Source organism: Brachypodium distachyon, chromosome 5 (assembly GCF_000005505.3).
Source record: "Brachypodium distachyon strain Bd21 chromosome 5, Brachypodium_distachyon_v3.0, whole genome shotgun sequence".
Lineage (NCBI taxonomy): Eukaryota > Viridiplantae > Streptophyta > Magnoliopsida > Poales > Poaceae > Brachypodium > Brachypodium distachyon.
In genome coordinates this window covers 1,633,909-1,705,997 of record NC_016135.3, presented here as the reverse complement: position 1 = coordinate 1,705,997, position 72,089 = coordinate 1,633,909, and the positions used below count along the sequence as shown (strand labels likewise).

General features: G+C 48.1%; 1 protein-coding gene across 5 annotated transcripts; it reads left to right on the top strand.

The window, feature by feature from the left end:
* Positions 1-39,068: 39,068 nt before the first annotated feature.
* LOC106865480 lies at positions 39,069-48,390 on the top strand. Of its 5 annotated transcripts, none has more exons than XM_014895559.2 (3): positions 39,074-39,650; positions 40,892-40,959; positions 45,807-46,905. In XM_014895559.2, the coding sequence occupies exon 3, from the start codon at positions 45,807-45,809 to the stop codon at positions 46,434-46,436; it is 630 nt and encodes a 209-aa protein (XP_014751045.1). In that variant the 5' UTR covers positions 39,074-39,650; positions 40,892-40,959; the 3' UTR covers positions 46,437-46,905. The 5 variants fall into 5 exon arrangements, with proteins under 5 accessions (XP_024312017.1, XP_014751042.1, XP_014751044.1 ...); XM_014895557.2 differs by having other exon boundaries at positions 39,074-39,736; XM_024456249.1 differs by lacking the exon at positions 40,892-40,959 and having other exon boundaries at positions 39,069-39,736; positions 45,807-48,390.
* The last annotated feature ends 23,699 nt before the right edge of the window (positions 48,391-72,089 follow it).

The following is a 72,089-nucleotide window of genomic DNA, read 5'->3' as shown; positions in this document are numbered from 1 at the left end:
AAATAAAATATCTGTCCGCACAAGGCTTGATGACTTCGGATGTGAATTTGATTTGAATTCTGATTTCTGGTAGGAGTTGGGTATGAACCCGGTTTGAACCCCGATGGGAGTAGCCCCCGAGTGTGTGGTTGACTATAAATAGTCAGGCACAGACTCAGGTTTAAATCCAGCCCAAGGAGTGGGGCGCTTGCGATGAGTTCCTCAGATGATGTTGAGGTGATGCGCACGCGATTGAGGTACGCAGAGCGTCAGGTTTTGGTTACCCGTGACAAGATTGCTGTGCTTGAGTCGAAACTCCAGGCTGCTTCGAGTCGAGAGTACTTTCTTCTTGGAGAATTGGTGAAGCTGAGTCTTTATCTCAGAGGTATGAATAATTCTTCTTGCTGTAGTCCTTGATGAAGGTGCCCTTTGACTAATCATCCCCCTTTTTTTTGGCTAGGGATTGTGACAAAGCCGCATGCTGAAGCTGAAAGAGTCAAGAATCGGCTGAACCGGATTTTGTATTTGGGTCCGGCTGCCCCAATCTTTTGGTCCAATCGTGATTGAGGGTACACACTGGCGCTGCTCCAAGACCAACTTGCTCGGGCTATGACCTGCCTTGAGACGTGTCAAGATTGCTTGACGACTGAGCACAATATCCAGTTTCCAGAACTGACGAGGCCGAAAGATCTGAAGGGTTTGATCCAGAGATTTAGTGGAGGTTGCTTGGTGAAGGGGGTTTTGCTGGAACAAATGGTAGAAGGGGCCGTGAAGCAACCGCCCCCGTACAGGGTTCGATCTCTGTGCTTATTTGTGCTAGTCCCTGGATCGATTCAGTAGCTCACACAGTTTCAAGATGTAATACCAAGATACAAAGGTCAAAAGTACTGTATTACATCGTATCATCCAGAACTTAATTGTACTTACAAACTTGCATGACCCCTTAGGCCAGCATAAACAAATATTGTTTCAAAACCATGAAACATTGTATCATAAAACTGAAGCGGAAAGGTATAGCAAATGGGCATCATCTACTCTCCGAGGAGAGAGCATGTTGAAATGTAAGCACATGACCCAAAGAACATTGACGAACCTCACTGAAGCGATCCTCCCCCTTACTAGGGTTCGATCTCTGTGCTTATTTGTGCTAGTCCCTGGATCGACTCACTAGCACACATAGTTCAAGATGTAATACCAAGATACAAAGGTCAAAAGTACTTTATTACATCGTATTATCCAGAACTTAAATTGTACTTACAAACTCGCATGACCTCTTAGGCCAGCATAAACAAATGATGTTCAAAACCATGATAACATTATATCACAAAGCTGCAGCGGAAAGGGGTAGAGCAAATGGGCCTCATCTACTCCCAGAGGAGAGAGCATGTTGGAATGTAAGCACATGACCCAAAGAATATCGACGAACCTCACTCTTCGTCAGTTTCACCTGCATTATTAATTGCAGCTACTACGTGGTCAATACATTTGAATGTATTGGCAAGTTCACCAGAGATATAACAGATCCTATCAAGTATATGTAGTATTTGGCTAGGTGGGTTTTGGCTATTTGCATAAAAACATCATTGTTCAATCCTATCATTTTTAAACAAATAGTTTTGAATTTTGTTGGACACGGGGTAGAAACACCCATGCTCCCATTAGCCTAAGCACATTGAGTAGAAACATCAATGCTCCTACCCAGTTCAAACCATTCATTTTATTAGGAAATTGGAATGAGTGAGACCTTCCTTACAGCCCCAATATCTAGTTGCTCATAATTGTCCGTAACCGGGGACACGGCTAAGTACTTAGTTTGAAACTCTCGAGAGGTTGTACACATTCCGCACAAGAATTCGACGTGTTAATCCCTTGCTGTCCTCCAGGTGGAGTAGCAACCGCATCGACTTCAAGAATTTTCAGAACATGTTCACCCAAACCACCTGAGGGACCCGCGCTCCCACTTACACAACTACCTCAGTACAATCCCTCGGATCTGGGTAAACATTTCTTACTCCATCCAGGCAGAGCCCATATTACCATGTGGTTGTACTGGAAGCTACTAAACAGGAAACTAGTCCAGTCTCTGGTTATCCCGGGTGGCATCCCACATTATGACGCAGGCGCTCCCCGAATCCACGGAAGAGACGTCCATGGACGATCCATTCCTGAATCCACAGGAACTCGACTCAGAGGGAACCAAAGAAATGGACCTAACGTCACGACATCCGAATACTCAAAGCAGCCCACCCAGGACGGTTCATTTAATTACTTGTTTTTCCATACACTAGGAAAATCATAAGGTAATTCAATAGTATCACATTGTAATAACACCACCCTCGTATATTCTCATAGCATACCATTTTACTACTACGATGGCAATTGGTGGTAAGGTCATGACAAAGGGTATCCTATACTAGTAGAACAGATCATAGCTAGCATAGATACAGTAATAATCCTAACAATGCAACTAATAAAATCTAGTGCATAATAAAGTAATAGGTGAATGATCAAAGTGAACTTGCCTTGATAGTAGTTGGTATTCAAACACTCTTCGCAATCACACAGTTCGCTCTCCGAGAAAACTAAACAATACAGACAATGCACACATAAACACACCATACAACAAAAACAATATGTATGCCATGATGCAATGCAAAAACATGTGACATGAGTTTGGTTTATTTTATTTGGGTGATCTACTGATCCAATGCCTTGAGAATTAAATACATGTAATTAGGGTTTTTAAACAAATTGCAATGGCTAGGGTTTAAACCCTAAATGAGGTTTTATTGGCATCAGCCAAATAGATTAATTTCAAAATATGTATTTCTCTGTCCCATTGGACAGAGGACAATAAAACAAAATTTTGGGCACTGGTTTCAATCAAAAAGGACTTCTAGATAATTAGTTATGATTTAAATGGCCTAAAACGCTAATCTGGAATTTGAATGTGATTCAAATATTCAAATTTTAAATTTTACACTGCCAAAAGATTCTAAATTTCCTAAGGATTCCAAAAAGGTGTGGATCATTAAATTTGGCCAAACAGATTTAAAGTTATGATCATTTGAAGTTACAGGGGTTTTTCTGCAAAAGTGCCATTTATTAAATCCTGGGAATTAAAATTACATTTTTATTTTATAACTTGGGTGCGACGTGGCGTGTTCTTATTCGTCGGTACCGGTTCGTTTAAGTGGATTAGTCCGATCTAATCTACACCGTTGAGAAGAAATGGACGGCCTAGATCTCACCTCCGGGAACCTAGGGCTCCGGCGGTCCGCTCCGGCAGCAGCGCGGCACAGGCGGCGGCGGTGCGGGGTCTCCAGCGAGGCGGGCGACGCGGGGAGTTCACGGGGAGGCGCGGCGCGGCACGGCGCGCTTGGTGACAGGGTCGGTGCGACTTCGATAGGGCGGAGGGCGTGCCTAGGATGTGCGAAGACGGCGGCGCGGTCACCGGACTCCGGCGAGGACGAGCGGGCGGCGTCCGGAGGCTGCAGAGCACCAAACGAAGCACGAAGCGTGTCAAAATGACTGCACGGACGTGGGGAAGAAGAAAGGACGAGATGGGTAGGCTCTAACCTCGTGGCTCGTCGGAGAGGCGCGAGAAACGGCGGACCGGCGAAGAATCGGGGCGGCCTTGCGGCGTGGTAGCGAGAGGGAGCAGAGGGGAAGAAGAGAGGGGGTCGCGGGGCTTAAAAGGACGCGCTCGGGCGTGCAAAAGGAAGGGCGGAGGAGGAGATTGCGGCGGTGAGCGCGCGGCGGCAGAAAAGGCAGGCGGCGCGGTGGGCGCGGGGGCTTTCCTTCTGGGGAAGAAGCCCCTGACAGGTGGGCCCCACCTGTCAGCGGGTGCGGGCGCGGCGCGGGTGAGCGGCTGGGCCGCGGCGCGCGTGAGGGAGTTGGGCCGGTTCGGCCCAATTCGGCCGGGCCGGTCCGTTTGCTGCTCTTTTTTTTTCTTTTACCCTTTTCTTTTTCTGTTTTTCTTATCCTTTGATATCTTTTGATTTTGAACTCCAAATTGGTCCAAATAAATCCCAGAAAATTTTACAAATCATATATCTATTTAAATAAAATATTTTTTCAACTCCAAATAATTATCCAAAAATTATGGGATAGCTTATATATGCACTAAACCCCTTTTATACATAAAACCTATTGGGATGTTACACTCACTCTTCGTCAGATTCATCTGCATTATTAATTGCAGCCACAACGTGGTCAATACATTGAATGTATTGACAAGTTCACCTGGAAATTATAACAGATCCTACCAAGTATATGCAATTGAGGTATAGTGGGGTTCAGGCTTTATGGCGTGGTAGCAAAACATAGTTTATCTTACTACAACTGAATGTTACATTATTGTTAACTAATGGACACCGGGTAGAAACACCGATGCTCCTATTAACCTAGGCACATTGAGTAGACACATCAATGCTCAAACCATTCATTTTATTAAGAAGTTGGAATGAGTGAGACCTTCCTTACAACCCAAATCTAGTTGCTCATGATTGTCCGTAACCGGGGCACGGCTAAGTACTTAGTTTGACACTCTCGAGAGGTTGTACACATTCCCAACAAGAATTTGACGTGTTAATCCCTTGCTGTCCTCAGAGTAGAGTAGCAACGGTATCGATTTCAAGAATTTTCAGAACATATTCCCCCAGACCACCTGAGGGACCCGCGCTCCCACCTACACAACTACCTCAGTACAATCCCTCGGATCTGGGTTCATATTTCTTACTCCATCCAGCCAGAGCCCATTTAGCTGGTGGTTGTACTGGAAGCTACTAAACAGGAAACTAGTCCAGTCTCTGATACCCCAGGTGGCATTCCACATTTGCGACGCAAGCGCTCCCCGAATCCACGGAAGAGACGTCCATGGACGATCCATCTCCGAATCCACGGAGACTCGACTCAGAGGGACCCATAGAAATGGACCTGACGTCGCATAACATCTCGAATACTCAAAGCAGTCCACCCAGGATGGTGCATTAGGGTTGTTTTTGCCAAGTTTCCAAAATCACTCCACATCATCATTTCACAGTGATTGAGATTCCCGTGTTTACTACTAACATAGCAAGGCTAAGCAGTACTAATCACGATGGCTATTGGTGGAGGATTCATGTCAAAGGTAACCCGATAGCTAATAGGTCAATCATAGCTAGCATAAGTACGAGTAATAGTTCTATCAATGCATTTCTACAAACAACTCTAATGCATAAGTATTTAAAAACAAACAGTAATAGGATATGATCAAAGTGAAGTTGCCTTGGTAGCAGTTGGAGTTCAAACACTCGTCACAATCACAAGGTGTTCTGCACTTCCTTCCATACAAAGCTTCAAACGGTGACATTCCTATGCTGGCTTGGAAGCTGTTGTTGTATGAAAACTCTGCATACGACAAATTGTCATCCCAACTAGATCCATAATCTAGAGCGCAAGCTCTCAAGATATCTTCAAGAATCTGATTAACCCTCTCGGTTTGTCCATCCGTCTGCGGATGAAACGCTGTGCTGAACTCCAGTCTCGTTCCTAGAGACTCATGAAGTTGTCCCGAAAATCTTGAGGTGAATTGGGTACCTCTGTCTGAAACTATTTCCTTGGGTACCCCGTGTAAACACACGATTCTTGACATGTAGCACTTCGCTAACTGTGCACTGGTGTAGGTAGTCTTCACCGGTATAAAGTGAGCAGCCTTGGTCAAACGGTCAACCAGTACCCAAATGGAATCATATCTTGATTTGGTCCTTGGTAACCCGGTTATAAAATCCATGCCAACTTTATCCCACTTCCTTTCTGGTATTGGCAGTGGTCTTAGCAATTCTGCTGGTTTCTGGTGTTCGGTTTTAACTCTGCGGCACACATCGCACAAGGCAATGAACTCTGCGATGTCTCGCTTTAATCCGGACCACCAAAATGTTTCCTTTAGGTCCATGTACATTTTCGTGTTCCCAGGGTGGATTGAGTACGATGAATCATGGGCTTCTTGTAAAATCAGCCTTCTGATTTCCGGAACCTGCGGTACACAAATGCGTTTACCGAACCATATGGTTCCTTGGTCATCTTCACAAAAATCCTTTGCTTTCTCGGCAACCATATTCTCTTTTATCTCATTTATTTCCGAGTCGCCCTTCTGTGCTTTTCTGATCCTATCCAGTAAAGTGGGTTGTACTTCCAAAGTGGCCAGATGTCCTTCAGGAACAATCTCAAGTCTCAGGTCTTTGAATTGTTTGCATAATTCTGGCGGTAACTCTCTTGCTCTCAGTCCATTTATATAGCCCTTGCGGCTCAATGCATCGGCTACGACATTAGCCTTGCCGAGATGGTATTGTAGGCTCAGGTCATAGTCCTTTATCAGTTCCAACCATCTCCGCTGTCTCAGGTTCAGCTCTTTCTGGGTGAATATATACTTCAGACTCTTGTGATCTGTTAACAACTCACAATGTTTCCCCATCAGGTAGTGTCTCCAAGTCTTTAGGGCGTGCACTACTGATGCCAACTCCAAATCATGCGTGGGGTAGTTGCCTTCGTGGCTCTTTAGTTGCCGCGAAGCGTACGCTACAACTCTCCCACCTTGCATCAATACTCCTCCCAAACCTTGGCGTGAAGCGTCGCAATAAACTTGAAAGTCTTCTTGCAGGTTTGGTAGCACAAGAATAGGTGCGGACACCAATCTCTTCTTTAACTCCTGGAAGCTCTCTTCACATTTCTCGTTCCAGGCAAACTTCTTCTCTTTCTTTGATAGTTCTGTCATAGGTCTAGCAATCTTGGAGAAATTCTCGATGAATCTCCGATAGTATCCAGCGAGTCCTAGGAAATTGCGGATATCTCCAACGCTCTTAGGTGACTCACATTCTGTAACAGCGGTCACCTTAGCTGGGTCGACAGCTACTCCTGTTCCTGACAAGATGTGTCCTAGAAAACTGACTTTTGTCAACCAAAAGTCGCACTTGCTGAACTTGGCGTACAACTTGTGCGCTCTCAGCTTTTCCAAAATTAGGCGCAGATGTTGCTCATGCTCTTCTTTGCTCTTGGAATAAACCAAGATGTCATCGATAAAAACAACGACGAACTTGTCCAAGTATTCCATGAACACTTTGTTCATCATATTCATGAAGTATGCTGGTGCATTGGTCAATCCAAATGGCATCACGGTATCCTCATACAGTGCATACCTTGTGGTGAATGCCGTCGTGGGTATATCCATCTCTCGGATCTTCAGCTAAAAATACGCTGATCGCAGATCAATCTTTGAGAACACACAGGCTCCTTCCAACTGGTCGAAAAGATCGTTGATGATAGGTAAGGGGTATTTATTCTTTATCGTCACCTCATTTAGTGACCGATAATCGATACACATCCGTTGGCTCTTGTCCTTCTTCTCCACAAACAGGACAGGTGCTCTCCATGGTGACGAACTGGGGCGGATGAAACCTTTCGCTAACTGTTCAGCTAGCTGCTTCTTCAATTCTTTCAATTCGTCCACAGCCATCTTATAAGGTCTCTTGGCTATGGGTCCACTTCCAGGCATCAACTCGATGAGAAACTCTACATCACGGTCTGGTGGCATACCTGGCAACTCTTCCGGGAACACATCCGGATACTCATTCACTACTGGAACCTCGTCCAGGCTAACCCCCTTAAGAGAATTGACCTTAGGTCTCTTAAGTTCAAAAACTGACTTGAAACGGATTCTCTTATTTTTTTGGGTGGTGACGGTGATGGTCCTTCTGACACAGTCTATGAGTCCCTCATACTTGGCCAGCCAATCCATTCCTAGGATGACATCCAAACCCTTGGACCCTATTATTATTAGGTCCGTGGGGAAGGTGTGTTTCCCTATTTCCAAACTTAGCCCACAACAGTCATAGGCGGCTATCAGTTCTCTCCCTGGTGAATTCACTTTCATGGGGTTTGCTAATGTTCTAACAGGTAATCCATTTTGATGGAAAAATCCTCTTGAGATGAATGAATGAGATGCACCGGTAACAAACAGCACTAAAGCTTTAAATGAGTTAACGCTAAAGGTACTCATGACTATACCTTGCTCCTCGGTGATCTCTTCCACGTCGATGTGGTTCATGTTGCCCTTCTGGAATGGGTTTGGTTTAACCACATTCCCTGTCATCCTCTCTTGGGCAGTCGTTGGAGTAGTGCCCCATCTTGTGGCACTTGAAGCACTCCACCTGGCTCGTGTCCCTGCTAGGGTTGCGGTTCTGTCCGGCTCCATTGCCATTGGTGTGGCCCTTTCCATTGCCACTTTGGTTTCCACTTCTATTGTGGTTACCATTTCCGTTGTGGATCCTTGGGCGCTGCTGCTACTGTTAATTCTGCTGCTGGTGCTGGTGCTTGCTGCTGCTATTGTTGTTTCCGGTATGGCGGTTCTGATGGCCATACGCTTCATTGCGTCTGTCGTTGTGGCCCCCGGCCCTGTGCATAGACGAACTGCCACTGCCGTCCTGGGTGATACGCAGCTTCTGATGTGGCCCCGCATGAGATCCTCCTTGGTGGAGTCTCCTCTTGCGGTTCTCCATCTGGTGGAGCTTGTTCTTCAACACAATCGCCTTGTCAACGAGCAATTGGTAGGTAGGAGTGTAAGCAACAGCCAACTGAATAGAGAGTTCATCATTCAGCGCATCCAAGAGCCTCTCTCGGTGCTTGGCATCTGTGTTCACCTCGTCCGGCGCATAGCGGGCAAGGCTGTTGAACTGGTCGATGAACTCGACCACTGTACGGCTTCCCTGTCTGAGCCGTAGAAACTCTTTCTTCTTTAGATTAAGCACCCCTGCTGATTTATGGGCGGTGCGGAAAGCTTCCTGGAACATATCCCAGGTGACCTGTTCGATGGGGGTGGTGATGTGGTAATTCTCCCACCACGAAGCTGCTGGTCCTTCAAGCAGATGGGCTGCAAACCAAACTTTTTCCTCCTCGCTGCAGTTGATTGTCACCAAGTTCTTGTTAACTGAGCAGAGCCAATCGTCCGCCACTATTGGCTCTAGTGAGCTGGAGAAAGTGGGTGGGCGCAAACGCAGAAACCTTGTTAGCATATCCACCTGTGAAGGGTGGTGTTGCTGGTTGTTGTTGGGGTTCTGCTGGTGGTTGGCGTTGTTGTTGGCCAGTTGCTGAGTGATCAGCTGGAAGAATTGGGTTTGGGTGGCCAACAGTTGCTGCATGGTTGCGGCATTTCCCTTTGCTTCGACGTTGTTAGCCTCGGCATTGTTTGCGGGGTTCTAGCGTCTCAGAGGCATCTGTTTAGGGTAGCAGAGATGAGGAATAATAGACAGAATAGAGCTAAGGATGTCTAAGTTCCCACAAAACCAGATGTTAACACAAGGATAACTCAATCATATACTCAATCATTCTTAAAAAGGTTTTGAAAGATATGGCAAAACACACTTGTTCATGATGGGGTACTGCCCATAAAGAGTACAGAAAAATGCAATCGATCTACATTGCCATACACATAGATTGTATGGTCAATGACTAACTCGCAAAACTGATCACTAAAATAACTGACAAATTCTGGTAGGCATCGAGACTACGGAGGTGTGGCTGTCGTCGTGGCTCCATTAACCCTCTTCCTCTTGGAGCGGGTGTTGGTGGCAGGGGTGTCCATCTCGTGGACCTCCTGGGGCTCCTCCTCCTCAGTCGGCACTACCTCCTGAGGTACCTCCTCCTGATCCTGTGGTGGAGGTGGGGCCTGGTCTGGTGCCGGTGCGGCAGCTGGTGCTGGCTCGGCGGCAGCTGCGGCTGCTGCCTCGATGAAGGCCTTGAACTGCTCGCAGTGGTAGCGAGCCAGGTCTCTCTCGTACTTCAACTGGTCAATGGCGTCTCCCATGTTGAGGATAGTATTTGGTAGCAATGCCTTATCCTCCTGCCATTGGGTCTTCTCCTCTAGCAGATGACTGATTAGCTTCTCAACATCGTCAGTCCTGGTCATCTCCTCACCAAGCAGGTCTCCAGATCCTCGGTGTTCTTCTCCATGCTCTCAAATTGGGCAGCCACCTCGGACACCTCCTGGTCGTCGGCTGCTGGCATGGCCTGGCACGTGTGGTCCTGCCTTCCAAAGAGACGGAAAGTAGAGATCTCAGTAAACTCGTGCCGATAGTCCCGGCACACCTGCGCGAAGGCACGCTGCATGGCGAACTGAAGGCCTTGCTCGAAGGTGGGGTAGCGGGCGATGAAGGTGATATCCTGAGTAGCAGGCGCGATCTCACGCCCGCGGATCTTCGCCTCAATCTCCCACCATGGTTGCCATCCTTCTGGCATGGCGGGCTCGACTCGGCCTCTGAACCTGGGTGGTGGCAGGTCAAGAGACGCACACAGTGCCGCCAAAGGGGCACTGAACAACTGGTCGTCGTGCGTAGAAGGGTAGTAGACTCGGGTAAACGGCGGAACGTTGCCAAAAGGTGTTGGGCTTCCCATATATAGAAAGTAGATAAGGGAGTATCAGTGACATGATCAAATGGTCGGATGTATGAGGAAAAAATAAAGTAAAGTAAAGGTAGTAGAGTGGAAGTAAAGTAATAAACATTGATATTAAAGGTCGAAGTGAAAATATAAAATTGGATGCATAATATTATGTGGGTAACATGGCAACATGATTATAGTGGTGGATGGTAAAATAAATATGCATCTGTGGTATAATATAACAAACATGCATATGTGGAATAATAAAAGAAACATGCATCTGTGGTATGAGCCATAGTATTTAGTTTGACACTCTCGAGAGGTTGTACACATTCCCCACAAGAAATCGACGTTTTAATCCCTTACTGTCCTCCGGGTGGAGTAGCAACGGCATCGACTTCAAGAATTTTCGAAACATATTCCTCCAGACCACCTAAGGGACCCGCGCTCCCACCTACACAACTACCTCAGTACAATCCCACGGATCTGGGTTCATATTTCTTACTCCATCCAGCCAGAGCCCATTTAGCTCGTGGTTGTACTGGAAGCTACTAAACAGGAAACTAGTCCAATCTCTAATACCCGAGGTGGCATTTCACATTTGCGACGCAAGCGCTCCCCGAATCCACAAAAGAGACGTCCATGGACGATCCGTCTCTGAATCCATGGAGACTCGACTCAGAGGGACCCATAGAAATGGACCTGACGTCGGATAACATCTCGAATAGTCAAAGCAGTCCACCCAGGATGGTTCATTAGGGTTGTTTTTGCCAAGTTTCCAAAATCACTCCACATCATCATTTCATAGTGATTGAGATTCCCTCCCACGTTTACTAACATAGTAGGGCTAAGCAATACTAATCACGATGGCTATTGGTGGAGGATTCATGTCAAAGGTAACCCTATAGCTAGTAGGTCAATCATAGCTAGCATAAGTACGAGTAATAGTCCTATCAATGCATTTCTACAAACAACTCTAATGCATAAGTATTTAAAAACAAACAGTAATAGGATATGATCAAAGTGAAGTTGCCTTGGTAGCAGTTGGAGTTCAAACACTCGTCACAATCACAAGGTTCGCTTTTCGAGAAAACTATTCAAATACAAACAATATACACACACATAAACATGCAATTCAAATCATGACAAAAATAAAGTATGCTATGATGCGATGCAAACATGTGACATGATTTCGTTTTATTTTATTTGGGTGATCAACTGATCTTAAGCATAAGTAATTAGAACATATGCATTAGGGTTTGAAACAAAAGGGTAAAAACAATTTATTAAAACCCTAAATAAGGTTTTATTGGCATCAGTAAAATAATTTACTTCAAAATATTTATTGCTCTATTCCAATGGACAGAGGATAATAAAACAAATTTTTGGACACTGGTTTCATTTAAAAAGGATCTCTAAATAAGTAGTTATGATTTAAATGACATTAAACACTATTCTATAAATGGACAGTGCCAAACGATTCTACATTTCCTTAGGATTCTAGAAAGGTGTGGATCATCAAATTTGGGCAAACAGATTAAAAGATATGATCATTTGAACTTTCGGGGGCTTTTTTGCAAAAGTGCCATTTCTAATTATTCCGGGAATTAAAATTACATTTTTTGTTTTATAAAATAGTTGCCACGTGTCGCAATCTCATTGGAGCGTACCGGTTCGATTAAAAATAACAACGGGGATCTAATCTCGGTCATCGAATGAGATCGGACGGTCGGGATCGAAGATGGAGCTCACCGGCGACGTTTAGGGTCCGGCGGCGGCGCGGGGTGCTCCGGCGACGCGGGCGGCTCGGGGAAGCGCGCGGGAGGTGTGGCGCATCAAGGCGGGGTCAGGAACGCGGTCGGCGCGGCTCGGGGCGGTCGGGCGCCTTGCCTAGGACTGCGCAAAGGCGACGGGCGGCAGAGCTCCGGTCGGCGTCGGGCGAGGCACGAGACGTCGTCGGCGAGAGAAAAAGCGGCGGCGGCAGTGGCGTCTCCGGCGAGCAAGAGGGCAGCGTGGGCGCAGCGAATCGGGGGTGAAAGAGGGGGAAAGAAGAGAGGAGTGGCGGGGCTTTATAGGGACGCGGGTGCGCAGCTTCGAGAAGGCCGGGGCGAGGAGATCGCGGCGGAGACGGCGCGGCGGCGAAAACAGCAGGCGACGCGGGGATTCCGCGCCTTCCTTCGGGGACAAAGTCTGACAGGCGGACCCCGCCTGTCAGCGGCTCGGTGTGGGCGAAGCGGGGCCGGTTCGGCCCAAAACGGCCGGGCCAGTCCGGTTTGCCCCCTTTTTTTTTCTTTTAGCCTTTTCTTTTTCTGTTTTTCTTATTCCTTTGATATCTTTTAAATTTGAACTCCAAATTGGACCAAATAAATTCCAAGTTTTTTGTAAAATCATGTTTTATCATGATTCATCTTTTGGGAGTAATTTCCCCTCAAAATAAAATATATAAAAATACAATTGCCCTATAATTATTGTTAGGGCTATATAACTATTTAAATGAAATAGTTTTTCAACTCCAAATAATTATCCAAAAATTATGGGATAGCTTATTTATGCAATAAACCCCTTTTATAAATAAACCCTATGGGTTTGACGATCCAAAGCTCAAATGGGTGTAAACCCTAGGGTTTAAATTGAAATAAAATCTTTCCAAAGCCTTTTGAGATTCAAATTTGAATTCAAATATGCAATTGTGGCATGATGCTTATGGATGCAATGCACATGTAAAAGTTTGAAATTTTTGGGATGTTACATGTAGGCTACTTCTCCTTGGCGTGACATGATCTTGAAAGGTCCAATGAAACGGGGTGCTAACTTTCCTTTTATTCTAAATCTCTTTACCCCGCATATCGGCGAAACTCTGAGATATGCTCTACCTTCAACCTCGTAGGTAACTTCCCTACGTTTGGAATCTACGTAGCTCTTCTGCCTTGACTGAGCTACCATCAGTCTGTCTCGGATGAGTCTAACCTTTTCTTCGGCATCCTTTATCATATCAGGGCCGAACAGCCTACAGTCTCGTACACCATCCCATAACAATGGTGTTCTGCACTTCCTTCCATACAAAGCTTCAAACGGTGACATTACTATGCTGGCTTGGAAGCTATTGGTTTATGAGAATTCTGCATACGGCAGGTTGTCATCCCAACTGGATCCATAATCTAGAGCGCAGGCTCTCAGCATATCCTCAAGGATCTGATTTACTCTCTCGGTCTGTCCATCCGTCTGCGAATGAAATGTCGTACTGAATTCCAGTCTCGTCCCCAGAGACTCATGTAGCTGTCCCCAAAATCTTGAGGTAAATTGGGTACCTCTGTCTGAAACTATTTCCTTGGGTACTCCGTGTAAACACACGATTCTGGATATGTAGCGTTTTGCTAACTGTGCACAGGTGTATGTGGTCTTCACTGGTATGAAGTGGGCAAGCTTGGTCAAATGGTCGACCACTACCCATATGGAATCATATCCTGATCTGGTCCTTGGTAAACCAGTGATAAAGTCCATGCCAACTTTATCTCACTTCCAGTCTGGTATTGGGAGTGGTCGTAGCAATCCTTCTGGCTTCTGGTGTTCTGCCTTAACCTTGTTGCACACATCACACAAGGCAATAAACTCTGCGATGTCTCGCTTCAATCTGGACCACCAAAATGTCTCCTTGAAGTCCATGTACATCTTCGTGTTTCCAGGGTGGATTGAGTACGGTGAGTTGTGGGCTTCTTGCAAAATCAGCTTTCTGATTTCTGGATCCTGCGGTACACAAATGCGTTTACCGAACCACACGGTACCCTGGTCATCCTCACGAAAATCCTTCACTTTCTCGGCAACCATATTCTCTTTTATCTCATTTACTTCTGAGTCGTCCTTCTGTGCTTTTCTGATCCTGTCCAGCAAAGTGGCCAAATGTCCTTCCGGTACAATTTCTAGTCTCAGGTCCATGAACTGTTTGCATAACTCTGGCGGTAATTCCCCAGCCGTCAGTCCATTTATATAGCCCTTGCGGCTTAATGCATCGGCTACGACATTAGCCTTGCCGGGATGGTATTGTAGACTCAGGTCATAATCCTTTATCAGTTCCAACCATCTCCGCTGTCTCAGATTCAGCTCCTTCTGGGTGAATATATACCTCAGGCTCTTGTGATCTGTGAACAACTGACGGTGTTTTCCCATCAGGTAGTGTCTCCAGGTCTTCAAGGCATGCACTACTGATGCTAATTCCAAATCATGCGTGGGGTAGTTGCCTTCGTGGCTCTTCAGTTGCCGCGAAGCGTAAGCTACAACTCTTCCTCCCTGCATAAATACTCCTCCCAAACCTTGACGTGAAGCGTCGCAATAAACTTGAAAGTCTTCTTGCAGGTTTGGTAAAACAAGAATAGGTGCGGACACCAATCTCTTCTTTAACTCCCGGAAACTCTCTTCACATTTCTCGTTCCAGACGAACTTCTTCTCCTTCTTTAATAGTTCGGTCGTAGGTTTAGCAATCTTGGAGAAGTTCTCAATGAATCTCCGATAATATCGAGCGAGTCCTAGGAAACTGCGGATATCTCCAACGTTCTTGGGTGACTCCCATTCTGTAACAGCTGTCACCTTAGCCGGGTCTACAGCTACTCTGGCTCCTGACACAATATGTCCAGGGAAACTGACTTCTGACAACCAAAAGTCACACTTGCTGAACTTGGCGTACAACTTGTGCGCTCTCAGCTTCTCCAAAATTATGCGTAGATGCTGCTCATGTTCTTCTTTGCTCTTGGAATAAATCAAGATATCATCAGTGAACACAACGACGAACTTATCCAAGTATTCCATGAACACCTTATTCATCATGTTCATAAAGTATGCAGGTGCATTGGTCAACCCAAATGGCATCACGGTGTACTCATACAGTCCATACCTAATGGTGAATGCCGTCTTGGGTATATCCATCTCTCCGATCTTCAGCTGAAAATACCCTGATCGCAGATTGATCTTTGAGAACACACAGGCTCCTTCCAACTGGTCGAAAAGATCATTGATCATAGGCAAGGGGTATTTATTCTTTGGCTCTTGTCCTTCTTTTCCACAAACAGGACAGGTGCTCCCCATGGTGATGAACTGGGGCGAATAAAACCTTTCGCTAACTGTTCAGGTAGGTTCTTTTTCAATTCTTTCAACTCATCCACAGCCATCTTATAAGGTCTCTTGGCTATGGGTCCACTTCCAGGCATCAATTCAATAAGAAACACGACATCACGATCTGGTGGCATACCTGGCAACTCCTCCGTGAAAACATCCGGATACTCATTCACTACTGGAACCACGTCCAGGCTAACCCCCTTAAGAGAGTTGACCTTAGGTCTCTTAAGTTCAAAAGCAGACTTGAAACGGGCGGCTGAAGCATGGTGCTCCGCATACGTCGGAGTCAAGATCCGACTCGGACGAGTAATCGCGATGATCGATTCGGCGATTGCAGTCGCGTTCATCGACCTGAGGAGGCGTTTCCCATGTTGGACGGGGTTCTCACCTCGGTCGGGGTGAACGGTGTTCTCGACGAGTCACGTCGAGAGGTGGAGTCCTGACCCGGCTCGTCCTTCGGTCGCGTGGCTCCTGGCTGACGCAGGAGGTTCCCGCCTTGTTCAAGCTCGCAAGGATCTGCTTGTGGATGTCAGACCGGGGGTCTCCATCCGGCGGTTGAATCGTCCGAAGATAGGTACCAGCCGCGAGGATGGTAGCTTGTGGGGTTTCGGGGATCATGTCACCACGATCGTCGACCGACAGGAAACTCGCGTCAAGGTTCCAAGTCGTTCGGCCGACCGCTGGCGCCCTGTTGAGTCGGGTCCTACGGTAAGTACGCCTGTGAGGAGACAAGTCGCGAGATGACTCGCTGAGCGAGTCCTCTCGAATCGTTCGTCGTGCTCCCTCCTCGCTAGATCGAGATCTTGTCTTTCTTTGGCCAGATCCCCACGGGCCTTGAGGAGACAACTGTTGAAGAGTTGTAACTCTGCGGCGGTAGGGGGTGTTATGGACACTTCGGAGTTGATGGCTTCCTGGACGCGAGCTATCTCTTCTGGAGTGCAATTGACTTGCGACGCCTGAGGATCGGCGGCGGTAGTCGTCATGAAGACTTGAGCGATGTTGCCCTGAGGCTCCGAGTCGTTGCCGTCGTGGCAACTTCCTTGATCAGAGCAGTCGCCAGCGTCGCTAGGGACGGGGCTTTCTGCTGGAAAGGATTGATCTGATCCAGTAGAGACCAGATCGGGATCCGACTTCCTGACGCCATTGGGACGTGAGATATCGGATGTCGAGAGCGATCTGACCGTAGCGAAGGGTCGTGGCTCTTCGAGTGGGGGCGTGATGAGATCTGGGAATTGCAGGATTCCTGTCCCATCGGCCCGTATGCGGTAATCTCCAAACGTGAGATCAACGCCAGATTGAAGCGAGTCAAAAGCCGCACGTCTTGCCGGCGGGTGAGCGGTGAAGTGGAAGGAGCCGAGAGTCATCGACTCCGCCTGAGTCGACGACTCGCCCGATGTAGGTGAGGCCGCTGGACTCGTAGATCCGACACACGTCTTCCTCACGGTCGGCGCCAATGACGAAGGGTCACCTTTGACAATGCCCATGTTGATGAGCTTTAGATCAGGGAGAAGACACATAGCGTGCGTATCGGCGACTCCATCGGCTAACAAGGACACATGGGACACGATTTACCCAGGTTCAGGGCCCTCGGAAGGTAATACCCCTATATCCTGCTTGTCTGATCTTGATATCGATGAAGAGATTACAATGGAGCCGCTGACGCTATGATGCGCAGAATAGATCTGGCAAAGGGGAGTCTCGCGAATCTAGGGTTCTACGCGGAGATGGGTGTATGCAAGAGGCTTGTTCGTTGTTTCTTGTCCTGGCTCCCCCCTCCTAGTCCTTTATATATGCAGGAGTCTAGGTCTCAGGAAGAGTCCAAGCCCATTACAATGATGAGATATGCTATATTTAAAGCTTCCTTATCTCGAGTCGTCGAGATTGGGATGTTGACTCCAGGAGTTGTAGTCGTTTTCCTCATTACCCCGTGGTGGGCCATGATGGGTATCCTTGAGTTGAGTACGTGATTAGTCATAACCACGTCACTAGGCACTCACGCGTACGCAAGCACGGGCATGGCTGCACCTCAGCCACCTCCCATACCAGGAGCTTTGGGCATTGGTGCACCGCCACCTCCGCCACTTCCGGAAAATTTTGTCGGAGCAATTCATCCAGTCCAACGTGCGCCACCATCAGAGCCTGCGCCCGTTACTGAGGAGTACTACCCCACTCCGGTGGGCCATATCTACATGATACAAGCGGCTACCACAGCCAAAGGAGCACGGGAGGAGGCGCAGCAACTCGAGTCGATGAGCATCCATCCTCGTTCACCCGCCACCTCACCGTCGCTCAACCAAACGGAGTCGGACATACTCATGACGACTCTACCTTGCTCCACGAGCACCTCCACGAGGACCACTCAGTCCTGCACCTGGCAAATCAGGTTGCCGACTTAACTCTCCGGCACTTGACCTGATAAAGGGAGCATGAAGATCTACGACCCAAGTGGAGCGGTGCGTATCCATGCTTATCCTTTGTATCATTTCATTCCTGGACGTAAACCCCTCTCTTAGGATGCTTTAATTTTCAGCCTTGCTATGCTTTGTTTTCTTCCTCGACTATGTATTCCGGTACACCACAAAGATATTATTCTTCTACTGAGCATCAAATAGTCTTGGTTGCGCCTCTCATACGGAGACTGTGCCCAATCTACTCATCTAATAGTCTTGGCCGCGTCCAATCGACTCATCAAATAGTCTTGGCCATGTCCAATCGACTCATCAAATAGTCTTGGCCGCACCTCTCACTCGGGGGCTGCGTCCAATCGACTCATCAAATAGTCTTGGCCGCACCCCTCACTCGGGGGCTGCGTCCAATCGACTCATCAAATAGTCTTGGCCGCACCCCTCACTCGGGGGCTGCGTCCAATCGACTCATCAAATAGTCTTGGCCGCACCTCTCACTCGGGGGCTGCGTCCAATCGACTCAGCAAATAGTCTTGGCCGCACCCCTCACTCGGGGGCTGCGTCCAATCGACTCACCAAATAGTCTTGGCCGCACCCCTCACTCGGGGGCTGCGTCCAATCGACTCATCAAATAGTATTGGCCGCGCCAATCGACTCATTAAGTAGTCTTGGCCGCACCTCTCACTCGGGAGCTGCGTCCGATCGACTCATGGATAAATTCTGATCCCACTACTTACGGGAAAATCAAGACACAAACAAAATGCCGCCTGAATTCGGCTGATTATTTCGTACTGGGCTTATTCGCTACTCTACAACAACTTATAATACGAGTTCAGGATATCTACATCTGCTCGTCAGTTATTATATTCCTCATGGAATTTCATCTCAGTATCTTTACAATCGGGATCCCACACTCCAAAGGTACGCATTTCAGTTGTTTTTATTGCACTTAAAATTCTGACATTACACACACGACGGAAGCAAAAGGCACTTGGGTCTAACCCCGACTTCAAATAGTCGCGCATAGACCCGGGGGCTACTCCCGTCGGGAGCGCTGGTCGCGCACCCGACAGGCTCCAAGCTTACAACTGCACTTAAAGAAAGACTCGATCAAGAGATATTCTACTCTAATGTCACGGCTGCGATCAGTTGGTGAGCCACGAGCTCCACTGAATTGTAAACTGGCCCCAGTGGAAGATCTTCTGGCACTGATGGAGTTGGAACATGCAACATCTCTAAATTCAGTGAAGGGTAGCGAAGCCAAACAAATGCAAGGGACACGACTGCCCCTTCTACCATTTGTTCCAGCAAAACACCCTTCACCAAGCCACCTCCACTAAATCTCTGGATCAAACCCTTCAGATCTTTCGGACTCGTCAGTTCTGGAAACAGGATATTGTGCTCAGTCATCAAGCAATCTTGACACGACTCAAGGCAGGTCACAGCCCGAGCAACTCGGTCTTGCAGCAGCGCCAGTGTGTACCCTCTATCATGATTGGACCAAAAGATTGGGGCAGCCGGACCCAAATACAAAATCCGGTTCAGCCGATTCTTGACTCTTTCAGCTTCAGCATGCGACTCTTTCACAATCCCTAGCCAAAAAAAAGGGGATGATTAGTCAAAGGGCACCTTCATCAAGAACTACAGCAAGAAGAATTATTCATACCTCTGAGATCAAGACTCAGCTCCACCAATTTTCCAAGAAGAAAGTCCACTCGACTTGAAGCAACCTGGAGTTTTCGACTCAAGCACAGCAATCTTGTCACGGGCAACCAAAACCTGACGCTCCGCGTACCTCAATCGCGTGCGCATCACCTCAAGATCATCTGAGGAACTCATCGCAAGCGCCCCACTCCTTGGGCTGGATTTAAACCTGAGTCTGTGCCTGACTATTTATAGTCAACCACACACTCGGGGGCTACTCCCATCGGGAGTCGAGGTTCAAACCAGGTTCATAACCAGCTCCTACCGGAAATCAGAATTCAAATCAAATTCACGTCCGAAGTCATCAAGCCTTGTGCGGACAGATATTTTATTTCAAGAATACAAGATTACAGAAGATAACAAGATACAAGACTCAGTCCAGTCACGACTCCTCACAGTCGCTACCGGACTCGGGGGCTACTCCCATCGGGAGCGCTGGTCGCGCACCCGATAGATCCTACTTCAGCCTCAGGTCATGGATAAAGTTGTTCGTCACGCCGCAAAGAGAGTTCCTCTTCGGCTGCTGCCTGCCACTGGATCATAGCCTGCGCTTTACCATGTACCATGGCGAAATACGGGCGCATATCAAATTCATCACCAGGATTTATTGGGAGAACGTAGGCATGACTCAGGTCAAGTTCTGGATAGTGGATCTTCACAAATGAAAGCACAATCTTGGCTCCCCTCACCAGTTGGAGTCGAAGTTGCTCCCTGATAGCCACCCCGTTCTGGAATTTGTTCATCAACTCTCCAAGAGCTAAAGGAGCATCCCTCAATGCCAAAGAGACTGATAAATCAGTACTAGCGCATCTCTGCACAAACCAAAGTACTTTCGGACTTGCTCAACCCGAACTTTGCGCTAAATCATGACCCCCCGCTCGATCTGACCATAAAGAGGAGCGGTCGTCTGTATGACGAGCATTGTGAATGCCATTTACTCGATCTTGCTCGTCACGTGAGTCGAGTTGGAAGCCTGCGCATAAAGCAGGTCATCATCTAAAGAAGTCAAGATGCTACTACAACTCGAAAGGAATAAGCTCTTACATTGAAGCGATTCCCCCCCGCCCTTACAGGGTTCGATCTGTGTGCTTATTTGTGCTAGTCCCTGGATCGACTCACTAGCACACACAGTTCCAAGATGTAATACCAAGATAGAAAAGTCGAAAAGTACTTTATTACATCGTATCATCCAGAATATAATTGTACTTACAAAACTCGCATGACCCCTCAGGTCAGCATAACAATATATTGTTTCAAAAACTTGCAGCGGAAAGGTAGAGCAAATGGGCCTCAACTACTCCCAGAGGAGAGAGCATGTTGGAATGTAAGCACATGACCCAAAGAACATCGACGAACCTCACTCTTCGTCAGATTCACCTACAAGATCAATTGCAGCCACTGCGTGGTCAATACATTGAATGTATTGGCAAGTTCACCTGAAAGTTATAACAGATCCTACCAAGTATATGCATTTGAGGTATAGTGGGGTTCAGCTTTATGGCATGGTAGCAAAACATAGTTTATCTTACTACAAATGAATGTTACGTTATTGTTAACTAGTGGACACCGGGTAGAAACACCGATGCTCCTATTAATCTAAGGACATCGAGTAGACAAATCAATGCTCCTAAACCCAAGTTCAAACCATTCATTTTATTTAGGAAGTTGGAATGAGTGAGACCTTCCTTACAGCCCCTAGATCTAGTTGCTCATAATTGTCCGTAACCGGGGACACGGCTAAGTACTTAGTTTGACACTCTCAAGAGGTGGTACACTTTACCCACAAGAAATCGACGTGTTAATCCCTTGCTGTCCTCAGGGTAGAGTAGCAACGGCATCGACTACAGGAATTTTCAGAACATAATCCCCCAGACCACCTGATGGACGCGCCCCCACCTACACTGCTACATACCGATGTCACCTCGGATCCGGGTTCATATTTCTTACATCCATCCTGGCAGAGTGAAGCGATCCCCCCTGTACAGGGTTCGATCTCTGTGCTTATTTGTGCTAGTCCCTGGATTGACTCACTAGCAACAGTTTCAAGATGTAATATCAAGATACAAAGGTCAAATGTACATTATTACATCGTATCATCCAGAACTGAATTGTACTTACAAACTTGCATAACCCCTTGGGTTAGCATAACAAATAGAGTTCCAAAATAACGAAATATTGTTTCAAAAACGGCAGCGGAAAAAGGTGGAGCAAATGGGCCTCAACTACTCCCAGAGGAGAGAGCATGTTGGAATGTAAGCACATGACCCAAAGAACATCGACGAACCTCACTCTTCGTCAGATTCACCTGCATTATTGATTGCAGCCACTACGTGGTCAATACATTGAATGTATTGGCATGTTCACCTGAAAGTTATAACAGATCCTACCAAGTATATGCAATTGATGTATAGTGGGGTTCAGGCTTTATGGCATGGCAGCAAAACATAGTTTATCTTACTACAAAGAAGTATTACTTTATGGTTAACTAATGGACACGGGGTAAAAACACCCATGCTCCTATTAACCTAGAGCACATTGAGTAGAAACATCAAGTGCCCCTACCCTGTTCAAACCATTCATTTTATTTAAGAAATTGGAATGAGTGAGACTTTCCTTACAGCCCCAATATCTAGTTTCTCATAATTGTCCGTAACCGGGGACACGGCTAAGTACTTAGTTTGACACTCTCAAGAGGTTGTACACATTCCCCACAAGAATTCGACGTGTTAATCCCTTGCTGTCCTTCGGGTGGAGTAGCAACGGCATCGACTTCAAGAATTTTCAGAACATGTTCACCCAGACCACCTGAGGGACCCGCGCTCCCACCTACACAACTAACTCAGTACAATCCCTCGGATCTGGGTAAACATTTCTTACTCCATCCAGGCAGAGCCCATATTACCATGTGGTTGTACTGGAAGCTACTAAACAGGAAACCAGTCCAATCTCTGATACCCCAGGTGGCATTCGACATTTGCGACGCAAGCGCTCCCCGAATCCACGGAAGAGACGTCGATGGACGATCCATCTCCGAATCCACGGAAATGGACCTGACGTCGCATAACATCTCAAAATCTCAAAGCAGTCCACCCAACCCAAGATGGTTCATTAGGGTTGTTTTGCCAAGTTTCCAAAATCACTCCACATCATCATTTCACAGTGATTGAGATTCCCTCCCACGTTTACTAACATAGCAGGGCTAAGCAATACTAATCACGATGGCTATTGGTGGAGGATCCATGGCAAAGGTAACCCTATAGCTAGTAGGTCAATCATAGCTAGCATAAGTACGAGTAATAGTCCTATCAATGCATTTCTACAAACAACTCTAATGCATAAGTATTTAAAAACAGACAGTAATAGGATATGATCAAAGTGAAGTTGTCTTGGTAGCAGTTGGAGTTCAAACACTTGTCACAATCACAAGGTTCGCTCTCCGAGAAAACTATACGAAACAAACAATATACACAAACATAAACACACAATTCACATCACGACAAAATAGAATATGCTATGATGCGATGCAAGCATGTGACATGGTTGGGTTTTATTTTATTTGGATGATCAACTGATCCTAAGCATTAAAATAATGCTTTAGGGTTTTAAACAAAAGGCAAAAACAATTCTACAGGTTGAGAGCTTTCCAAAAAGGTCAAGTTTGTCAAAGTTGGCCAAAGGGTTTAAAAGTTATGATCATTTTAAGTTACAGGGGCTTTTCTGCAAAAGTGCCATATAATTAAACCGGGGGATTAAAATTAGATTTTCATTTTATAATTTGGGTGCCACGTGTCGCAATCTTATTGGCGCGTACTCGATTAAAAGAATTAATCGGTTCTAATCGTTGCCGTTGATCTTAGATCGGACGGCTCGGATTGAATCGGGCTCACCTCCGGGAACCTAGGGTTCCGGCGAGCGGCGTCCGGCGGCGGCGCGGCACGGGCGGGTGGCGTCTCCGGTGAAGCTAGCGGCACGGGGAGGCGCGGGGATGGCCCGGCGCGTCGAGGCGAGGTCGGGGACGCGGTCGGTGGCGCGTGGGGACGTCGGGTTCGATGTCTAGGACGAATCGAATGCGGTGGAGGGCGGCGACGGGCGACGTAGCTTCGGGCTCGGGTCGGCGGTGAGCTGCGGTGGACAAAAAGTGTGAAGAATCGTGACAGGAGACGCGCGAGGATGAGAGGAGAAAGAGAAGGCAGAAGATGGCGGAGCTTCACCCTCGGGTTGCCGGCGGTGACCAAAATACGCGGCGGCGTCCGGCGGGCTTCGGCGAGAAATCGTGGCAGCGTGGGCGGGAGAAGCGAGAAATTGGGAGAGGGTAACGGCAGAGGGGGGTGCTGGCTTTAAAGGGACGCGGGCAACAAGGCGAGGGAAGCACAGACCAGACGGGGCGGCAGAGATTGCGCGCGGCGGCGTACATGGCAGGCGCGTGCGTCACCGCCCGGTGGGTTCCGTTCTACTTTTTTTTTCTTTAGCCTTTTCCTTTTTCTTTTTCTGTAATTCCTTTCGAACTTTTGATTTTGAACTCCAAATTGGTCCAAATAAATTCCAGAAAATTTGTAAAATCATGTTTTACCATGATTCAACTTTTGGGAGTAATTTCCCCTCAAAATAAAATATATTAAAATACATTGGCCCTATAAATGCCTTTACGACTATATAACTATTTAAATAAAATAGGTTTTCAACTCCAAATAATTATCCAAAAATTATGGGATAGCTTATTTATGCAATAAACCCCTGTTATAAATAAAATCTTATTGGTTTGAAAATCAAAAGCTCAAATGGGTGTAAACCCTAGGGTTTAAATTGAAATAAAAATCTTTTCAAAGGCTTTTGATATTCAATTTGAATTCAGATATGCAATTGTGGCATGATGCTTATGGATGCAATGCACATGTAAAAGTTTGAAATTTTTGGGATGTTACAAAGAGCCCATATTACCATGTGGTTTTACTGGAAGCTACTAAATAGGAAACTAGTCCGGTCTCTGGTTACCCCGGGTGGCATCCCACATTTGCGACGCAGGCGCTCCCATAGAAATTGCGAGACGACTCATAGAAATGGACCCATAGAAATGGACCTGACGTCGCATACATCTCAAATACTCAAAGCAGCCCACCTAGCGCGGTTCATTGAATCACTTGTTTTGCCATACACTAGGAAAACCATACTGTAATTCAATAGTATCACATTGTAATAATACCAACCGTCGTATACTAACATAGCATAGCATTTACTACTACGTTGGCAATTGGTGGTGAGGACATGGCAAGGGTATCCTATACTACTAGGAGAGAACATAACTAGCACAGATACAATAATAATCCTAACAATGCAACTAATAAAATCTAGTGCATAATAAAATAATAGGATGATGGTCAAAGTGAACTTCCCTTGATAGCAGTTGGTATTCAAGCACTCTTCACAATCACACAGTTCGCTCTCCGAGAAAACTAATCAAATACAAACAATGCATACATAAACACACAATACAAACAAAAGAAGATGTATGCCATCATGCAGTGCAGAACATGTGACTTGATTTGGTTTATTTTATTTGGATGATCAACTGATGCTAAGCATTGGTAATTAAAAAATAATGCATTAGGGTTTTAAACAAAAAGCAAAAGCTAGGGTTTAAACCCTAAAACAAGGTTTTATTGGCATCAGCCCATTAATTTAATTCAAAATATTTATTTCTCTGTCCCAATGGACAGAAGATAATAAAACAAATTTTTGGGCACTGGTTTCAATTAAAAAGGATTTCTAAATAATTAGTTATGATTTAAATGGCATTAAAAGCATTTATGTAAATTGACTGTGATTCAAAAATTCAAATTCAAATTTAAACAGTGCCAAAGGATTCAACAGGCTGAGAGCTTTCCAAAAAGGTAAAATTTGTCAAATTTGGCCAAAGGGTTTAAAAGTTATAAGCATTTGAAGTTACAGGGGCTTTTTTGCAAAAGTACGATTTAATTAAACCGGGAATTTAAGATTACATTTTTATTTTTCTATTAAAGTGCCACGTGTCGCATCCCTTTTGGACGGTACTGGTTGGTTTAAAAGAAATAAAAGGGTTCTAATCTTGGCCGTTGATCAAGATCCAACGGACGAGATTGAGTATGATGGTTTACCGGCGGTGCGAGGGTTCCAGCGGAGCTTCGGCGATGGCGGGGACGGGCGGCGGGCGTTTTCCGGCGTGTTTTCGGGTCAGGGAGGAGATGGGCATGCGCGGCTCGTCGAGGATGAGACGCGGGTGGCGACGGCGAGGTTCAGGCGCGAAGGGGTCGGCGCCTAGGACGACGGCGGAGCTCCGGGCGGCGACGGCGACAGGCTGCGGTCCACGAAAACGAAGACTCCGCGCGTCAAAACAAGCGCACGAAGAAGAGGATAGAGGAGCTGCGGTTCATGGGGTCGATGGCGTACCTCGTCGGCGACGGCGAGTGAAAACGGGCGGCGGCCGTGCTAGGGTTCCGGCGAGCAATCGCGGCGGCGTGGGCACATGTGAGCGAGGGCAAATGGAGGGATAGAAGAGAGGAAGGGCGTGGCTTTATAAGGACGCGAGCGGCGAGTTTCGGGAAGCACGGGGAGATCGGATCCCGAAGATTGCGGCGGCAGGGAGTCCGGCGCGGGCGGCTTTCCTTCCGGGGAAGAAGCACCTGACAGGTGGGTCCCACCTGTCAGCGGCGGCGGGCGCACGCGCGTGCGGAGCTGGGCCGGCCCGGTGCCGGGCCGGCTTTCCTTTTTTTTTCCTTTTTCTTTTCCCATTTCTGTTTTTCTTTGATATCTTTTGATTTTGAACCCCAAATTGATCCAAATAAATTTCAGAAAATTTGTAAAATCATGTTCTATCATGATTCAACTTTTGGGACTAATTTTCCCACAAAATAAAATATATAAAAATACATTTTCCCTATAAATGTCTTTAGGGCTATATAACTATTTAAATAAAATACTTTTTCAACTCCAAATAAAATCTTAAAAATTATGGGATAGCTTATTTAGGCAATAAACCCCATTTACAGATAAATCCTATTGGTTTAAAGATCCAAACTTCAAAAGAGTGAAAACCCTAGGGTTTAAATTGAAATAAAACATTTTTAAAGTCTTTTGTGATTCAAATTTGAATTCAAATATGCAATTGTGGCATGATGCTCATGGATGCAATGCATATGAAAAAGTTTGAATTTTTGGGATGTTACATACATTGGAGTTCAGCACTAAAGTCACGAAGCTACGAGCAGACAACTCCTCCCGATTTGCAGCTGCCTTCACTTTGCTCCGGGCAATCTGGATCTCGGCAGCGGAATTCCGCGCCCGTGTCACAGCATCCTTGGCCTGAGCTTCAGCGTTCCTCAGGCGTCTCTGCAAAAATTCCAGTTCACTCTTGGCTCTTTCTAGAGCCAATGAGTCAGTCACTCCCTTCGGCTGTGGAGTCCTCATCGTATAGTCAGTCGCACTCGTTGCAGCAGTCGAAGGCGCGGACTCCCTCCCCACTGGAGGAGTCGACGTGTCCCGCGCCGGAGTCTCCTTGGTCGACTCTCTCACCATCGGAAGACTCAGCGCAGGGTCGGCCCTCTGCACAAGGAAAATTTCACTCACATACTGCAGCAATCGAAGAAATCACGACAAGGATTTTTCGGGCCTATCATTGTAACATCCCAAAAATTCAAAACCTTTTCATCTGCATTTCATCCATAAGCATCATGCCACAATTGTATGTTTGAATTCAAATTTGAATCTCACAAGGCTTTAATAGATTTTATTTCAATTTAAACCCTAGGGTTTACACCCATTTGAGCTTTGAATCTTCAAACCAATAAGGTTTACTTATAAAAGGCGTTTATTGCATAAATAAGATATCCCATAATTTTTGGATAATTATGTGGAGTTGAAAAATATTTTATTCAAATAGTTATATAGCCCTAAAGGCATTTATAGGGCAGATGTATTTTTATGTATTTTATTTTGAGAGGAAATTACTCCCAAGAGTTGAATCATGGTAAAACATGATTTTACAAATTTTTTGGAATTTATTTGGACCAATTTGGAGTTCAAAATCAAAAGATATCAAAGAATCGAGAAAAACAGAAAAAGAAAAGGGCTAAAAGAAACAAAAAGGGAGAACCGGACCGGCCCGGCCAAATTGGGCCGAAGCAACCCCGTTCCGCGCGCCCACGCTGAGCCGCTGACAGGCGGGGCCCGCCTGTCAGGGTCGTCTTCCTCGTTTGGAAGGGCCCGCATCCGCCGCGCCGCTTGACCGCGAGCTCACCGCTGCAATCTCGTCGTCCCGTCCTTCCTTTTGCAGCGCCGAGCGCGTCCATTTAAACCCCGCGACCCCCTCTCTTCTTCCCCCTTGCTTCCCCAGTCAATCGTGCGACCATGCCGCCGGGATTTCTCGCCGTTGCTCGCCGTCGCCCGCCGCCGTTTTCTCTCGCCGACGAAGTTCCGGTGAGCCATCCCCGAAGCCGCCTCCCTCACTCTTCTTCTCTCTCCCTCGCAATCAAGCTGACGCGCCCCGTTCTTTTTTCCGTGCACCGTAACACCGCCCCCGTCGCGCCCGACGCTTGCCGGAGCTCCGCCGCCCGCGCCGCCGCCTCGTCTTCAACCTAGGCGACGCCCGCGACCCCGGTTCGCCGCGCCGACCGCGCCCCCCGCATCGCTGAGCCGTGCCGTGCCTCCCCGAGCCGCCCCGTTGCCGGAACCGCCCGCCGCCGCTCCCCGCCGCTCGCCAGAATCTCCTCGCCGAAACCCTAGCGCCGATGAGCTCCCATATTCAATCACGTCCGTCCATTCCTGATCAACGGTGTAGATTAGATCGGATTAATTCTTTTTAAACGAACCAGTACGCGCCTATTAGATGCTGACACGTGGCGTTTTAGATAAAAATAAAAATGTAATTTTAATCCCCCGGATTATTAAAATGGCACTTTTGCAGAAAAGCCCCTGTAACTTCAAATGATCATATCTTTTAATCTGTTTGGCCAAATTTGATGATCCACACCTTTTTGGAATCCTTAGGAAGTGTAGAATCTTTTGGCACTGTCCATCTTTGCATTTGAATTTTTGAATCACATTCAAATTACGGAATAAAGTTTAATACCATTTAAATCATAACTATTTATTTAGAAGTCCTTTTGAGTGGAACCAGTGGCCAAAATTTTATTTTATTATCCTCTGTCCAATGGGACAGAGAAATAAATATTTTGAATTAATTTATTTGGCTTATGCAAATAAAACCTTATTTTAGGGTTTAAACCCTAACCTTTGCCTTTCTATTTAAAACCCTAATGCATTTGTTTTAATTACTTATGCTTAGGATCAATAGATCACCCAAATAAAATAAACCAAGTTCTTGTCACATGTTTTGCATTGCATCATGGCATACATATTCTTTTGTTTGTATGGTGTGTTTATGTATGCATTATTTGTATTGTTTAGTTTGTCTCGGAGAGCGAACTGTGTGATTGCGAAGGTGGTCTGGGGGATTATGTTCTGAAAATTTCTGTAATCGATGCCATTGCTACTCTACCCTGAGGACAGCAAGGGATTAACACGTCGATTTCTTGTGGGTAAAGTGTACCACCTCTCGAGAGTGTCAAACTAAGTACTTAGCCGTGTCCCCGGTTACGGACAATTATGAGCAACTAGATATTGGGGCTGTAAGGAAGGTCTCACTCATTCCAATTTCATAATAAAACGAATGGATTGAATTAGGTAGGAGCATTGATGTTTCTACTCAATGTGCCTAGGTTAATAGGAGTATGGGTGTTTCTACCCCGTGTCCAATAGAATTAAAAACTATGTGCTTAAAAATGATAGGATTGAATAATGATGCTTTTATGCAAATAGCCAAACCCCACTTAGCCAAATTATGCATGTACTTGGTAGGTCCTTTATAACTCTGGTGAACTTGCCAAGACATTCAAATGTATTGACCACGTAGTGGCTGCAATTAACAATGCAGGTGGATCCGACGATGAGTGAGGTTCGTCGTTCTATCGTGGGTCATGTGCTTACATTCCAACATGCTCTCACCTTGGAGTAGTTGTGGCCCTTATGTTCTACCCTTTTCCGCTGCAGTAGTTTCGAAACATTGTTTTATGATATTGAAACAGTCTTTGTTTTATGCTGACCCAAGAGGTCATGCGAGGTTGTAGGTACTATTTAAATTCTGGATGATGCGATGTAATAAAGTACTTTTGACCTTTGTTTCTGTATATTTCATCATGAAACTGTGTGTGCTAGTGAGTCAATTCAGGGACTAGCACAGTAAGCACAAAGATCGAACCCTAGTAAGGGGAGGATCGCTTCAATCATAGCAAGGCATACCTTGATTATCAACGCAAGGTCTATTATTTTAGGATTTCATTCAAGATCTACAAGTATATTGCTTACAAAAGCAAGGTCAAAAAGACTACGGCATTTCTAGAAATCAGCTTCGCCAACCTCTTGGTTTGCCGGATCGCCCAGCTGCTGGGCCCAGACACCTGACAATTCTCTGCTAAGAGAGAAGTAAGGCGTCATGTCGACTTCCTCGCCAGTCTCTAGTCGAGGAGGTCCAACCGCCACCCGGCGCAACAGGTCTTCGTCAACACCGTGCGCAAGAGCTAGCAGAAATATCGACTTAGCTCCTGCAATGTTCTGAGTGTGATAGTAGTGCCCCAGTGGACCGGGTAATGACTCGAAGAGATCAATAAGCCCCGCCAACGACTCCGGGATCGGTTGGCTCGGGAGCATCTTCCTCGCAAGGCTGGACAGTAGCCTTGTCAACTAGCGCAGCCTGTTCTTGGCCTCAGCATTCACGGCCTCGACTGCCTCGAGGGTTTCAGATATTGGTCACCTCCTCGGATCAAACTGAACCTCGGCATCCGGGTCAAGTGCTCCTATACAAAAGGATTCACATTCAGAACCTGCATCGACTCGCAAGAAAACAGAATACAGATTGACTAACTTACCAGCAATGGAGCGCATCGCACTGTCAATACGATCAATTCAAATCCCTTCTCGCTCCTTTTCTGCAGCGAGTCGGGAGTCGGCGGCCTTCTTCGCCTGGCGCCCTTCAGCCGCCAATTCTTTGGACGACTCTGCCGTCACAGCAAAGACCAAGTATTGGAGTCAGTAGCTCAATCGACATATGAAGCAAACCTGTCATCCACAAACTCACCTTTGGCAGCCAACAGCTCGGTTTGGCACTTATTCAATTCTGATTGAAGACGATCACGATCAGCCTTCATCGCCTCAAATTAATCGATAAACTCCATCATGGAGGAAACGATCGGCTGCAAATACAGTGGAGTCATCTTCTTTGAATCTTACTCCCGTCGGGAGGACAAACAAAAAAAAATCTCGTCATACATAAAGGCTTACGTGGCGAATTGAGGAGGATACACCAGTTGATGTGGTCACCTCAATTCTCTTTAATTGAGCCTGAGGTTGAGTCAATGTGCTTTGTTGACTCCCTCTGCTCGTCCCCAGTGGACTCTCTTCCCTTACGTGGCGTGTTGAGGATGGCGGGCCAGTTGAGCCCATCACCTCAACATCTTTCAGCTGAGCTTGAGGTTGAGTCGACTTGTCATGTCGACTCCGTCTGCTCATCCTCGGTGGACTCCTTTGAGTCGCTGCCCCATGGGAGGCAAAAGAACATGAGGCCTTCAGGTCCAACTCCACATGAGCTTCGACTTGAGGCACAATCTTGTCACCCACCACAACTGGGGCACTGGAATAATTTTCAACAGTATGAAGACTAGTGAAGAACAAAGCCAGAATCAGTGAAGGCCAAAACTCAAAGTTGCTTACCTGTTTCGAGTGACATTGGCGAGGAGGCCATAGCGACGCCTGGGGCTAGTCCTACGTGTCCTGACCCTCTTCGACTGGTCAGACGCCTCGGAAGAGGACACTTCTTGGGTGCGTTTGTTGCTCGGCTCCGTGCCAGCACCCTCCTGTCCAAGTGTCTCAGGAGCAAGGTGGCCGGCTTCACCACCCATCTCATGCGTCGCATTTCCCTTTCTAGAACTCGTCTCTTGGCTCGACTGCCTCTAAGAGTCGATTTCGGGATTTGTCACTTCCGGCAAGCAGCATGGATTTCGAAAAATAATCCAGTTACAAGGCATTTGATCTTAAGCATTCCTCTCCAAGGCACCCAACACGGGTCTATTCCAAGCAAGGGACGTGGGATTACCTTTTCTCCAGAGAAGCGAATCCGATCTTGGACCAACAGTTCTTCTTCTTCAATGGCGGCGATCCGATCATGATTTGCCTTTGCCGCCACTCGACCGCCTGAGGTGCGCGCGGGCTCGTGTCGGAATCAGCAACTATCTCTTTGTTCTTCTCCATCTTCCCACACTTAGCCGAATCTAATCTCACTCGCACTCAGTCAAGTTTGAGCTATGAGCGCTAGGGCGTGAGGGCGAGAGGAAGGAGAAGGGGTAAAAGCTGATCTACCCCTAGACTTCTTAAACTGGGCTAAGCCTTTGAATCCGGGCCACCCGATTTTGATTCATGCCCTCGCGTCTCACATCCAGTGGAATGTGAAGAGACGAGTGTGAGAAACAACCCGCCCGCCTTCCACGCTCAAGGATCAAGGAGGCCATCATAACGCCTCATTTACCATGCATTGAGCGGTCATTTCTCCACTGATGCACATCAACAGTGCCCCTAGCTGTCGGGCTAGACTGTGCCCGGTGTCGTCGCACGGTGCTCCGACACCGGGGGCGTGCGGTCACGGCCCCCTTTTAGGTTCGATAGGGGCATCGGGGTTCGCCTCGGCGATCGCCGGCACGGCCGATGAGGCCCTGCCTGGCCGGCGAAATGAAGTACTGAAAGTGCGCGCTAATCCAAGAACAAACACGCGCACGTTTTTACCCAGGTTCGGGCCACCCGGAGGTGTAAAACCCTACGTCCTGCTTGTCTGAGCTGGTATTGGTTTAAATTCAAGCGTTTACAGGCTGCCGGGTGAGTTCCCGGGCTCTCTCTCTCTCTGGCTAGGTGCTCCTTACTATCCTCTGTTAACGCGAGAGGCTAACTGTGGCTGATTGAACCGAACGAACCAAAACCCAACCCTCTGAACCTCTTGACCATTGGCGAGGGTCCTCCTTTTATACTCAAGGGGATGCCACAGGTCCCACGGTGCATGGGTACAAGTGTCGAGCGGGGAGGCATACAACTCCCCCCGGTGAGCTGGTGGCGCGCATGGATGCCACCTCCGCTGCTAGGGGTCTAAAACCCTAGGGTAGGATTGGACAGCTGCTGTTCCCTTGATCGGATGGGTAACGCCCCGTCGGTCAGCTCATTTAATGAGCCGTGCGCCTTACTCCTTGCCCCGGTGGAGCAGCGCATCCCACGCCCGCCACGCGCTCGTGTCGCGCTGTTGATCTGGCCACTGGGCCCCACGCTTGAGGCGGGGGCATGTGCCCGGGAACCCCCTGTCCCGACAAGTCGATCCCCAGGAAGCACCCGGGCCCAACGCACCCGGGAACCTCCCCCGGGAAGCAGCTTCCCGGGAGGTGCCCAGTCGTGAATATTCCCCGAAGCCTCGCTAGCCCCTTCCGGGCTGCTCGTAAACGCTGCCCGGGATGAAACCTTCTCGGGAACTTGGGAGCGGGGCCCACGCGTCGCGCAGGGGGGGTGATACCCCGGATGCCACTGGTGCAACAGTAACCCCCGGGCGTGGGCCGGCATGACCTGTTCTTGGAAGAGTCTTCCCCCTGGTCGGTTGCCGGGCTGCGCCCTTAACCGACGTGTGGGCCCCGATCTGCCGCGGGCCCGCGTCCCTTCGCTGCCCTGTGTACGGCGCCGTTACAAACGGAGTAGTGGGCGCGTGATTTCCGCCCTAACTGCCCTCCTAAATAGGGAAGTTAAAGCCACTCCGCACATTACTCCTAATTATTAGGAGTTATCCCCGCGCACCCGTAGGGTACGGAACCGGCCGTTACCAAACGGCCCGGCGTTATAAATCTACCACTGTTGCCAAAAGGGGAACAACACTCTGCCCCCATAGCCTTCGTCTCCATCCGCTTCTGCATCTTGCATCCCTGCGCTCCTGCTAGCTTTCGCCCTCACTCTCCATGGCGCCCCCCACCACCAGAAAGGGGAAGGAGGTCCAGGTCTTGAAGAAGGCTGCGACAAGCAAGAGCAAGGTGGCAATCAAGGCGGCCGCCACCAAGGAGCAGAAGAGGCGGGAGATGCGGGCCACAGTCGCCTTCTTCCGCCCCGGCTACAACGGCGAGGCACTGGGGAAGCTCCGGCACGCCGTCGCCTCCAACTTCAACGAGCATGGGGAGACGCGAATCTTCCCGGCGGGCGTCGAGCACCAGGGCAACGACTTCCGGGTGTTCGCGCGCTTCCTTCTCTGCGGCCTGGTGCCGCCTTTCTCCCTATTCCTCCACGCACTGATGGAGTCCTACCAGTTGCGGGTGGCGCAGCTCCACCCCACGTCGCTATTCCTCCTCGCCACCTTCCAATTCCTCTGCGAGGCATTCGTGGGGGTGATGCCATCGGTGGGGCTCTTCCGCCACTTCTTCTACCCCCGCATTGACAACGCGAAGGCGATGTCGTTGGGGGTGGTATTCCGCGCCCGCGACCAGATGAACTCCGAGTTCATCGTCCGGTCGGGGAAGAAGATTGAAAAAGAGTGGCGGAGCGATTGGTGCTGGGTCCGAGTGGAGGACCCCCAGGAGTTCATCCAGTCACCGACGGAGCTGCCGCAACCCCAGAACGGCTGGCAGGATAGGTACCACCGCGACGCCGACCTCCTCTCCATCGTGGAGAAGATCAAGGCGCTGCGGCTAGCGGGGCTCACCGACGTGGACGTGGCACGCACCTTCGTCCATTAGCGCATAGCCCCGCTGCAGCTACACTCCCGACCCGCGTGGATGTACACGGGTCCCGAGGACAGGACACGCCTTCAACAGGATGGCGTGGACTTGGAGACCCTCAGGACATGGGTGAGGGGGATCTCCGGCGAGATCTTCCAATCAACGGAGTTCCTGCCGGGGGTTTCTTCTCTTCACGGCGGCATCAAGGCACTCAGCGACATCATCTGCGCCTTCCCGCCCTGCAACGAGTGGGAGTTGATGGACGACACCCCCACTCGGGTCCCGCATGCTCCCGCGCAAGCACCCCGCGAGAAGCAGGTGCTCGAGGTGAGCGGGGGCGGATCCGAGCCCAGCTGGCCCTCCCTCCAGTCGCTGGACGACAAGGCGGGCCAGGCGGCTGCGTCCCCGGAGGTCGTCGCCATGGACGACGATGACGAAAGTACCGACAGCGCGCCCCTTATTGTGAGGAGATCGAGGGCGTTTGCAGCGGCCGCAGCCCTCTCTTCGATGTCAACGTCCGCCCCGGCACCGGCCACCAACCTTGTAGCGGCGGCCGCTTCAGGGGCGCCTGTCGGCACCTCGACGGCATCCGTGGCAACAGGGGCTGCGGGTGTCTCGGCGGCGGCCTCCGCCTCAGTGGCAGCCGCCAGCACCGTGCCGACAGCCGGTCCCGGGGCGCCCGCCGGTACTCCGGCAGCGCCTGCGCCTGCAGGGGTCACCGAAGCCCCGGCAACGGCCTTCGCCCCGGTAGCGGAGGCCTCCGCAAGTTCGGCTCCCGGCACTGCGGCGGCATCACCGTCACCCCGTGGGCGCCTACGGCGCCACCTGCTCGGGGGGTCTTCCGGGGCTTCGCGCTCCGGCGTAACCCCCCAAAGTCCAACTCGCTGGCGGGTGCTAGCAAGAGGGCGAGGAGTGATTCCCTGCCCGGCACACTAAGCAAGAGGACGCGCGTCGATACCAGCGGCGCAGCCGACCCCACTGCCGCAGGGGTCGGCCGCGACGCGGGCGCGCCCCTTGACGACCCAACCCCCACGGAGGCAGGGCCGGCAGCCGGTACGTCTTCGTTACTCCTCTGCAACTGCAATTTTTGTTAGCCAAGCTCATGAACGTACCTTTTTTGTAGTGAGCGGCAGCTCGGCCGCGGCAAGCCTCTTGGACGCTCCCGCCGGCGCAGGCGAGGCTCCCCCGACAAGCCCGACGGCCGTGCACGGTAACCATCCTGGTCACCCTTGTCCATCTTTGATAGCTCCATCACCCGTCGATCCTCATGCTTCTCGTTGTTGCAGGCACAAGTGCGCCCATACCTGAAACGGGCGCGACCGTGGTCGATCTTGACCCGGTCGCCGAGGTTGTGGGAGCGGAGGTGGAGCCGGAGCCGGCTCTCACGTCTAGCTCTGCTGCGGCGTTTGCCATGAAGCACTATGAAATGATACCTTAGAGGATTTTGCCATGGATCATCACTGGAATCAACTTCTACTTCACTATGAAATGATACCTTAGAGGATTTTGCCATGAAGCATGATGGTGTGTCGCGGTCGTCTCCGAAGGCATCTTCAGATGATGAATCTGCAGGGTCGAAGAATGAGGTCTTCTCCTTGGTAGATGCAATAGCTATGGCCAATCCGGCGACACCTGACGTGGTTATGACTAATCACATACTCAACTCAAGGATACCCATCATGGCCCACCATGGGGTCCATGAGGAGAACGACTACCACTCCTGGAGTCAGCATGCCAATCTCGACGACTCGAGATAAGGAAGCGTTAAATATAGCATATCTCATCATTGTAATGGGCTTGGACTCTCCCTGAGACCTAGACACCTGCATATATAAAGGTCTAGGAGGGGGGACCCAGGAACAACGGACAACGAACAACGAACAAGCCTCTCGCATACACCTTTCCCCACGTAGAGCCCTAGATCTACAGAGTCGACGAGACTCCCTTTGCCAGATCTACTCTGTGCATCATAGCCCCAGCAGCTCCATTGTAATCTCTTCATCAATATCAAGATCAGACAAGCAGGACGTAGGGGTATTACCTTCCGAGGGCCCTGAACCTGGGTAAATCGTGTCCCTTGTGTCCATGTTAGCCGACGGGGTCGTCGATACGCACGCTACGTGTCTTCTTGCTGATCTAAAGCTTATCAACATGGGCATTGTCGAAGGTGACCCTTCGTCATTGGCACCGACCATGGGGAAGACAGTTGTCGGATCTACGATTCCAGCGGCCTCATCTTCATCGGGCGAGTCGTCGACTCAGGCGGAGTCGATGACTCTCGGCTCCTTCCACTTCACCGCTCACCCATCGGCCAGACGCGCGGCTTTCGACTCGCTTCAATCTGGCGTTGATTTCACGTTTGGAGATTACCGCATACAGGCCAATGGGACAAGAATCCTGCAATTCCCAGATCTCATCACGCCCCCCCTCGAAGAGCCACGACCCTTCGCTACGGTCTGATCGCTCTCGACATCCGATATCTCACGTCCCAGTGGCGTTAGGAAGTCGGATCCCGATCTGGTCCCTACTGGATCAGATCAATCATTTCCAGCAGAAAGCCCTGTCCCTAGCGACGTTGGCGACTGCTCTGATCAAGGAAGTTGCCACGACGGCAACGACTCGGAGCCTCAGGGCAACATCGCTCAAATCTTCATGACGACTGCCGTCTCCGATCCTCAGGCGTCACAAGTCAATTGCACTCCAGAAGAGATGGCTCGCGTCAAGGAAGCCATCAACTCCGGAGTGGCCATAACCAACCCTACCGCCGCAGAATTGCAACTCTTCAACAGTTGTCTCCTCAAGGCCCGTCGGGATCTGGCCAAAGAAAGACAGGACCTCGACTGGCGAGGAAGCAGCACGAAGCACGAGCACGACGAACGATTTGAGAGGACTCGCTCAGCGAGTCATCTCGCGACTCGTCTCATCGCAGGCGTACGTACCGCAGGACTCAACTCAACAGGGCGCCATCGGGCGGCCGAACGACTCGGAACCTTGACGCGAGTTTCCTGTCGGTCGACGATTGTGGTGACATGATCCCCGAAACCCCACAAGCTGCCATCCTCGCGGCTGGTACCTATCTTCGGAAGATTCAACCGCCGGAAGGAGACCCGCGGTCTGACGTCCACAAGCAGATCCTAGTGAGCTTGAACAAGGCGGGAGCCTCCTGCGTCAGCCAGGAGCCACGCGACCGAAGGACGAGCCGATTCAGGACTCCACCTCTTGACGCGACTCGTCGAGAACACCGTTCACCCCGACCGAGGCGAGAACCCTGTCGAACACGGGAAACGCCTCCTCAGGTCGACGAACGCAACCGCAATCGCCGAGTCGATCATCGCGCTTACTCGTCCGATTCGGATCTCGACTACGACCTATGCGGAGCACCATGCTTCAGCCGCCGCATCTGCCGCACCCGGATGCCGCGAAACTTCAAACCTCCGTCCGACTTGGCCAAGTACGACGGCATCGTGGAGCCGAGAACCTGGTTGGAGGACTACCTCTGTAACATCCCAGAATTTTCCCATTTTGGAATGTTAAATAAAATAATTATTTTAAATAAAATATTGGCCTTGGAAATATTTTGGTTGTGAATTTCTGAAGGATTTGAAATTATTAAGACTTATTTAAAATTTTCCACACCATGTTTGAATATTCCACCAAAAGAGTGGATTAATATGACTATCCAAATTATACAACATGGTTAGGACATTTATGTAAGTTCAAAGTATTCTATTTGGACCCATATGCATCTTATGATTTTAATCGGATTAATCTTTGCATCTTAATAAATCATATTTTATTTTTGAAGGATTTATCCACACTCTAAGTTTCCAATTTGGATGCCATGACCATTTGAGAGCGTCGTTGGAATATTTGAATCGATTAGAAATGTTTTCCAACATTTACTTAAATGTAAAGAGAGGGAATAATATGACTTTCCTGATTATAAGATTGGAAACATATTCAATGATTCACCTAGGTTTTTCTCGATTTTTTATTTTGTCATGTTCATTTTGTTTTCGAGAACAAGTTATCAAATATTCGAAAAGAGGATAACGTGACATCCTCATGTGCAAATGTTATTCCAACATTTAATCCATCGTTGAAAGTGGGATATCGTGACTTCCAAATATATACAGTTGGAACATTTGCAATGGTTTACAAAGTGTGTGATTTGGTGTTAAAATCGTTTTTGAGAATTTATTGGAGTCTAAAATATTTATATGGTGTTATTTGGATTTTATTTGAGGCTTATTTGAATTCCAAAATTATTTATGAACATTATTTGGGGTGGAGACTATTTTGACGAAACCCATATTGGATATTTTGATTTACTGAAATTATCTTGAATTGTCCGGGGTTCATATGATATCTTTTTTTCGAAAGCCTTATTTGAATTCCTATTATTTTTGTAATTAGGAAAAGGATAGAAAATCCTAAACCTGTTCTTGGGCCGAAGCCCATCTCTCTAGCCAGCCCAGCCCACCTCCTTTTATTTTTTTTCCCTTTCTTTTTGTCCCTGGGCCTCCTTCTCCTTCTGGCCCATCTCCCAACAGCAGCCCACCTCCTCTTTTCTTTTTTTTTCTAATTTTCTCCTTGGGCCGCATTCCCCTCTGGCCCATCTCCCTGGCCGATCCAGCCTAGCCTCAAGGGGTCGTCTTCCTCCTGACGTCCAGGCACAGAAACAGCAGGCGCATGCCATTGCCGTCGCAATCTCTGCCCCCGACCTTGCCTCCTTGCCCTGTGCCCCGTCCAGGTTCACTGAACCGACCCCCTCAGCTCTCCTCTCCCTAATCCCCTCCCCAATTTCTCCAATCACTCCCTCAATCGCGGCCTTCCCTGCCTCCACGCCATTAATGGCCGGGGCCCCTAATTCCGGCCAGAGAACCGCCTCTCCCCAGCCTACAAAAGGAGACCCCGAGCCCTCTCTGCTCCCCATGCCTCTTCCTCCCTCCTAGCCGAAGCTCTGCCCCCATCCCGCGCCGAGCGCCGCCACTCCATCTCCAACTCCGGCGAGGAATTGCCGGATTTCCGCCACGAAATCAACGAAGCCACCACCACCAGTAGCTTCCACCTGTCTCCATGAACAGCCCAGAGCATCGCCGCGAAGCCGGAGACGCCAAGAAACCTGCTGCCTCCCACGACTGTCGTCGCCGCCGCTTCACCCGCTTTTCGCCGTCGTTCGGAGCCATCTCGAGGATCGCCGTTACCTCTGATGATTTCTCTACATAATCCTGTACGTCTCCCACGACCACGACTACCCCGCCAGCAACTCCTGCGCTGTTTTTCTTCTTGTCCGGCGAGGTTCTTCTAATTTTTTCGGTGAGAAAACTTTCAGCCGCAGCAGTTCAGATTCGTCATGTTTAGAAGTCCATATACTTTGATCTGTATAATTTTTTAGGCTGATTCTTTCGTCTATGGTTAGATCACGTCCTCCCCTTAATATCAGATCAGATTGTATACCTCGTATCCATCATCTTCAGTACCGCATCTTCGTTGGAAATTGCTATTCACAGCATGTTGCTTCTGGATTAGCCACCTTTCGAAATTCATATAGGTTGTTCCATCGACCCGTTTGGTTCCAAACCTCCTGTAGATCTTTAACTAGATCCTGTTCTACACATTAGTTCACTTGATGCACAAATTTCGTTTCATCTTCACTTGTGAATCGTCGTTGCAAAACTGAACCTTCAGCAGCCTCCCATGGCCGTTTCTCTGCCATGAATTCAGAAACTTTCTTATAGTTTAGCCTTGTTGTTCTGTCATTAGTTTGTGTATCACATCTCCGTTTAGGATGAAACCATTGGAAAATCGAAGAGTAAATTATGACCTTTGTTTCATCTTATTAGTTTTCTGTCATGAGAACCCTCTAGCACCAGTAACCTTTCAGTAGAAGTTAGTATCTTTGATCTGTCTCAATCTGACTAGCCGTCTTTGCAAGCACATATCTTTTTATGTCTGTCCTATTAGGCCAATTCCTTCTGAAATACAAAGAATAGATCACCCTCCTCACACCAGTCCAATTTGTTCACCTTGTTCCAGTTCATAATCAATAGTGTTTCAGGTTAAAATTGTATCTGCTGCAGTCTGATTACTGATTAGCTACCTTCGAAGAGGCATATCTGTTGATCCGTAGCTCCAAATCAATTGATTACTTCTGTGTTGAATAGAGTACACCCAACTCTAAATTCTGGATCACCTTGTACGCCTTTTAGAGTTCATCTACATCAGTCCGTCATCCACAGAAGTTAGTATTCTGTTTCAGCCATCTATTCCAACGTTCCATCTCCTTTTGAACCCAAACCACTTCCTAGCCCTTAGTTCTAGACCTAGGTTTGTAGTAAAGTATTTGTAATATGTTTTGATAATATTATTATGTCTTCCATGCTTTTGCATATTGTTGTTTCATTTGGAATTCATTTAGAGTTATTCGTTTGAACATATTGTTTATTATTGTTATTCGTTTCATCACGATAGATCGCTCGGAGTGCGATTGTAGTGATTGTGTGTCGTTTAAGAAGAAGGCTTCAACAATCTTAACCAAGGCAAGTTCACTTTGATCATGAATCCCATTATTTTGCTATGCACTAGAATTTCATTAGTTGCATGCATAGGTTTATTATAGTATTTATGCTAGCTATTGAATTCCTAGTAGTATAGATTTATCCCTGTCATTACCTTGCCACCCAATTGACATCGTAGGTAGTTAAATGCTATGCTACATTAGTATTCGTGGGTGGGATCAATACAATGTGATATTATTGTCATTATGAAGTAAAGTGTGTTTTCCAGCATATGGCAAAACAAGTAATTTAATGAACCGTCCTGGGTGGGCTGCTTTGGATACTTTTGAGATGTTACGCGGCGTCAGGTCCATTTCTATGGGTCCATTTTCATGAGTCGTCCTGCCACTAGATCATAGCCTTCGCTATACCACGTACCCTGGCGAAATACGGGCACATATCAAATTCATCACCAGGATTTATTGGGAGAACGTAGGCATGACTCAGGTCAAGTTCTGGATAGTGGATCTTCACAAACGAAAGCGCAATCTTGGCTCCCCTCACCAGTTGGAGTCGAAGTTGCTCCCTGATAGCTACCCCGTTCTGGAATTTCTTCATCAACTCTCCAAGAGCTAAAGGAGAATCCCTCAATGGCCAAAGAGACTGATAAATCAGTACTAGCGCATCTCTGCACAAACCAAAGTACTCCCGGACTTGCTGTAACATCCCAAAATTCTAAACCTTTCATATGCATTGCATTCATCAGCCTCATGCCACAATTGCATTTTTGAATCAAGATTTGAATTCCAAAAAGGCTTTGAAAACGTTTCATTTCATTTTAAACCTTAGACTTTCACTCATTTGAGCTTTGGATTTTAAACCCATAGGGTTTATCAATAAAAAGGTGTTTATTGCATAAATGAGTTATCCCATAATTTTTAGTTTTTAAATTGGAGTTGAAAAACTATTTTTATTTAATTAGTTGTTTATTGCATAAATGAGCCCTAAAGGGATTTATAGGGCAAATGTATTTTTATAAATTTTATTTGGAAGGGAAATTAGTCCCAAAAGTTGAATCATATTATAATTTGATTTAAAAAAAATTCTGCAATTTATTTGAATCAATTTGGAGTTCAAAATCAAAAGTTATCAAAGAAATCAGAAAAAGAAAAGGAGAAAAAAGAAAAAAAAGGAAAACCGGACCGGCCCAGTCCCGTGCGCCCCCGCACCCGAGCCGGCCCAACGCCCGTGTGCGCACACTCCGAGCCACCGACGGGTGGACGCACCTGTCGGGGTCGTCTTCCCCGCAAGGAAACCCCCACGGGTCACGCCGCCCAACCCGCGCGCGCCCATCTCGCCGCCGACGCCGCGCCGTCTCGTCTCGTACTCCCCGCAGCCTTGTAATGAGGTAGCTGTGTAGGTGGGAGCGCGGGTCCCTCAGGTGGTCTCGAGGATTATGTTCTGAAAATTCTTGAAGTCGATGCCGTTGCTACTCTACCCGGAGGACAGCAAGGGATTAACACATCGATTTCTTGTGAGGAATGTATACAACCTCTTGAGAGTGTCAAACTAAGTACTTAGCCGTGTCCCCGGTTACGGACAATTTTGAGCAACTAGATTTGGGGGCTGCAAGGAAGGTCTCACTCATTCCAACTTCTAAATAAAATGAATGGTTTGAACTTGGGTTAGGAGCATTGATGTGTCTACTCAATGTCCTTAGATTAATAGTAGCATCGGTGTTTCTACCCGGTGTCCAATAGTTAACAATATCGTAACCTTCAATAGTAGTAAACTATGTTCTGCTACCACGCGAAAAAGCCTGAACCCCACCTTGCCAAAAACTGCATGAATTTGTTAGGACTGTTATAACTTCCAGGTGAACTTGCCAATACATTCAATGTATTGACCACGTAGTGGCTGCAATTAATAATGCAGGTGAATCTGACGAAGAGTGAGGTTCGTCGTTGTTGTTTGGGTCATGTGCTAACATTCCAACATGCTCTCTCCGTGGAGTAGTTGTGGCCCTTTTGCTCTACCTTTCCGCTGCTGTTTTCTTTTAAATACTATTTTATTATGCTGGAACATTATTTTGTTATGTGTACCCAAGGGTCATGCAAGTTTGTAAGTACTATTAAACTCTGGATGAATGCGTTGTAATAAAGTACTTTGATCTTTGTATCTCAATATTGCATCTTGAAACTGTGTGAAGCGATCCCCCCCCTTACAGGGTTCGATCTCTGTGCTTACCGTGCTAGTCCCTAGATCGACTCGCTAGCACACACAGTTTCAAGATGTAATATCAAGATACAAAGGTCAAAAGTATATTACATCGTATTGATCCAGAATTAAATAGTACCTTACATATTGCGTAACCTCATGGGTTAGCTCAAGAGAAAAATAAAATCTTGCAGCGAAAGGCAGAAGATACAGGAGTCCCATAACAACTCCACAGTCGAAACATGTTGGAATGTAAACTCGCAACCCTAACAATTCGTACCTCACTTTTCACCTGGTTCACCTGCAACATTTAAACGTTGCAACCAGTAGGGGTCAATACATTGAATGTATTGGCAAGTTCACCAAAGGGTTATAACAGATCCTTGTTCACTCCTATCATTTTTAAACAAATAATTTTGAATTCTATTGGACACGGGGTAGAAACACCCATGCTCCTATTAACCTAGGCACATTGAGTAGATACATCAATGCTCCTATCCAGTTCAATCCGATCATTTTATTACGAAATTAGAATGAGTGAGATCTTCCTTACAGCCCCAATATCTAGTTGCTCATAATTGTCCGTAACCGGGGACACGGCTAAGTACTTAGTTGACACTCTCGAGAGGTGGTACACTTTACCCACAAGAAATCGACGTGTTAATCCCTTGCTATCCTCAGGGTAGAGTAGCAACGGCATCGATTACAGGAATTTTCAGAACATATTTCCCCAAACCACCTGAGGGACACGTTCCAACGTACACTGCTATATACCGATGTCACCTCGGATCCAGGTTCATATTTCTTACATCCATCCTGGCAGAGCCCATAATACCATGTGGTTGTACTGGAAGCTACTAAAAAAGAAACTAGTCCAGTCTCTGGTTACCCCGGGTGGCATTCGTCAGTTGCAACGCAGTCGCTCCCATAGAAATGGCGAGACGACTCATAGAAATGGACCCATAGAAATGGACCTGACGTCGCATACATCTCCAATTCTTCAAAGCAGCCCACCCAGATCGGTTCATGGAATTACTTGTTTTGCCATACACTAGGAAAACCATATTGTAATTCAATAGTATCACATTGTAATAATACCACCCTCGTATATTATCATAGCATAGCATTTTACTACCACGATGGCAATTGGTGGTGAGGACATGGCAAGGGTATCCTATACTACTAGGAGAGATCATAGCTAGCATAGATACAATAATAATCCTAACAATGCAACTAATAAAATCTAGTGCATAATAAAATAATGGGATGATGGTGAAAGTGAACTTGCCTGATTAGTGTCTTTGTATTCTTCTTCTTTTCGATACTCATAGTTACCGCACTCCGTATAATCTATCGCGAAGAACGAAAATCAATAATAAATAACCATTCCACAACTCCAAATCATAACTCCAAATAAAGAACCAAAGCAAATACAAATTTTTAAATTAAATAGTACCTAACTACTGTTAGGTTGTCCTAGGCATAGGTCTAAGAGGTAGGAGAACAAGGTTGGGACAAAAGCGGAGTTGGAACGGAATTGATTTGGTAACCTACGAGCTGTTAACAGATACAATTTTCTAGGGGTCATAGGTTCTGGTAGATGAATTTGAAAAGGTGCACAAAGTGGTCCAGAATCAAGAGTTGGGTTTATTCTTGTCAACACAGAAAAAAAGAACTGGTTTAGAATTAGGGATCAACAGATATGCCTCTTCGAAGGTAGCTAATCAGTAATCAGATTGCAGCAGATACAATTTTCAACTGAAAATACACTATTGATTATGAACTGGAACAAGGTGAACAATTGGACTGGTGTGAGGACGGTGATCTATTCTTTGTATTCCAGAAGGAATTGGCTTAATAGGACAGACGGATAAAAAGATATGAGGAAAATACACTATTGATTATGAACTGAAACAAGGTGAACAATTGGACTGTTGTGAGGAGGGTGATCTATTCTTTGTATTCCAGAAGGAATTGGCTTAATAGGACAGACGGATAAAAAGATATGAGCTTGCAAAGACGGCTAGTCAGAAACAGGCAGACTAAAGGTATTAATTCCAATTGAAATGTTATTGGTGCTAATGGCTTCAAAATACAGAGGGCCAATGGGATGAATTAAACTAGATCTAAGAAGCTTTCAAAATACACTAGTTTAACCTAAATAGGAGTTGTGAGTCAAAAGATACAGGTTTACAAAACAGGCTAATCTATAACAAAGTTTCTGTAACTAAAGGTTTACAAAACAGGCTAACCTATAGGAACGTGACCCTAACTTGGATTAGGATAAGACCAAACCTTAGGATTACTTCTTATCTCTATCTGATCGATATATATACTTTATTCCTTATCCCTACTCGTCTAAATCATTGCATTTACCTCTTACACATGCATGTCATAAATTGTTAATTTATTTTACATATACACTAAATACTATGCCATTGTACCACAGATGCATATTTTCTTTTTGTTTTATTTTGCCACCCACTATTATAATCATGTTGTCATGTTATACTGTTATTATCATACTTCCTATTCTATTTTTGCAATTCCACCTTTAATTATAATTTTGTCATTTTATCCACCCTACTATCCTTATCTTTTATTTTACATGCATTCGACCTTTTGATCATGTCACTGATACTTCCCTACCTTTCCTTCTTTGTTTTTTATAGATGGAAAGCCCACCACCACCCTTTGGCAACGTGCCGCTGTTCACCCGCGTCTACTACCCCTCCACCGACGATGAGCAGTTGTTCAGTACCCCTTTGGCGGCACTGTGTGCGTTCCTCGACCTGCCACCTCCCAGGTTCAGAGGCCGCGTCGAGCCCGCCGTGCCAGAAGGATGGCAGCCACGGTGGGAGATTGAAGCAAAGGTCCGCGGGCATCAGATCGCCCTAGTGACGCCGGATATCACCTTCATCGCCCGCTACCCCACCTATGAGAGGGGCCTCCAGTTTTCCATAAAGTGCGCCTTTGCGCAGTTGTGCTGGGACTATCGGAATGAGTTTCCCGAGGACTCCCCCTTCCTCTTTGGAAGGCGGAACAATGCATGCTCGGCCGTGGCAATAACCGACAACGAGGATGCGACCGAGGTGAAGACCCACTTCGAGAACATGGAGGCAAACACAGTGGACTTAGAGTCTTGCCTCGAACACGAGATGACTAGGGCCAACATAGCCGAGGAGCAGGTCGGCCAACTACTGGGAGAGAATGCCCAACTGCAGGAGGACAAGACAGTGCTACAGAATACTGTCCTCAACATGGGTGACGCAATAGAGCAGCTGCAGTATGAGAGGGATTAGGCCCGCTACTACTGCGAGCAGTTCCAGGCGTTCCTGACCGCCGCCGCCGCACCCGCTCCCACGCCAGCCCCTACATCGGTGCCTGTTCAGACCCCACCTCCGCCACAGGATCAGGAGATGGAGCCTCAGGAGGGGGTACCGACTGAGGAGGAGGAGCCCCTGGAGGTTCATGAGATGGACACCCTTGCCTCCAACACCCACTCCAAGAAGAAGGCGAACGGGGCCGCACCATCAGCAACACCTCCCTAGCCCTAGTTGGTGCCTACCAGACATTACAGTTTATTTTGTTATCCATTCAGCGAGTTAGTCATTGACCATACAAACTATGTGTATGGCAATGTAGATTGATTGCTTTATTCCCGTATTCTTTCATTTACGGGCAGAGTCCCATCGTGAACAAGTTGTGATTTGATTTTTCAAAACCTTTTTATGAATGTTTGGTTGAGTGATTGAGATATGTCTGAATTAATGTTTCTTGTGGGGGCTTAGATATCCTTAGCTCTATTCTATCTATTGTTCCTCATCTATGCTACCCTAAACAGATGCCTCCAAGACGCCAGAACCCAACAAACAACACTGAGGCCAACAATGCCGAAGAAGACGGGAATGCTGCCCCCATGCAGCAGTTTTTGGCGGCACAAACCCAATTCTTCCAGCTGATCACTCAGCAATTGGCCAACAACCACAACAACCAGCAGAACCCCGACAACAACCAGCAACACCACCCACCTCAAGTGGACATGTTGACCAGAATCCTGCGGTTACGCCCACCTACCTTCTCCGGCTCACCAGAGCCCATAGTAGCGGACGATTGCTCCGCTCCATCAATAAGAACCTAGTGACAATCAACTGCACCGAGGAGGAGAAAGTGAGGTTTGCAGCCTATCTGCTTGAAGGACCAGCTGCATCATGGTGGGAGAACTTTCAGATCACCACCCCCATCAAGAATGTCACCTGGGACATGTTCCAGGAAGCCTTCCGCACCGCCCATATCTCTGCGGGGGTGCTTAACCTGAAGAGGAAGGAGTTTCTGAGGCTCAGGCAAGGAAGCCGCACCGTGGTCGAGTTCATCGACCAATTCAACAGCCTCGCTCGTTATGCGCCCGACGACGTGAACACTGATGCCAAGCGCCGGGAGAGGTTCTTGGATGCTCTGAACGATGAATTCTCCGTTCAGCTAGCAGTTGCTTACACTCCCACCTATCAGTCACTGATAGACAAGGCGATTGTGCTGGAGAACAAGCTTCACCAGATGGAGAACCGCAAGAGGAGACTCCAACAGGGAAGCTCTCACGCGGGGCCGCACAAGAAGCAGCTCACCTCCCAAGACGGCAGTGGCAGTTCGACTATGCACAAGGCCGGGGGCCACAATGACAAGCGCAATGGACGGTATGGCCACCACAACCGCCATACCGGGAGCAACAACAACAAGCACCAGCACCAGCAACAGTAGCAACAGCATCAGCACCAGCAGCAACAGTGCTCGAGGAACCACAATGGAAGTGGGAACCAGAATGGGAATGGAAAGGGCCACAACAATGGCAATGGCGGAGGCGCAGGACAGAACCGCAACCCTGGCAAGGACATGAGCCAGGTGGAGTGCTTCAAGTGCCACAAGATGGGGCACTACTCCAACGATTGCCCAGAAAGATTTGGAGGGAATGTGGTTAAACCAAACCCATTCCAAAAGGGCAACGTGAACCACATCGACATGGAAGAGATCACCGAGGAGCAAGGTATACTCATCGGTACCTTTAGCATTAATTCTTGTGAAGCTTTAGTACTGTTTGATACCGGTGCATCTCATCCATTCATCTCAAGAGGACTTGTGCACCAAAATGGATTACCTATTAGTGTCGTCGCACGGGGCTCCGACACTGGGGGCGTGCTGGCACACCCCCTTTTAGGTTCGGCAGGGGCGTCGGGGATCGCTCTGGCGATCGCCGGCGTGGCCGATGGCGTATGTAACTTGCAAAGTAATGCAACCAGAACGCACGCAAGCTAGGGACACATGCACGCACGTTTTTACCCAGGTTCGGACCACCCGGAGGTGTAAAACCCTACGTCCTGCTTGTCTGAGCTCGTATTACCACAAAACCAAGTGTTTACAGGTTGCCGGGTGCATTCCCGGGTACTCTCTCCTTTTGGCTAAGTGTTCCTTGCCACTCTCTGCTAACACTAGAGGCTAACCGTGAGCCTATCGAACTGATCCGGACTCGAATGAACCAACCCTTTGACCGTTGGCGGGGGTCCTCCTTTTATAGCCAAGGGGATGCCACAGGTGCCACGGTGCATGGATTACAAGTGGCAAGCAGGGAGACAGGGCAGCTCCCCCTCGGTGCGCTGGTGGCATGCATGAGTGCCAACTCCTCCGCTAGGGGCCTAAGGCCTAAGAACTAGCTCTGGACAGCCACTGTTCACCTGATTAGACGGGTAACTCCCCTCCTGTCGGCTCATTTAATGCGCCGTGCGCCTCACTCCTCGCTCTGGTGAGTCTCTGCGCTGGGTGCCTGCCGCGCGCCCACGTGGCGCCGTTGTTCTGCCTGCTCGGCCCCGCCCTCACGACGGGAGCCTGCGCCCAGGAACCCCCCTCCCGGCAAGTGACTTCCTGGGAGGCAGCCCGGCAGGAATATTCCCCCAAGCCCTGCTAGCCCTTCCGGGCTGGTGACTTGCCGGGCAGCCCGTTAGCTGCCGCCCGGGATGATGTGCTCCCGGGAACTCGGTGACACGACCCACGCATCACGCAGCAGTGGTACCTCGGGTGCCACTGGTGTGACAGTAGCCCCTGGGCTTGGGCCCGCAACACCTATTCCCGAAACGAGTTTTTCTCTAGCCGGTTGCCGGGCTACGCCCCAATCCGACGCGTGGGTCCCGATTCGGCTCGGGCCCGCGTCCCTTCGCTGCCCCTTGCGTCCTGCCATTACTGACGGAGTAGTGGGCGCGTGATTTCCGCCATAACCTCGCCCTTAAACAAGGAAGTTAAGGCCACTCTCCGCCTTACTCCCTTTGATTAGGAATTATCCCCGCGCACCCGTAGGGTGCGGAACCAGCCGTTACCAAACACTTTGCCCCCACAGCCTTCATCTTCCACCTCCTTCACATCCTGCGTCCAAGTGTTTTTGCGAACTCCTACCCGCACTCCCCATGGCGCCTCCCACCACCAGGAAGGGAAAAGAGGGGAAGGCCCCCGGGAAAGCGGCGGCCAGCAGGAGCGAAGCGGCCGCCAAGGCAGCCGCCGACAGAGACCGGAAGAAGCGGGAGATGACGGCTTCACTAGCCTTCTACCGGCCGGGCTACAATGGCAAAGCGCTGGCCAAGGTCCAGCACGCCGTCGCTTCCCGATTCAACGAGCACGGAGAGACCCACATCTTCCCGCGGGCGCCGAGCACCAGGACAATGACTTCCGGGTGTTCGGGCGCTTCCTCCTCACCGGGCTGGTGCCGCCATTCTCGCTGTTCCTCCACGCGCTGATGGAATCGTACCGGCTGCAGGTAGCGCAGCTTCACCCCACATCGCTGTTCCTCCTCGCCACCTTCCAATTCCTCTGCGAGGCGTTTGTAGGGGCGCTGCGGCTGGCGGGGCTCACCGACTTGGACGTGGCGCGCGCCTTCATCAACCAGCGCATCGCGCCGCTCCAACTGCGCTCCTGGCCCGCGTAGATGTACACGGGTCCCGGGGACAGGACACGCCTCCACCAGGACGGCGTGGATTTGGAAACCCTCAAGGTGTGGGTGAGGGGGATCTCCGGCAAAAACCTCCAATCAACGAGGTTCCCGCCGGGGGTCTTCTCCCCCCATGCCGGTGTTGCGGCGCTCAACGACATCGTCGCCGCCTTCCTGCCCTGCAACGAGTGGGGGTTGATGGACGATACCCCCACCCGGACCCCTCACGCTCCCCTGCCAGCGCCTCGCGGGAAGCAGGTGCTCGAGGAGAGCGGGGGCGAGTCGGAGATCAGCTGGCCCTCCCTCCAGTCCCTGGATGACGAGGCGGGCCAGCCTGCAGTGTCCCCGGAAGTCATCCCCGTGGACGACGACAACGAGGACAAGGACGACGCGCCCCTGGTCGTGCGGAGATCAAGGGCGTACGCAGCGGCCGTGGCTATCTCCTCGGCAGCTGCGGCGGCATGTTCTCCATCGGCGATATCCGCCCCGGCAGCGGCCGCCGCCTCAGGGGCGCCCCCCGGTACCTCGGTGGCGGCTACGTCCGCGGGGGTCGCCGGGGCCTCGGCAGCGACATCCGCCCCCGCGGCGGCCGCCAGAACCGCGGCGGCAGCCGCCTTAGGAGTGTCTGCCAGTACCTCGGCAACGCCCATATCCGTGGGGGTCACCGGGGCCACGGCGGCGACATCCGCCCTTGCGGCGGCCGCCAGCACCGCGGCGGCGGCCGCCTTAGGGGCGTCTGCCGGTACCTCGGCGGCGACCACGTCCGTGGGCGTTGCCGGAGCCTCGGCGTCGACTACCTTGGCGGCGACCGTCTGCGATGGCGGCGGGGGCTTCGGCGTCATCGGCAGGACGCCCCGGAGCAAGCAGACGACCCCCCGCACAGCTCTACGATGGCGGCGGGGGCTTCGTCGTCATTGGCAGCCTTCCCCAACACCGACTTCGGCACGCTTGCTGGGGTGGCTTGGAATCCCATCACCTTGGAACCGAGCGTCTTCGAGCGAGGACACCGGTTCCTGGACGTTGTCAAGGACCAGCAACTGGCCTTCGTCACCTCTTTTAATGAGGAGAGGGAGCACCACGCCATCGCCAAGAGCCAACTTGGCGAGGTGCGGGAAGTCGTGGAGAAGGAGCGTCAAGAGCTCTCCCGGCTGCGCAAGGAGACGCGCCTCGCCCGGAAAGCCCTGGAGGACGCCGAGGAACCGGTCGTCCCGGCGGCTGAAATCTACCGGCGCCTGGAGGCCCAGTGTGCGGAGCTTCAGGGGGCGCTGGACTCGCTGGCGGTGACCCTCGAGGCGACCAAGAAGGAGCACGCCGGGGTGCTCGCGGCTGCCCAGGCCCGGCTAAGAGCGACCTGATCGCCAATTACCACGGCGAGATCCAGGGTCTTCGCGTCAAGTTGGAGGTGCAGATCAAGTCCACCGAGGACGCGGTGGGGGCGGCGGCCCGCCACGAGATCCAGCTTGGCTCCGCCAAGGACAAGATGGACAAGCTCAAAACTGAGCTGGCCGCCATCCGGGAAGAGCTTGCCAAGGCTAGCAATGACATCGTGGTCAAGACCGCGGAGCTTGCAGCGTTGGGGGACAACCTCCGCAAGGCCAAGAAGGCCGCGCAAGATTCGCGGCTCCAGCATGGCACACTGATCGGGCAGCGGCAGATAGAGACCAAGAAGCTGCTCAAGATCGCCGAGGCACTACGCGACTTGTTGCCCCGGTTCGAGTTGCAGACCGCGGCGGTGGACGGCACTGACGTCTCAACCTTGATCCCCTTCTTCTCCGACCCGGTGGGGAAGCTTGGGGCTCTCGATGTCTGGATCGCCCAGTAAGGCGCCAACGAGGTTGCCAACTGCGCCCGGGAGGTTGCCGGGACAATCCTAAAGTGATCCCCCCCGTACAAGGGTTCGATCTTTGTGCTTATTTGTGCTAGTACTTGGATCGACTCACTAACACACACAGTTTCAAGATGTAATATCAAGATACAAAAGTCAAATGTACTTTATTACATCGTATCATCCAGAACTTAATGGTACTTACAAACTTGCATAACCCCTTGGGTTAGCATAACAAATAGAGTTCCAAAATAACCCGAAAAATTGTTTCACAAACGGCAGCGGAAAAGGTGGAGCAAATGGGCCTCAACTACTCCCAAAGGAGAGAGCATGTTGGAATGTAAGCACATGACCCAAAGAACATCGACGAACCTCACTCTTCGTCAGATTCACCTGCATTATTGATTGCAGCCACTACGTGGTCAATACATTGAATGTATTGGCAAGTTCACCTGCAAGTTATAACAGATCCTACCAAGTATATGCAATTGAGGTTGTAACATCCCAATTTTTCAAAACTCTTCATATCTATTGCATATCATAAGCATCATGTCACCTTGCATTTGATCACTTTCAAAACCCTAAAATTTGCCCCGAAAACCCTTCTGCAAAAAAATGCTTTTATTTGATTTTTGGGCTTTGATCTTGCTCTTGAGTATTTGCATTTTAACCCATGAGGGTATTGTGGTAAAAAGGGATTTAATGCATATATAGAGCTATCCCATAAATTGGCTTTTGAAGGTATTTTGAAAAATAATTTGTTTCGATAGCCTAAGGGCCCTAAAAGCCATTTTATAGGCAAATGTATTTTAAATATTTTATTTTGAGGAAATTCTTGTTCCAAAAGTTAGATCATATGAAAATATGATTTTACAAATTTTGTTGCATTTTATTTGGAGCGATTTGGAGCTTCAAATCAGTTTTGAGGTTCAAAATCAGAAAATAGATAAATGAAAAGGAAAAACCGGAGAAAACTGGTCAAACCGGAGTAGACCGGTCACACCGGACCGAACCGGACCGAACCAGACCTGCGCCGCCTGAACCGCCCGGTCCGCTCACTGACCGGTGGGACCCACGTGTCGTCTTCAAGCTCCAACTGACTCCCGAGAAACCCGGCCACGCACCGTCCGAGTCGCTCACGATTCCGTTCCGATTTCTTCGCGCACGAATCACCAAATCCGAAACCCCGCGCGTCATATCGAAGACCCCGGACTCCTCTTCCACTTCCCCCAAACCCCACGATCAATTTCGCACCGGTTAGAGACTAATTTCTCGCCGAAGTTCTTCACAGACGTCGCCATTCTTCGCGTTTTGCCGTCGTTCCGGTGAGCTTCCGCCCGCGCCGACCCTCTCCCCTTCTTCCTCTCTCCAGCGCGAACGCCGTGACGCGCTCACTTTTGAGTTTGGCCGCCGCCGCCGCGCCCCGCGCTGCGCCGGCCATCTTCTCCGGCGCCGGCCGCCGCTCATGCTCCGCCCCGCGCCGGCCATCTCCTCCGACGCCGGCCGCCGCCCGAGCCCGCGCTCCGCCCGTCCGGCCCCCTGCGCGCCCCGAGCCGCCCGCCGCCTGCCTGCGCGCCGCCGCCCGCGCCCCGCGCGGTCCCGCGCCGCGCGCTCCGCCCCGCGCCCGTGCGCCGCCCCGCCCCGCCTCCGGCCGCCCGTGCCGCCCTCGTGACCCGCCGCGCCGCCTCCGCCCGCCTGCGCCGCCGCCGTCCGGCGAGCTAGCCCGGCCGGCGGAAACCCTAGGCTCCGACCACTCTTGTTCTGCCACGTGGCAGTGCCCTTTTTATTTTATTTTATTTTATTTTCGGCCGTAGTAGACAATGCATTTTTTGCAGAAAAGCCCCTGTAACTTCAAAGCCTCATATCTTTCAAACCGTTTGTCCAAAAATTGTGTTCCGCACCTTTCTGAAATCGTCACAACGTGTAGAATATTTTGGCACTGTTTAAATTCAGTTTTGAACAACTAAGACAGTAGCTGTTCAAACCATTCATTTTATTTAAGAAGTTGGAATGAGTGAGACCTTCCTTACAGCCCCAATATCTAGTTGCTCATAAATGTCCGTAACCAGGGACACGGTTAAGTACTTAGTTTGACACTCTCGAGAGGTTGTACACATTCCCCACAAGAAATCGACGTGTTAATCCCTTGCTGTCCACCGGGTGGAGTAGCAATGGCATCGACTTCAAGAATTTTCAGAACATATTCCTCCAGACCACCTGAGGGACCCGCGCTCCCACCTACACAACTACCTCAGTACAATCCCTCGGACCTGGGTTCATATTTCTTACTCCATCCAGCCAGAGCCCATTTAGCTTGTGGTTGTACTGAAAGCTACTAAACAGGAAACTAGTCCAGTCTCTGATACCCCAGGTGGCATTCCACATTTGCGACGCAAGCGCTCCCCGAATCGACGGAAGACATCCATGGACGATCCATCTCCGAATCGACGGAAGACGTCCATGGACAACATCATTTCACAGTGATTGAGATTCCCTCCCACGTATAGTAACATAGCATGGCTAAGCAATATCTAATCACGATGGTTATTGGTGGAGGATTCATGGCAAAGGTAACCCTATAACTAGTAGGTCAATCATAGCTAGCATAAGTACGAGTATTAGTCCTATCAATGCATTTCTACAAACAACTCTAATGCATAAATATTTTAAAAACAATAATAATAGGATGTGATCAAAGTGAACTTGCCTTGGTAGCAGTTGGAGTTCAAACACTCGTCACAATCACATGGTTCGCTCTCCGAGAAAACTATTCAAATACAAACAATATACACACACATAAACACACAATTCAAATCTTGACAAAAATAAAGCATGCTATGATGCGATGCAAACATGTGACATGATTTGGTTTTATTTTATTTGGGTGATCAACTGATCTTAAGCATAAGTAATTAAAACAAATGCATTAGGGTTTTAAACAAAAGGGTAAAAACAATTTATTAAAATCCTAAATAAGGTTTTATTGGCATCAGTCAAATAATTTACTTTAAAATATTTATTGCTCTGTCCCAATGGACAGAGGATAATGAAACAAATTTTTGGGCACAGGTTTCATTTAAAAAAGACTTCTAAATAAACAGTTATGATTTAAATGGCATTAAACCCTTGTCTGTAAATTGACTGTGATTCAAATATTCAAATTTGAAATTGGACGGTTCCAAAAGATTCTACATTTCCTAAGGATTCCAGAAAGGTGTTCATCAAATTTGGCCAAACAGATTAAAAGATAAGATCATTTGAAGTTACAGGGGCTTTTCTGCAAATGTGCCATTTCTAATTATTCCGGGAATTAAAATTACATTTTTTGTTTTATAAAATAGGTGCCACGTATCACAATCTCATTGGATGATACTGGTTCATTTTATAAGGAATAATCTGATTTAATCTGAGCCGTTGATCAAGGATGGACGGTCGGGATTGAAGATGGAGCTCACCGGCGTGGTCTAGGGTTCCGGCGACGGTGCGAGCTCGGGAGGCGGCGGCGAGGGGTGTTCCGGCGAGACGGGGGTGGCTCGAGGAAGCGCGCGCGAGGTGCGGTGCGTCGAGGTGGGGTCGGGGACACGGTCGGCGCGGCTCGGGCGGTCGGACGCCTTGCCTAGGACGGCGCGAAGACGGCGGCGGGCGGCGGAGCTCCGGCGAGTGACGGGCGCCATGGTTCCGGCGGCTAGGGGGCACCACAAACAAAAGTGCGCGCGTCAAAAGATGCGCACGGCCGAGCGGCTCCGGAAATTCAAAGTTGCGGCAGAAGGTGCTCACCGGCGGGGTCGGCGCGACGCGAAGACGGCGGCGGCAGGCCCCTTGCTTCGGCGAGGCAATTCGGCAGCGTGGGCGCGTGCGGGGGAGGCTGAGCAAAGGGAAAGAGAAGAGGAGGGACGGGGCTTTATATTGACGTGCGCGGCGAGTTTCGGGAAGGCCGAAATCGATGGGGAGCGGCGATGGCGGCGGTGACCGCGCGCGCGGGTCGGGCGGCGTGACGCGCCGGGCTTTCCACGCGGGGAAGATGACCCCGACAGGGGGGGCCCACCTGTCGGGGGCTCCTGGCGGTCGTGCGCGCGCTGGGCCGGCCGGTTCGGGCTGGCTCTGGCGATGCTGGGCCGGTTCGGCCCAAAAAGGCCGGGCCGGTTTGGTTTTCCCCTTTTTTTTTCTTTTAGCCTTTTCTTTTTTCCTTTTTCTCATATCTTTGATATCTTTTGATTTTGTACACCAAATTGGCCCAAATAAATTCCAGAAAATTTGTAAAATCATGTTTTACCATGATACAACTTTTGGGAGTAATTTCCCCTCAAAATAAAATATATAAAAATACATTTGCCCTATAAATGCCGTTAGGGCTATATAACTATTTAAATAAAATACTTTTTCAACTCCAAATAATTATCCAAAAATTATGGGCGACCTTATTTATGCAGTAAACCCCTTTTATAAATAAAACCTATTGGTTTGAAGGTCGAAAGCTCAAATGGTTGTAAATCCTAGGGTTTAAATTGAAATAAAATCCTTTTAAAGCCTTTTTGAGCTTCAAATTTGAATTCAAATATGCAATTGTGGCATGATTCTCATGGATGCAATCCACATGTAAAATTTTGAAATTTTTGGGATGTTACAGACCTAACGCCCATAAGATGAAACTTGTCCTCGAGATTCGGTGTTGTTAGCAAATAGGTGTGGGTGCTCTTCTCGGAGATCATCTTCGCGCTCCCAAGTGGCTTCCTCTTAAGTGTGATGGTCCCACTGAACTTTGCAAAACTTGATGGTCTTGGATCGGGTTTGTCTCTCAGCTGTATCCAAGATTCTGAGCGGTTTCTCCTCATAGGTGAGGTCACTTTGTATCTGCACTTCCTCAAGGGGTATCGTATCCCTCAGTGGTGTGTCGGCCATCTCAGGATGACACTTCTTCAGTTGCGATACATGGAAGACATTGTGGACATTGGACTGTGCTTCCGGTAAGTCAAATTTGTAGGCCACTTCTCCTTGGCGTGACAAGATCTTGAAAGGTCCAATGAAACGGGGTGCTAACTTTCCCTTGATTCCAAATCTCTTAACCCCGTGTATCGGTGAAACTCTGAGATACGCTCTATCTTCAGCCTCCTAGGTAACCTCCCTACGTTTGGAATCTGCGTAGCTCTTCTGCCTTGACTGAGCTAACTTCAGTCGGTCTCGGATGAGCCTAACCTTTTCCTCGGCATCCTTTATCATATCCGGACCGAATAGGCTACGATCTCCTACACCATCCCATAACAATGGTGTTCTGCACTTCCTTCCATACAAAGCTTCAAACGGTGACATTCCTATGCTGGCTTGGAAGCTGTTGTTGTATGAAAACTCTGCATACGGCAGATTGTCATCCCAACTGGATCCATAATCTAGAGCGCAAGCTCTCAACATATCTTCAAGAATCTGATTTACATGCTCGGTCTGTCCATCCGTCTGCGGATGAAATGCTGTACCGAATTCTAGTCTCGTTCCTAGAGACTCATGTAGTTGTCCCCAAAATCTTGAGGTGAATTGGGTACCTCTGTCCGAAACTATTTTCTTGGGTACTCCGTGTAAACACACTATTCTGGATATGTAGCGCTTCGCTAACTGTGCACTGGTGTAGGTAGTCTTTACCGGTATAAAGTGGGCAACCTTGGTCAAACGGTCAACCACTACACAAATGGAATCATATCCTGATCTGGTCCTTGGTAAACCGGTGATAAAATCCAAGCCTACTTTATTCCACTTCCAGTCTGGTATTGGCAGTGGTCTTAGAAATCCTGTTGGTTTCTGGTGTTCGGCTTTAACTCTGCTGCACACATCACACAAGGCAATGAACTCTGCGATGTCTCGCTTTAATCCGGACCACCAAAATGTTTCCTTTAGGTCCATATACATTTTCGTGTTCCCAGGGTGGATTGAGTACGGTGAATCATGGGCTTCTTGTAAAATCAGTCTTCTGATTTCCGGATCCTGCGGTACACAAATGCGATTACCGAACCATATGGTTCCTTGGTCATCCTCACGAAAATCCTTTGCTTTCTCGGCAACCATATTCTCTTTTATCTCATTTATTTCAGAGTCATCCTTCTGTGCTTTTCTGATCCTATCCAGTAAAGTGGGCTGTACTTCCAAAGTGACCAGATGTCCTTCAGGCACAATCTCAAGTCTCAAGTCCTTGAACTGTTTGCACAACTCTGGTGGTAATTCTCCAGCTGTCAGTCCATTTACATAGCCCTTTCGGCTCAATGCATCGGCTACGACATTAGCCTTGCTGGGATGGTACTGCAGACTCAGGTCATAATCCTTTATCAGTTCCAGCCATCTTTGCCTCAGATTCAGCTCCTTCTGGGTGAATATATACTTCTGGCTTTTGTGACCGTGAACAATTCACAATGTTTCCCCATAAGGTAGTGTCTCCAAGTCTTCAAGGTGTGCACTACCGATGCTAACTCCAGATCATGCATGGGTAGTTGCCTTCGTGACTCTTGAGTTGCCGCGAAGCGTAAGCTACGACTCTCCCACCTTGCATCAATACTCCTCCCAAACCTTGACGTGAAGCGTCGCAATAGACTTGAAAGTCCTCTTGCAGGTTTGGTAGCACAAGAATAGGTGCGGACACCAATCTCTTCTTTAATTACCGGAAACTCTCTTCACATTTTTCGTTCCAAGCAAACTTCTTCTCTTTCTGTAGTAGTTCTGTCATAGGTTTAGCAATCTTGGAGAAGTTCTCAATGAATCTCCGATAGTATCCCGCGAGTCCTAGGAAACTGCGGATATCTCCAACATTCTTGGGTGACTCCCATTCTGTAACAGCGGTCACCTTAGCCGGGTCGACAGCTACTCCTGCTCCTGACACGATGTGCCCTAGAAAACTGACTTCTGACAACCAAAAGTCACACTTGCTGAACTTGGCGTACAACTTGTGCGCTCTCAGCTTCACTAAAACCATGCGCAGATGCTGCTCATGCTCTTCCTTGCTCTTGAAATAAATCAAAATATCATCGATGAACACCACGACAAACTTGTCCACGAATTGCATGAACACTTTGTTCATCATATTCATAAAGTATGCGGGTGCCTTGTTCAATCCAAATGGCATCACGGTATACTCGTACAGTCCATAGCTAGTGGTGAATGCCATCTTGGGTATATCCATCTCTCGGATCTTCAGTTGAAAATACCTTGATCGCCGATCGATCTTTGAGAACACACAGGCTCCTTCCAACTGGTCGAAAAGATCATTGATGATAGGTAAAGGGTATTTATTCTTTATCGTCACCTCATTCACTGACGATAATCAATACACATCCACTGGCTCTTGTCCTTCTTCTCCACAAAAAGGACAGGTGCTCCCCATGGTGATGAAGTGGGGCTGATTAAACCTTTCGCTAACTCTTCAGCTAGCTGCTTCTTCAATTCCTTTAACTCATCCACAGCCATCTTATAAGGTCTCTTGGCTATGGGTCCACTTCCAGGCATTAACTCGATGAGAAACTCTACATCACGGTCTGGTGGCATCTCTGTCAACTCTTCCGGAAAAACATCCGGATACTCATTCACTACTGGAACCTCGTCCAGGCTAACCTCCTTAAGAGAATTGACCTTAGGTCTCTTATGTTCAAAAGCAGACTTGAAACGGATTCTCTTATTTTGTAGGGTGGTGAGGGTGATGGTCCTTCTGACACAGTCTATGATTCCCTCATACTTGGCCAGCCAATCCATTCCTAGGATGACATCCAAACCCTTGGACCCTATTATTATTAGGTCCGTGGGGAAGGTGTGTTTCCCTATTTCCAAGCTTAGCCGACGGCAGTCATAGGCGGCTATCAGTTCTCCCCCTCTTGAGATGAATGAATGAGATGCACCGGTATCGACCGGTACTAAAGCTTTAATTGAATTAATGCTAAAGGTACCGATGATTATACCTTGCTCCTCCGTGATCTCTTCCACGTCGATGTGGTTCACGTTGCCCTTCTGGAATGGGTTTGGTTTAACCATATTCCCTGTCAACCTCTCTGGGCAGTCGTTGGAGTAGTGCCCCATCTTGTGGCACTTGAAGCACTCCACCTGGCTCATGTCCCTGCCAGGGTTGCGGTTCTGTCCGGCTCCATTACCGTTGGTGACGCCCTTTCCATTTCCATTTTGGTTTCCACCTCCATTGTGGTTACCATTTCCGTTGTGGTGCCTCGGGCGCTGCTGTAACATCCCAAAATTTTAAATTCTTACATATGCATTGCATCCATAAGCATCGTGCCACAATTGCATGTTTGAATTCAAATTTGAATCTCAAAAGGCTTTGAAAAGGATTTTTTTTCAATTTAAACCCTAGAGGTTTTACCCATTTGAGCTTTGGATCTTCAAACCAATAAAGTTTATTTATGAAAGGGGGTTTATTGCATAAATGAGCTATCCCATAATTTTTGGATAATTATTTGGAGTTGAAAAAGTATTTTATTTAAATAGATATATAGCCCTAAAGGCATTTATAGGGAAAATGTATTTTTATATATTTTATTTTGAGGGGAAACAACTCCCAAAAGTTGTATCATGATAGAACATATTTTAGAAATTTTCTGGAATTTATTTGGACCAATTTGGATTTCAAAATCAAAAGATATCAAAGAAATAAGAAAAACAGAAAAAGAAAAGGCTAAAAGAAAAAAAGGGAGAAAACCGGACCGGCCCGGCCAAATGGGCCGAACCAGCCTTGTTCCGCGCGCCTGGACCGGACCGAGCCGGCACAGTGCCACGCGCACCTGCGCCGAGCCACTGACGCGTGGGACCCACGCGTTAGGGTCGTCTTCCTGGTAAGGAAAGCGCCCGCGTCCGCGGCGCCGCCTACCATTTCCGCCGCAATCTCCTCGTCCCGACCTTCCCGAAGTGCCCCGACCGCGTTACTATAAAGCTCTGCCCCCCCTCTCTTCTTCCCCTCTTCTCGCCGCCTCGATTTCGCACCCACGCCGACGAATTTGCTCGCCGAAACCCTAGCGCCGCCGTCGCCGTCTCTCGCCCCGCGCCGACTCGCCGGTGAGCTTCTTCGCCCAAACCTTGAAATTTCTGGACCGCATGCCCTCGCGCACATTTTGACGCGCGCGGATTTGTCCTAGGTGCCCCCTAGCCGCCGAAAACGCGCCGCCCGTCGCTCACCGGGGTTCCGCCCGCGCCGCCGCGCTCGTCTCTGTCCTAGGCGAGGCGTCCGCCGTCCCCAAGCGCCGCCGACCGCGTCCGCGACTTCGCCGTGCCGCGCCGTGCCTCCCGCGCACTTCCCCGAGCACCTCCCCGAACCGCCGCATTGCCGGAACCGCCCGCCGCCGCTCCTCGCCGGAGCTCCTCGCCGAAACCCTAGCGCCGGTGAGCCTCCATCTTCGATCCCGACCGTCCATCCCTAATCAACGGCTAAGATTAGATCCCGGTTAATTCACTTAAACGAAACGGTATCGACCAATCAGGAGATGACACGGGGCGCTTTAAATAAAAATGAAAATGTAATTTTAATTCCCCAGTTTATTTAAATGGCACTTTTGCAGAAAAGCCCCTGTAACTTCAAATGATCATATCTTTTAATCTGTTCAGCCAATTTTGATGATCCACACCTTTCTAGAATCCTTAGGAAATTTAGAATCTTTTGGCACTGACCATTTTCAAATTTGAATTTTTTAATCACATTCAAATTACAGAATAGGGTTTAATACCATTTAAATCATAACTAATTATTTATGAGTCTTTTTTAAGTGAAACCAGTGCCCAAAAATTTGTTTTATTATCCTCTGTCCATTGGGACAGAGAAATAAATATTTCGAATTAATTTGTTCTGCAGATGCAAATAAAACCTTATTTTAGGGTTTAAACCCTAGCCTTTGACATTTGTTTAAAACCGTAATTACATGTGCTTAATTATCAATGCTTTGGACCAGCAGATCACCCGAATAAAATCAGCCCACTCATGTCACATGTTTTGCATTGCATCATGGCATACATCTTCTTTTGTTTGTATGGTGTGTTTATGTATGCATTGTTTGTATTGTTTAGTTTTTTCAGAGAGCGAACTGTGTGATTGTGAAGAGTGCTTGAATACCAACTACTATCAAGGCGAGTTCACTTTGATCATCATCCCATTATTTTATTATACACTAGATTTTATTAGTTGAGTTGTTAGGATTATTATTGTATCTATGCTAGCTATGATCTCTCCTAGTAGTATAGGATACCCTTGCCATGTCCTCACCACCAATTGCCATCGTGGTAGTAAAATGCTACGCTATGATAATATACGAGGGTGGTATTATTACAATGTGATATTATTGAATTACAATATGGTTTTCCTAGTGTATGGCAAAACAAGTAATTCAATGAATCGTCCTGGGTGGGCTGGTTTGAGAAAGTGGAGATGTATGCGACGCCAGGTCCATTTCTATGAGTCGTATCGTCATTTCTATTGGAGCGCCTGCGTTGCAACTGAGGAATGCCACCCAGGGTAACCAGAGACTGGACTAGTTTCCTGTTTAGTAGCTTCCAGTACAACCACATGGTATTATGGGCTCTGCTAGGATGGATGTAAGAATATGAACCCGGATCATAGGTGACATCGGTATGTAGCAGTGTAGGTGGGGGCGCGTCCCTCAGGTGGTCTGGGAGATTATGTTCTGAAAATTCCTATAGTCGATGCCATTGCTACTCTACCCTGAGGACAGCAAGGGATTAACACGTCGATTTCTTGTGGGTAAAGTGTACCACCTCTCTAGAGTGTCAAACTAAGTACTTAGCCGTGTCCCCGGTTACGGACAATTATGAGCAACTAGATACTGGGGCTGTAAGGAAAGTCTCACTCATTCCAATTTCCTAATAAAATGAATGGATTGAACTGGGTAGGAGCATTGATGTTTCTACTCAATGTGCCTAGGTTAATAGGAGCATGGTTGTTTCTACCCCGTGTCCAATAGAACTTAAAACTGTTTGTTTAAAAATGATAGGATTGAACTATGATGCTTTTATGCAAACAGTCAAACCCCACATAGCCAAATTATGCATGTACTTGGTAGGTCCTTTATAACTCTGGTGAACTTGCCAATACATTCAAATGTACTGACCACGTAGTGGCTGCAATTAATAATGCAGGTGGATCCGACGATGAGTGAGGTTCGTCGTTATGTTGTGGGTCATGTGCTTACATTCCAACATGCTCTCACCTTGGAGTAGCTGTGGCCCTTATGTTCTACCCTTTTTCGCTGCAGTATTTTTGAAACATTGTTTTATGATGTTGAAACAATATTTGTTTTATGCTGGCCCAAGAGGTCATGAGAGGTTGTAAGTACTATTTAAATTCTGGATGATTGTAACATCCCAATTTTCAAAACTCTTCATATGCATTGCATATCATAAGCATCATGTCACCCTTGCATTGGATTACTTTCAAAACCCTAAAACTTGCCCAAAAAACCCTTTTGCAAAGATGCCTTTAGTTGATTTTGGGCTTTGATCTTGCTCTTGATTATTTGCATTTTAACCCATGAGGGTATTGTGGTAAAAAGGGACTTAATGCATATATAGAGCTATCCCATAAGTTGGCTTTTGAAATTATTTTGAAAAATAATTTGTTTCGATAGCCTAAGGGGCCCAAAAGCCATTTTATAGGCAAATCTATTTTTAAATATTTTATTTTGAGGAAATTCATGTTCCAAAAGTTAGATCATATGAAAATATGATTTTATAAATTTTGTTGCATTTTATTTGGAGTGATTTGGAGCTTCGAATCAAGTTTGAGGTTCAAAAACAGAAAATAGATAAAAGAAAAGGAAAAACCGGAGGAAACTGGTCACACCGGACCGAACCGGTCAAACCGGATCGGACCGGACCGCTCCACCCGAACCGGCCGGCCCGTTCTCACTGACTGGTGGGACCCGCGCTCATCTTCTTCTCCAACCGATTCCCCGAGAAGCCCGGCCACGAACGACTCCGAGTCACCCACGATTCCGTTCCGATTTCTTCGCGCACGAACCACCAAATCCGAAACCCCGCGCGTCATATCAAAGCCCCCGAACTCCTCTACCACTTTCCCCAAACCCCACGATCAATTTCGCTTCGGTTTGAGATCAATTTCTCGCCGGAGTTACTCTCTGCCACCGCCGTTCATCGCGATTTGTCGCCGCTCCGGTGAGCTTCTCCCATCCCCGGCCACCTTCCCGTTCTCCCCTCTCCCTAGCACATCCGGTGACGCGCTCGCTTTTGAGTTTGGCCGCCGTCACCGCGTGCCGCCCCGCGCCGGCCATCTCCTCCAACGTCGGCCGCCGCCCGATCCCGCGCTCCGCCCGTCCGGCCGCTCTGCCCCCGCCCTGCGCGCCCGCGCTCCGCCCGTCCGGCCACCCGCGTGCTCCCGCGCGGCCCGCGCGACCCGCTGCCCCGCGCCTGTGGCGACCCAGACCCGTAAGGATCCGGACCTCTGTGTAAACTGTGCTAGTCCCTGGATCAATTGCTAGCACACACAGTTCCATTGATGAAATACCATACACATGTCTATTACATCGGTTCGATTAACAAATCCAGAGTACTTAATACAAGCCAAGCGGAAGTTCAAATAAACACACTGATAAAGAGGGAGTCCCATCAATGCCACAGGCAAGTTGAGTGTAGACTCGCGACCCTGCGTCTTCTTCTTAAGCGTCACTCTCTGCACATAATAGGTGCATGTCAGTACATTGAATGTACTTGCAAGTCACACCTATGGGGTTAGGAGGAATGCATGGAAATGATGAAGGATTTCCTAGTTTGGCTACTAGGGTTGTTTTTGCAAAATGCTGCCTATGGGGTTTCGAAATACTCATCGTATTTTCCTTTGAAAATCTCTATCCTGAAGTTTTGATAAAACAGGGTTTGAACAATAGTATGGTCATTCTGTGTATGTTCACTCCACGACCTAGCTATGCACTTTGGATCAACTGACACTGACATAGCATCCCTTTTTCCTTACTCGTTCTGTGGAACCTTCCATCGAGTCAAAACAGTTTTGGGGTTTTTGAAAACAAAACTTGAAGATCTCCACTTCTCTTGACTTAATGACTCAAAGTCGCCCGTAACCAGGGGCATGGCTAATCGATTAGATTGACACTCTCGAGAGGTTTGTACACTTTACCCACTTGACACAATCAGTCCAAAGTGTTGCCTGACGACAAGCGTGCGCAACAGGTAAAGAGTGTGACGAAGTCTTTCACTAGAAGCCCCTGATACCTAATTCTGGCACTGCCCGCCCCATATGAGCACCTTGGCTCCTCTCCAGATGGCGATACCCAGGTAAGGGTTTCCCGCTAGTTAGTTGACCAAGCCAGAGCCCATAATAGCAAGTGGTTGCACATGAAGCCTTTGGGTACATGAGAAGGTTTGAACTCTTTGATTTCTGGACAGCGGTCCCTACCTTCTCCTGAGCGTGTACCCGTTACGGGGCTACAACACTTGCCGACAGCCAACTGGCCTCCATCATACCACTCCATCCTGATAAAACATTTTGGTTTTATTTCGAAAACATTTTTCCAAAAACATACTCGCTCATAAAGAGCACTTAATACTTTGCAATATAGTTTGGGTCCCGTCCCGTTATAATAGTATAGCATGCTTTAGAAAAAATGTATATACATAACCTATGGTATTTGGTGGCATGGCAATAAATCCTATAAGCAACCTACTAGGAATAACTAAACAAGTTGAAAATGCATTTGATAAATACTTTCATAAAGAAATAACTCTAACATGCATCCCTATGATGTTGTAAACAAAATAGCATAAGCAAAAATATAGGTTCTACATGGTCAATAAGTGTAACTTGCATGGTTCAGAAAAGTTGTTGCGGTCGTCAACTCCCTGGCACTCTTCGCAATCGCAATCCGAATAATCTAACGCGAAGAACGAAACAACAATAAATGCATAGTTCCAAACTTCTCTCAAAGACCAAATATAACTCCAAATGAACTTCGGATAAAGGATATATCACAAGCATACAAAAACAGAACCTAAACATCATCTAAGTAATACCATAGTATTAACAATTCCAGTTGTAAAGCCTAAGGTTAAGGCTAGTGTGGCTAAGTCTGGAAATTCAGAAATCTGCTACTGTTAAGAGATAGCAAATAGGACTGACAGGTAATAGGTGCTAAAACACAGAACATGGCATGAAACCTATGCTACAGTATAATTCTAGGGTTGTACTAACTAACGCAACAGGTTTCAGGTCAATTGGATAAACAGGTCAAAAGTTACTGGCTTGCAAAGGTGGCTAGTCAGATTCTGACAGACAAAGAATACTAACTTCTAATGAAAAGATACTGGTGCTAAACTATTCCAATGACAGATAACTAAACAAAGAAATCCAAGAATATGATTTACTCTTTAAAATGGCACTGGTTTCACTAACTATGGAGCTATGAGGCAGTAGCTATGAACAGGTGAATGTGGCTACTCTAAAACAGAACATAATAGGATATGAACTTCTACCGTCGTGCTGCTAGTGAAGGTGAAGTTGAAATGGTCCAACTAGGAAATGGCTGTGAAGGGGTGTTCCTAAATTTCAATCTACAAAAAGAAGATGCTACGGTAACAACGAGAACTACTGCGAATAAGGCTACCCACTAAGGAAGGTGCTGTAACTTTCTGCCGCGGCAGAGATACGGCAGAGAAACTGATTAGATTACCATTTTGCGAAGACGATGCAAAGCACGAGATGAACCATGTATGGCTACTTTCTACAGAGAATTCGTAGAGGAACATTCACTCTACACAATGGTGCAATCTAGAGCACATAATGATCATTGGTTTGATATCAAACGATGCCTAAACAGAGCTAACGGAAAAACAAAAGCTGCAGTGAACTTGAACAAGTTCATACCCAAATCTTCCTGGAGATGAACGGAATCGAAGAATCGAAGCGCGGGAAGGAAGAAGAAGGGTTGGGGAAGATTCACGGCGTCGCGGGGAGTCCAACGGTGCAAGCGGCTCGGCGAACGGGGCAGCGCAGCTCCGGCAATTTCTCGCGGGAGTTGGGCGGCGGCGGCGGCGGTTTTGGCCGGAGTTTGGGGGCGCGTGGGCGGCAGAGAGCGTGGGCGGGCAAGGGAGTGCGCGAGAGGGGCGCGGGGTGCTTTATAGGGCTCGGGGCGCGTGGGCGGGCGGCCGGCGGTTGCCGCGCGACGTGGGGTTGGGGCGCGTGCGGCGACGGCGGTTGCGCGGGCGCGGGGCACGGGCGCGGGCGCGGGGCGGTTGCGCGGGCGCGGGCGCAGGGGCATGCGCGGGTGCGCGCGGCGAGCAACGGCGGCGCGAGCAGGCGGGCAGGCGGGCGCGGCCGGCGGTGGGGGCGCGACCGGGCGTGGCGCCGGCGGAGGTGAGGGATGACAGGTGGGCCCCACCTGTCAAAGAGAGAGAGAGATTGAAAGCGTATTCTCCCGAGAATATGTTTTCCGCAGACTGAAAGCGTATTCCCCCGAGAATACGTTTTCCTACGGAGAAGGCGTATTTTCAGAGAAAAAGAATAAAAGAAAAAGATTATAAAATACTTTTCAGGATCTATAATTCACCCGAAATTCCATTTAAATCATTTAAAATATCAAATGGCTTCAGAAAAATTCCCAAAAATTCTGTAAAATAATATTTTTCATTTAGAGTCCAGTAAAATTATTCTCACTCAAAAATAATTTTGTAAAAATAATTTTAATGTTTCTAAGCTTTAAATAAATCCAAATAAAACGTAGAATGCATTTTTAGACTCTAGAAAAATCTCAAATCAATTTCTAACGACCTATCACGTTCCAAAACACCATTTCAAACACTTTCAATAATGCATCATAACAAACACCAATATTTTAAGATATGATCAAGGTGATATGCATAAGAAATGTAAAGGTGCGAACATCCGAATTTGAAAAATTTGGGATGTTACAGCGCCGCCCGCCGCTCGCCCGCGCCGCCGCTGGCGAGCTAGCCGCCGGCCGGAACCCTAGATCCCGGCCTATCCCACGCTGCCACGTGGCAAAACTTTTGTTTTATTTTAATTCGGCCGAATTGGATAATGCAATTTTGCAGAAAAGCCCCTGTAACTTCAAAGCCTCATATCTTTCAAACCGTTTGTCCAAAAATTGTGTTCCGCACCTTTCTGGAATCGTCACAACGTGTAGAGTATTTTGGCACTGTTTAATTTCAGTTTTGAACAACTTAGACAGTAGCTATTTACAGAATGGTGGTTTATGGTTTAAATTTCAAATGAATTGTTTCAAAATAGTTTTGAGCATGTTAGCTTGCTATAAAATTATTTAAACTTGTTCTCTGTCCATTAGAACCAGAGAAGAAATTATTTTGTGTATAATCATGACATACAAGTTAAATATTGCTCTATGTTGCAAAAGCCGCACAATTTTTTGTTTTAAACCCTATTCATGTTTCATGCATATTAATTACCACTTTGATGTTGTATAATCTGTCCAAACCATTTGAAAAAGTTTTCAAAACACAAACAAAACTTTTTACCTTGGAGGTAACCTTTGTGTGCATCATCATGGCATATGCATCATGGCATGGTTTTTGTGTTGAATGTTGTGTTTATTGTGTGTATGTTTCTTTTATTTTAGATTGTGTGGAGTGTAATCATTGTTGTTGCGAAGAGTGCGAGAACTACCACAACCTTGGACAAGGCAAGTTCACTTTGATCATTCTCCTAAATATTTTTACTATGCACTAGATGTTTTATTAGATGCATCAGGAATATTACTCGTACTTCTATGCTAGCTATAAATCCCAGGTAGTATAGTTTACCCTCGCCATTACCTTGCTACCAAAATTGCCATCGATTGTAGTTGAATGCTACGCTATGGTAGTATCGTGGGGAAATAACTACATTATGATATTGTTATGCCTCTGGCGATATGAAATGATTTTGTTAGATGTAAGGCAAAACAATTAATTAAATGAACCGTCCTGGGTGGGCAGCTTTGAAGATTTTGAGGATTAGCGGCGTCAGGTCCATTTCTATGGGTCCCTCTGAGTCGAGTTCCTGTGGATTCAGGAATGAATCGTCCATGGACGTCTCTTCCGTGGATTCGGGGAGCGCCTACGTTGCAAATGTGGAATGCCACCTGGGGTAACCGAGACTGGACTAGTTTCCTATTTAGAAGCTTCTAGTACAACCACAATGCTATATGGGCTCTGGCGAGACAAGAGTAAGTTGTATGAACCTAAACCCGAAGAATTGTACTGAGGTAGTCGTGTAGGGGGAGCGTGATTCTCTCGTGGTTTAGGAAATTACCTCTGAAAATCTCGTAATCGATGCCGTTGCTACTCTACCCTGAGGACAGCAAGGGATTAACCCGTCGGTTTCTTGTGGGGAATGTGTACAAACTCTCGAGAGCGTCAAAACTAAGTACTTAGCCGTGTCCCCGGCAACGGACAATTTGAGCGACTAGATGTGGAGCTGTAAGGAAAGTCTCACTCATTCTAACTTCTTAAATAAAATGGATGGTTGAACAGGGTAGGGGCACTTGATGAATCCACATCAATGTGCTTTAGGATAATAGGAGCATGGGTGTGTCTACCCCGTGTCCAATAATGATAAAATGCTATTTGAATAAAATATAGGATTCAGCAACTGAGCTTTTATGCAAATAGCCTGAACCCCACTTTGCCACATTATGCATATATTTGGTAGGCTCTGGTATAACTCCTAGTGAATCTTGCCAATACAATCAATGTATTGACCCTAGTGGCTGCATCGTTTAATGATGCAGGAAGCTCCGACGATGAGTAAGATGTACGTTCTGCATGTTTGGGTTACGGGCTTACATTCCAACACGCTCTCACCGTGGTGTTGATGTGCCCTTGTATCTTCCGATTTCCGCTGCTAAATAGTTGTTTTATTTCCAGCTAACCCGTGAGGTTATGCGAGTTTTAAGTATCTTTAAATTCTGGATGATACGTTGTAATATTTAGACCTTTGTTCTATGATATTACATCTTGAAACTGTGTGTGCTAGTGAGTCGATCCAGGGACTAGCACTAAAGCACAGAGATCGAACCCATGTACGGGGGCGGTCGCTTCAATGAAACTGTGTGTGCTAGTGAGTCGATCCAGGGACTAGCACAGTAAGCACAGAGATCGAACCCTGTAAGGGGGAGGATCGCTTCAGATGGTATCAGAGCAATGTGTTGCCTGTAGGAACGTGACCCTAGTTTGGATTAGGATAAGACAAAACCAAAGACCAAACCTTAGGATTATTTCTTATCCCTATCTGATCTATATCTATACATATATTTTACTCCGTATCCCTATTCATCTAAATCATTGCATTTAAATCCTACATATGCATGACATGTTTGTTGAGTTATTTTACATATACACCAAATACTATGCATTATACCACAGATGCATGTTTCTTATATTATTCCACAGATGCATCTTTGTCTTATTATACCATCCACCACTATAATCATGTTGCCATGTTATTCACATATTGCTATGCATCCAACCTTGTTTTGCATTTCCACCACCTTTATATTAGATTTTATCACTTTATCCACTCTATTATCTTTTATTTTATTTTACTTACATTCGACCTTTTGATATCATGTCACTGATACTCCCTTACCTTTCCTTCTTGTTTTCTATAGATGGGAAGCCCAACACCTTTCGGCAACGTACCGCCGTTCACCCGAGTCTACTACCCCTCCACGGACGACGACCAGCTATTCAGTGCCCCTTTGGCGGCACTGTGTGCGTTCCTCGACCTGCCACCACCCAGGTTCAGAGGCCGAGTCGAGACCGCCGCACCCGAGGGATCGCAGCCACGGTGGGAGATCGAGGCGAAGATCCCCGAGGACTCCCCCTTCCTCCTCTTTGGACGGCGGAACCATGCATGCTCGGCAGTGGCTACAACCAACGACGAGGATGCAACCCCAGTGACGACCCACTTCGAGAACATGGAGATAAACACCGTGGACTTGGAGTCTTGCCTCAAGCAGGAGATGACCAGGGCCGACCTAGCGGAGGAGCAGGTTGGTAATTTGCTGGGAGAGAAGACCCAGTGGCTGGAGGACAAGGCTGTGTTGGAGAACACTGTCCTCAACATGGGAGACGCCATCGAGCAGCTGCAGTATAAGAGGGACCAGGCTCGCTACTACTGCGAGCAGTTCCAAGCGTTCATCGCAGCCGCAGCCGCAGCCACACCAACTGTAGCACCGGCGCCTGTCCAGTTCCCACCTCTTCCACAGGATCAGGAGATGGAGCCTCAGGAGGAGGAACCGACCGAGGAGGAGGAGCCCCAGGAGGTCCACGAGATGGACACCCCCTGCCACCAACACTCGCTCCAGGAGGAAGGCGAATGGGACCACACCATCAGCCACACATCCTTAGATTTGTTGATGCCTGCCAGACTTTATCTTTTCTTTGCGTTATCAGTATTGCGAGTTAGTCATTGACCATACAAGCTATGTGTATGGCAATGTAGATCGATTTGCATTTTTTTTCCGTACTCATTTCTTATGGGCAGTACCCCATCATGAACAAGTGTGTTTTTGCTATAATTTCCAAAATCTTTTATGATTGATTGAGTGTATGATTGCGATATGCTTGAGTTATATCTTGTTTTGGGGGTTTAGACCTCCTTAGCTCTATTCTATCTGTTTCCTCATCTATGCTACCCTAAACAGATGCCTCCAAGACGCCAGAACCCCGCCAACAACGCCGAGGCTAACAATACCGAAGCAGACGGGAATGCTGCAACCATGCAGCAGTTATTCGCCACCCAGACCCAATTCTTCCAGCTGATTACTCAACAAATGGCCAACAACAACGACAATCAACAGAACAACAACAACCAGCAGCACCACCCACCTCAAGTGGATATGCTGACCAGATATCTGCGTTTGCGCCCGCCTACCTTTTTCAGCTCCATTGAACCCATTATGGCTGACGATTGGCTTCGTTTAGTCAACAAGAATTTGGTCACCATCAATTGCACTGACGAAGAAAAAGTGAGTTTTGCAGCTCATTTGCTAGAAGGACCCGCAGCGTCATGGTGGGAGAACTTTCAAATCACCACCCCCATAGAGGATGTCACCTGGGACATGTTCCAGGAAGCCTTCCGCACCGCCCACATCTCTGCGGGAGTGCTCAGTCTGAAGAAGAAGGAATTTCACAGACTGCGAT

What these genes read in the sequence shown, in the direction of transcription:
- LOC106865480 (XM_014895556.2), top strand. Translation starts at nt 39,630, where the DNA reads ATGATTTCTCTACATAATCCT. An exon ending in TGATTTCTCTACATAATCCT is followed by an intron (nt 39,651 to 45,806) that starts GTACGTCTCCCA and finishes TGTTTTTTATAG; the next exon opens with ATGGAAAGCCCACCACCACC.